A 71,348-nucleotide genomic window follows, 5' to 3' on the forward strand; every position below is an offset into this window, starting at 1 on the left:
ATTGCATCTCAAAAGAAACAAAACCAGAAAAATGTGTACAGTTCATATTTAATAACACAAAACAGTGCCTCATATTAAAAATAACTAATGATGCAACAGCTAAGAGTGCCATATGTAATAAACAACAACACAATGCAATTACTTAATAATAGCATGTTAACATAACACCACACATTATAATTCATATTTTAATGCAATAACATATATTATCCTATGGTATATGGATAGTGGCATGTCATAATTACGTAAATGGTATATATATTTATATACAACTGCACACCTAATTAACATTAAAATCTACATTTACGGCAAACTAAATAGTTTATAAAATAAGGTTAATAATATTACATAAATGAATAGTATACAAGCTTATTATAAATGTACGTTCTGAGTAAAAAACGTGTCTCATCTAAAACAAAACAATAAGAAAATATCTCACAGTCAAGGAATCGTGTAAATTTTACATTAACAGTAATTTTAGTGTTTTTTAGAAGCAAAATCGCTAACATTTTGGCGCGCACGTCTGACGTCACGTCCAACTTCCAGCTGCCGCACAATGGAGGAGAATTTAAAATCCCGGTCTGAGCGCGCGCTTTACGCATGGCGTATAATACACGCGTTAATAATCTCTTCACTTACAGATAATATGTGCTAATAAAAATATATTAGTGTACTTGTGTTATATAATACAGTGTGTTTTACAGCTCTAGTACAGTATAGAGATTTGTTTGATTCTCACCTTGAGGTGTTCAGGGCAGGAGTTGACATCTGAATCGGCAGGAGAGCCGCTGTTTCCGGTCGGTGAGGGGCTCAGAGTCACATTGTGCGCGTTTTCGCCCCAGCGCCACGGATACACCATAAAGTCACTGAATCCGGGGCTTGTGGGCATCAGGGGGTCCGCCGCTCTCGGTTTGATGGGAGTCGTCTTGATCACGGACACCAGAACTCTTTTCGGCGAGTCGTTACAAAATATCACTTGATGTTTGCTGTCAGCCATCGCAAATAACGTTCAGTTAAAATACAACTTAAACCGTTCAGTTAAAAAAATAAAAGTGTAAATAAGTGCAGTTGGAGGATTATCCCGCCTTTAACGTTCCGCCGCTGTTCGCTGTATTACAGAGTCAGTCATTCCCAATGTTACATGTATCAGGCGCGGCGCCTTTGATTCCTTTCTCATCCCGAGATCTCACTGCCAGGAGTTGTTACAGTTAGACGAGCTCACTCGGTGTTTTCCCGCGTTGGAAATCGCGCCCGAGCGCGGCGCTCAACCAATCAGCGAGAGCGAGAGCGAATGCAGCCGAGAGAGAACCAATGGCAGACGCCGTGGAATCCTCGCAGCCAATGGCCTTGCTTTGACGCCACGACACTTTTAAAGTATGCCAACGCGCGCTCTTTCTTGACAGACGCGACTGTTGTCCAATCACAGGATGCGTTGTGAACTGTACGGGTGGGTCCGCGTGCGCTCTTCCTGCAGTTTAACGTCTCCCGCGCATAATGTTTACATTTAGGTCGATTTAAAGGGAAAGGCGGGCGGTGACGGTGGCGCGAAAGTTACGCAACCAAACCGCCTTTTGTTTCATTGTGTTTCAGCAGCTGTCTCCATACAGCAAAGTGAAGCATGACAAGCCTTAATTATTTGATTCTTTGTAAGATAAAAGGCTCCCGCGTGAAAATAACATCTGCTGTATTTCTTTCGGCGCCTTAACTTCAAAAAACAAAAACACACGCCACACACACACACACACACACACACACACACACACATATATATATATATATATATATATATATATATATATATGTGTGTATAGTTACAATTTTTTAGAATCATTTCCACATTTCACTCAGTCATGTCTATTTTAATATTTCATTGTATTTATTTTTATAATGTGTGTTATTTATGGATGATGTATTTAGAAAACAATAAACGATTGACTCAAACAATATAGTGGTTTTTGGTGTCATATTTTAGAATTTCAATTGTTTTTGGGAGACATACATGCTTAAATTCTCTGCAAGAATTAAAATTAGCTGCAAACACCAGCCATTTTAGACAATCATTAAACTATAAACAAGTGTCCTAAAACTCTAAAGTGCCTTTTAATAATAATAATATTTAATAATAACTAGACGAGTAAAGTTTGTGAACAAACTTTGAAGTTGACTTGAGAAAGCCTATTTGAAGTGGTTTAAAAGCTTGTAGTTTGAAGGTTTTCAGTTAAAGAAGTCTGAAGTTTGAATAAACAATGGTATAGATAGAAATTTTAAGATGGTTGTTAGATGCTAGGGTTTTCGGGGTTGCTAGGGTATTTTGCTTGGTTGCTAGGGTATTGCCACGCGGTTGCTAACTCTTAACTTTAAAGTGCCTTTTACATTAGTGTTTACTGGATAATGATTTTTAATTATTTTAGAGATTACGGTCATAACATTTCTAGTCAAATAAGTGAGATCCGAGCTTAACCTGAACAATTATATCTACGTTTGTTTTGAATCAGTTATTTTTAGTTTCTATATCGTTTTCATTTATTTCGGAATTGTTTAATATTACAAATATAATACTATTTTAGTAAAAAATAAATGGAAAAACAATGTCTTGGAACAAACAAAAAATATACATTTTGTTAAGTTTTTTTTTTTTTTTACTATAAGATCCCTCATATTTATATAAAAAATGCTGTTAAGGGACAGGAGGATAAATCCAAGTAAACATAGAAACATATATTGATGTTCATTCAAGAACCACATTTGCATAGCAGAAAGGATTTATTAAAAGAGATATAATAGGAAAGGATTTGAATCATATGTGAAATAATCATGATTTAAATTTCATCGTCAAAATAAAGGTATGCATTATTTACAGTAAAAAAAAAAAAAAAAAAAAAAACCGTAATTTTAGTCTATCAAACTCCAGCATATATACAGCTTTCATTTACGGGTAGCACAGTATGATTCACATTCGGTTATTTACAGTCTGTCACATTTCTGTAAGTATTAATAAACTTCTAGCAACATTATTAAAAAACAATATTACAGGTTAAGTAACAATGCATAATGGCAAAGGCAGCTTCTGACACTCATGATGTTTACAATGGCATAAAGTCAAACTTCACAGATGCATAAAGCTCTCTGATTTAAAAATAAACTCCTTGCTTTCTCTTGATCAAAAAAAAAATGGTTAACATCTGCCGATTTCTCAGTAAAGACTAGGAGTAAAGTGATAGTGATATCAGTGGTGTTGGTCTTTAGTGGATCCTTCAGCGGAGGAGAGGAGCTCGAGCTTTGGGGATGGAGTTACTGTAAAATAAGAAAATACAGCACTATTAGAAAGCACTTTCCTTCTTCGGGACAGAGATCGTCTATTACAGGTAAAGTTGGCAAGGCGGTGAAAATATAAAAACCGGTTCAAAATTAGAAGAAAGATGAAACTAATTAAATAGAGGCCCGTTCATAGCTGGCATTCACTAATCTCAGGCAATGAACAATACATTGTTTTTAAAAAATCTCTCCTGCAGCTGCATTTATTTGATTAAAAATACAGTAAAAATAGTGAAATATTTTTAGAATTTAAAACAGTTATTTTCTATGTGAACTCCGTTAACGATAATTTATTTCTGTGATGCTCTGCTGTATTTTCAGCATCATTCCTCCAGTCTTCAGTGTCACATGATCTTCAGAAATCAGAATAATATGATGATTTACTGCTCAAGAAACATTTCTGATTATTAGCAATGTTGAAAACAGTTGTGCTGCACAATATTTTTGTGGAAACTGTGATGCATTTTATTACTCAGGATTCACAGATGAACAAAAAGTTAAAAAGAACAGCATTTATTTGAAATCGAAATCTTCTGTAACATTATAAATGTCTTGACTGGGAGTTGAGCAATTAATGTGTCCTGGAAAGCCAGAATGCACATCCATTAACAGAAACATACTGTATATTAGCTGAACCCTGTTTGTTTTCACGAGTTATTTATAGCAAACCATATAACAGGTGCTTTGTCGGATATAAGTTGAACCGCGGTCCCAGCGCGTGCCGAACCATGTGTTGTCAACCGAACGGTTCAGTTTTTTTTTCAGCGAACCCTGCCACCCCTAGAAAACCGCTGTTTTACATTCTAATAATGTCACGTTTTCTGTATTTTTTTATTTAAATAGCCTTGGTGAGAATAAAAAAAAAAACAACAACTTTAAAATAGTAATTATTCCAAACCTAAACTACGCAGCTTTAAATGCCTAAAATATCATCATGCATAAATCTGATCGCAGATAATGCATGAAAAACGTTACAACCAGGAGTAAACGACTCTGAGTCATGCTCACAGACTGAGAGTGCTTGGGATCCTGTAAGAGTCATTTAACGTGAATCATCCATCAGCAGACAGTGTGCAAGCAAACACCAGAGATCCCTGCTCTTCCCGTCAGCAAGTTTGACTCCTTGATGCAAATATTGTTGGCCACTGAATCAGAAAACATATGATCCTTTTCACAGACCATTATGTGCAAGCTGCCTAAAGATTTAGCGAGCCTTGATTGTAAAGGGCTGTGAAAGGAAAACGTCAACTGTGAATATGTCAGACTTACACAAGTCGCTTTAACGCAAAAGGCTTAAACTCAGTAAAATACTAACCTACTGGTCCTGCTGGATCCAAGGGAAGCCCAAGTTCTTTTCCTTTTATCTGAGCTGTATGGAAGATATTTTACAGATTATATCACAGACATAATGTTGATAGATTTACAATCCTGAATGCGCAACTGCAGAATAAATTTGTTAAAAAGGAATATGACAAAAACAACAGAACAGAATAATTAAGAAATGTTGTTTATATTTACAGCATAACAAACCAAAAGCTTCCAGTTACTGATGCTGCTGTAAAAATCTGCATAACATAAATTATGAAAAAAAAAATACAAATTTATATATATATATATATATATAGAGAGAGAGAGAGAGAGAGAGAGAGAGAGAGAGAGAGAGAGAGAGAGAGAGAGAGAGAGAGAGAATGATAACTAATTTATAATAAAAATAATAACAATAATAAGTATTAACTAGACAAACTTTGAAGTTGGCTTGGTAAAGTATATTTGAAGTGGTTTAAAAGCTTGTAGTTTGAAGGTTTTCAGTTAAAGAAGTCTGAAGTTTGAATAAACAATAGTACAGATAGAAAATCTAAGATGGATTTTAAATGTTAGGGTTTTCAGGGTTGCTAGGGTGTTGCTATGTGGTTGCTAAGGTACTCAGGGTGGTTTGATATTCTAGTTGCTAAAGTGTTGCTGGATAGATACATTTACTGAGTTTCAATCATTTAAGCAAGGATATAACAAAATCTTATTTAAATAAAGAAGAAATGTTACCTTAATGTATTTGGTGTTGATTTGGTGTGAATAGTATTTTCTTCTAACCTGCAGGTAAAGAAAAAACAAAAGTTCATTGTGATGAAAACAAGCAAAATGGCAAAAAATAAATAAAATAAAGCATGGAGCTTTGATGCGTTTGATTCTCTGATGCACAGACAGAGCGTCACGCATGCGGAGAGAGATTCCACATCCCTCCTGTTACACATGATTTTATCATGTTCATACGTGTAGCATTTGATTCAAAATCATCCTTTAAAGCCTCAAATGACTTACATGAAGGAGAAAAACTCCATAAGACCATTTGATGAAGAGAGAAAAACCTTGAGAGGAACCCGATTATCCCCCTCTGTCAGCACATACATGTACATACATCAAACATGATCCAGTTACGTAACGTGTGTAACACTAGTCTTATGTTTACTGAATGAATGATCAGATTGTGTACAATGTGGTGTGATAAAGTAAGCACAGATAAGGGCGCTTATTTAACCTGCAGCTCAACATTAAAGCTAAAAAAAAAAAAAAAAAAAAATTTATGACACATTCTCATGAGCTTCAGCAAAATGCAGTTAATGCACAGACAAATCAAGTCCCATTATGTTTAGCCTGGTAAAACTCAACACAACTAAACTGAAGTGAAGTGTTTCAGAAAGGAGCACAGTAATATTCTGGGTTTAATACACGTTAAGATCTATTAAAAGTAGCGTGTGAGTCAATGTTTAATACCACGGGAAATAATTGACTCAAAAAAATTATTTAAATCACAAAAAAAAAAATAAATAAATACTTGACAAAATGTAAAGATTACACATTAACAGATTAAAGTAAGATTCACTAAGCTTGCTATACAAGTAGTTTTATAAATGTATATTATGCAAATATTGCACAGTAAGGTCTAATAATGAGCAATGTGTTTTTACAGTAGTTATTAGTTTTTGTTAGTTAAAATAAAATTGTTCTACATTTGTTCAATTGTTTATGCTTTAGTAAATGTTAATACATTACGATTAATACATGCTTTACAATTATTTTTCATTGTTTGTGCATGTTAACTGTTTCCAAATGAAACCTTATTGTGTTACCAAATATTTAATTAACTCATAGTGCATCTTTTCTGATATCAAACCGAAATGAATCAATCGATGCTTGATCTCAGATTGACGGTTGTCAGGAAGCCTGTGATATTTGTAAAGGATGATCTGTCGAGAGACTTACAGCATTCCAGTCCAGAGACGGGCTTAAGAGAAAGCATTTACAATCCCACCCCGTCTATACAGTAATGGATGGAAGGGAAGCCAAACAACATCCAGCAGAAGACAACGCTACAGACAGCAGAGAGCAGCATGGCTAGTGGCCGTCTAGACACAGGGGCGAAATTCAGAACAAAAACAAGGAAGGAAGGAAGACTGGAGACTCGTCTTTTCCCGCCGCACACTGGATGGATCTGTAGAGTGTGTACAACTGTATTCACTCCACGTCTGCCTGTTCACACTGAGATTACAGCATGAATCATGATCATGTGCTTTAACCCTCAGAATCTGAATAGTATTTCGCATTCCCAGTCTGTTTGGACTCGAAGAATCTTTATTTTGTATAAAACAGTCATAAGTAGACATTTTTTCAGTTAAAACCATATTGCATCTCATCAGCAACTTCTCATTAATGAGTGAATGTGGAAAAAAAATAATTGAATGTCACCAATACATTTATCCCTTTTCAATTATTAATATATTAAGAAATTCTTCAAAATGTCTAATTACACATGAACCATACCACCCCCCCACCTCCAAAAAAAAAAAAAAAGAGAAAACCTATGCAAATGATATATTTTCAATATAGATTAGAATCTTTTTTTTTTTTTTTAATAAGAACCTATAATATGAGAATTATCTGTATTAAACACATTGGTTTTTAATAAGATTTAATATTTAATTAAATTCTTTTGAATTTATGACTCATGATTGTTAAAAAAAATAAAATAAAATTTAAGCAACCAACATATTTACTTAAAGCAAAATAAATTTTTCCCCCATTTAAATTATTTTCCCTGCACTTCTAGCATAAACTTTCACTTTCAGATGGAAAAGTAATTAAATACATATTCATGTTTTTCAACAAAATTAAACTCAATTGTGAGTGAGATATTGGGAAAGGTCTAAATGTATTTTATAAAAGTTTGCTGATGACAATATAACTTCAGAAATAATATTTTTGTAAGTTTTTTGACATCAAATGGGACTCAATACATAACCGGGTCAAAAATGACCCGAACAGGGTCTTTAATCATTTTGCAAAGTTTTGTTCTCCTACTAAAAACTATGCTTTTTAAAAAATGTACCAAAACAGACCTGGATGCGTTGTAAGGGTTTGAGGATATCTTTCAGGATTTTTTGATCATGACTTTGTGCCGTAATATCCCAACAAAGGGAGTTAACGCTCTTTTATAGGCACTTTAATATTACAAAGCTCAAGCCTACTAAATGGAAATGGTTTCCAATTGTAAAATGCATCTATATTCGCCGTCTGAGATCAGATCCAGTCTGCTGTGCAAACGAAAAAGACGATCAAAGCAAAATGACCACAGTGTGTTACAATAACACAAAGCAGTTCATACACTTCATGCACATGACAAATCAAGCACATTCACCATCAAACAACACCATGCAAAGCAAAGACCTCGTGAGATGCTCTCATGCATGTTTGTTACACAAAAATGAATGAAAATGTTAGTTTTCCAGGACATGCAAAGGAAGATTTTTCTACAAGGAAAAACACTTATGGTGAACACTTTTGTTGTGACCCCATAAACACACTTTCCAAAAAGAGTCTCGGCTTTAAAAACGCTGGTTCTCAGTGAACGGGGAAGCAGAATGAGACCAGATGAAATGAAAAGCTGCGACAGTCTCACATTCATTACGCGGGGCGATGATGGCGTCACATCTCAGGACTTACCTGACGGGTGTCTCTCACGCCCCGTCATTCTGCTACCATTTCAACGCCACACAACAGTCGGGCCACAGCGAGCCCAGCAAAACTGCAGCACTTTACTACCATTCGGCTGCCGTGTGATAAAAGGCTTTTGGAGTCTCTCGTCTCGCTGGCACAATCATTAAAAGGAAGACTGAGGTTTTTAACTCATGCAGTTAGTCTAACATATCATGCACACACACTTAAACATCCATCATCACGTGAACACTACTACATATGCATGACATCTGACTGGATGGGTCTCTAACGCGCTACTCTCTCCATACTGTACACATCCACTGGGGCGAAGATTGTAATGTTTATTTTATATGGCGCACTTATGCTGGTGGATTTAGTTCTTAACTCTATAAAGCTGTTTAATGATCAATAAGATTAAAACTCTGCTGTCGCACTGATAGAGTTTTTAAGTATAATTGTCTAAATGTCCAGTCAAATCTTGAGTGATTCTGATCAAGTAAAGGTCAGAATAAGGTCAGTAATATCTCCAGATGAACTCTTACTGGACTGAAGCAGCTCAGCTTTACTTGATTCTCCATCAATCATGTTTTAGAGTCTCAAATCTGATCTTTTGAGGAGCGTTTGTTTCCAGAAGCTTTACTTTCACTGTTCCTCAGCGGAGGAATGATCTTCACAAGCCTCCAGAACATCTCACATCTTCTGAGGAGCCTTGATTTCTTCAGCTCTCGATCACTGTGTTATATGTGTGGATCATTTACATCATCATTTACACATTACTGGAGATATAGAGCACAGACTCGTATTTAGATCCACTCTACTGATCTCATTGATTTACATCACAAGCATCAGAGAAATATCAGCTTCTGCACCAAATTGCATATTTTTGCTCAGTTTAAGTTTTTGAATAAAACAGAGCCGTTTCCTCCATATTCTCACTGCATCCGATTATATGAGCCAAGAAAGCCTGATGCATCAGATGATACTTTTTTCAATATCTTTCTAATGGTTCCAAAAACTATTTTATATGTCAGGCTTAAATTATTAAATCAAGGTTTCAAGTGCAGTTTGCATGCATTCATTGTAGCAATAAAGCAACAAAGATCACAAGTCTCAATAAATCACTACGTAAACTTGCCAATTTGAAATGTAGGCTAGTATGCATTTCTCTGAAAAAAAAAAAATGATAAAAATATGACTATTGAAATCAATCATTGATCATACTGAAGGGTCAATCAATCAGATTTCTTCCGCACCAGTGGAGATGTACCGTCTGGCCTCGATGGCTACATGTAAATGCATGGACAGAAGAGTGACATAACGGAGAAGAACTTACGATATTGACCCCGTAGATGCTCTGGACTGCCTCTTACTCTTCAGAGCTCTCAGTTTGTCACCTTGCGTGAGTCCCATGCACTCCTCTTCCTCTTCCTCAGTGTGCTAACCAGTGAAAAAACAAAATCTGGTTAACAATCACTCGAGCAACGCCACGTAAAAACAAAAATGGCTGCTTTGCATGATGACCTTTTCATGTCCATGGGATGTTACAGAATAAATAGATCTACTCACCGTCTCAGAGGCTGTTTTTCTCTGTGAAATGTTCTTGTTTGTACCATTAATGGAAATATCTTCCACTCCTAATAGGATTCCAGCCACTAGTGTTTTACTCGATCCGTTTTCCTGCTCATTTATTTTTTGACGGTACAAATCACCCTCTGCCCACAGACTCGCCTGCTTTCTGTTACATTAAGACATGTATGCATTAATATGAAAATCCAATGCATATTGGTACATGGATCCATTGCTGTGGATTAAACACTCACTTGTCTATGAAGTTCTGCTGAGGTCCGATGATCGAACCGGGTCTGCAGATCCTGATCCACGCGATAACCTCAGCTGCCATCAGTCTGAAGTGTTTCATCATGTAACAGCCAATCAGTGTCCCTGTTCGGCCCAAACCGGCTGAAACACACGGTGGTTTTGCTTGTTAATATTTCTAATGGAACTGAACCAAGAAGACTCAGATTCACTGATGAACTTGCTGCATCGTGCAAAAAAATGAATGCAATGATTATATGGGGATTTGCAATATATCTGTTATTTTAACGTGCTGTACTAATTATTTAATTTAATGAAGCGCTCCGTCCAGACCAATCCGTCATCTTCCACTGCTGTAGTGTCTGATGAACATGAGTCTATTAGAAAGCAGTTATATGAGCCTAAAATGCCATGAATGCAAATATTATATTGATTTAATACAGCGATTCAATAAACAAGAATATGGCTACATTTTAGACAACATTGTTTTTGCAATTAAATTAAATTAAAATAGCTCCAATCAAAGCCACAGCAGAACTGTTGACTGTCTCTGATCAACACACAGCAGCGATTCATTACTGAAAGAATCAAGTGAGTCAGTGATTCAGTGACTCGATTCATAAAGACAGTAGCCGTTTCACAATACCAAGTATGCAAAGTTCTGACTTAAGCACTTTCTTTATAAATAAACCACAAATTTTAATTTTAATCAACTACATTCTTGCCAGAAAAAAATGTTAAAGGAGTAGTCCACTTTCAGAATGAAAAGAAAACATTTTGAAAAATGTTAGCATATGAACGGGTGATGGGCACCATTGACTTCCATAGTATTTTTTTTATTTCTACTATGGAAGTCAATGATGCCCACCAACTGTTTGTATACTAACATTTTTCAATGTAAGTAGAAAAAAACTCATTCAGGTCTTGAACAAGTGGAGATTGAGTAAATGATGACAGAATTTCCATTGTGGAAGTGAACTACTCCTTTTAAACTACATTTCGCGACAGTATAGCAGTTACATTTTCAAATCTGTCCCACGTCGTTCACCGGAATGAATGAGTGTATGACAGTTAGCAGATGGTAGAGATTATACGGTTTATGTTTTAAAAATTTATATTTTTATTACAAAACATGCATTAATTGGCCTTTATTCACCCAATGGAGCTGTGTGAGGCACTTTTTATTATGGATGGATGGGGTTTATTGGACTTCTTTTGGACTATTGACACCCATTCACTGCCAAAATGAAGCTTGGAAGTGGCAGGAAATTTTTAGATATGACTCTGATTGTATTCGTCTGAAAGAAGAAAGTCATGTTCACCTAGAATGGTTTTTAGGGAGAGTAAATCATGGGCCAACAAATTTTTGGGGGTTATCGGTCTCTTTAAGCTTGAAATATCCGAACCTTTGCAGTGGACCGCAATGGCTCCATCTGCATTCTCGCAAATGTTCAGGAATTTGGTGACGATGGCATCGTTGGGCGTACTGCCGTCTACGAAGAACAGGTCGTGGTGCTTGAAGCCCATGTCTGTGAAACGCTTGGCATCGTACATTTTCTTGTTGAGCCGGATGATGTCAGTGATGTTGTGCTTCCTGAAGTAGGGGAAATACGCTTCAGGGGCATGAAGAGGGTATCCTGATGGAAAAACAAGTGTATGATTCCAGTTCTTATTTTAAAGCATTAGTATAATGGGTGATCAAGCCAATTTATACGCACCATTCTCAATTTTGCTATTTGGATGAGGGCCGCTAAAAGCCAAAAACTTTCCTGGAATTATCCAGTTGAAATCTCCATTTTCTGCCCGCTGGAAATAAATAAATAAATCAGCATCATGTCTCTCAGCGTGTGGCTGAACTCTTTAACCTTTATTGATTCTACAACACCACAAACTCACCTCATAATGTTCATATTCCTCCACATTAAACTTGGAGAAATCCAGCCAGCCGAACTGGAGAGCCTGAAACACACGGCATGCGATCAGCAAACACTCCTGATGAAGCATCAGAGAGACTCTGGATTACCTTGTGAACGGCCCGTAGACAGTCAAGGATATTCAGATTGAACATGCACGCTCCAAAGGATGCATCTCTGTTAAATGTAATAAAGAATTAAGTCAAAAATGAACAGAAATCTAGAAATTAACCAAAATAAATAAGATTCATAGACACTACTGATTTAAATACATTTTGTATTTTCTCTGAGGCCCACATGTTTTGATTTTTTTTTTTGGCCAGAAAAACTTGGTATTAAATGAAATAGATATTCTTAAATAACTAAGGGGATACATTTCAATTACCGAAAAGGAAGATAAGATCCATTTTGAGAGAGCAGAAGGCTGTACGCTTCTTCTGGTGTTTTCTGTAGATGCATTACCTGAAAGAGGAGAAAGGTGACTTTTCCACGTCTAAATATCAAAATAAAAAACTTGCAACATTTTACTTGCATGCACTTCCACAGAAAAAATGAAGAACATTTCATCAGGCTGCACTTTCATGAAAGTGAAGTCTTTAGGCTAAATGAAAAGTAAATATAAAGCTGGACTGGGAAACTTACAGCATAAGAGCCGATCAAATACGCAGCATTGGCTTGTTTCTTTCGGTCACCACAGGTATAAAACACAATTGTCTTCTTTGCAAGAGCACAAGACTTTTGAATTAGAAGAGCACAAATTTAAAAACATTCCAATACAGTTACACCAACACTTGCATGCTTGCATACAAAGACTGTGTTTAATTGAACAGTGTAATGTTGTGGCAACATAATGAAGCGTCATTACCTTCAGCTTCTTGTTGAGTTTGCAACAGAAGCGATAAAACATGGCCAGGTTGAGCGGGCCAAAGTCCGAATAGAAGCTGTTCAAATATAAAAATCAAAGATGTCATTGATAAAGGTCTTGTACAATCCAAAGAAACCATATGTATAATTAACAGGCTTTTCTACAGGAACACTTAATATTGAATCTTTAGACAAAATATGCAAAAAGTGCATGTGTGTTTTATCATATTTGATCCCTCAAAAGATTCAGATTATCAGATTTGAGACTACAAAAAAAAAAGATTGATGGAGAATCAACTTTATAGTGTTTATTGATTTATACTTTCCCTAATCATGAGCCATTCAAGAGCATTTTAAAAGTAATGCATAAAGGCACTCTCACTTCTCATAGGAAAGCTCTTCATCGATGCAGAAACAGTGTCTGTCAGGACTGCTCTTCACCTTCTGATGAAGAAGAGCAAAATACAGCTGATCTGAAAAACACAAGAGGCCAAACTATACAGCGATCTCTCACAGTGACTGTACTTCCAGCAGATTGCATGCAGTCTATGAATGTAAACACGTGTGAGTGACATGCATTGGTTTAAATCCTGGAGAGAGTTCTCAAACAAACCGTGAGAGAACAAAATATGTGCACAATTAAGAAAAAAACAGAAAATGAAATAGGAGCCTCACCTTTAATGAACTCGACGCAGTTTGACAGATCACATGTTTCTATTGTAACGATGTTCCGGAGCATTGTTTAATCTCGGGTAAGTTTAATAATAATAAACCCAACACACATTTACAAATTCAAACGAAACAGTGTTAATTTAGGTCGACCCTTCAAGAAATAATGGAAAATGCAGCGAATTTAAAAGAACGTAAAATATATGTTTTACTTGTCGAACCGGTTTTATGCAAGAAAACCCGCATTAAAAAATATTAAATTAGAACAGTGAAAAAAAGCCGAGCGATCTACCTCTGGCCTTAAGTATGATTAAAGTTCAGTTTAAAAATCCAACGCAACGTTAAACCATTTCCCGACGCTTGATTGGCTCACAGACTCACCGCTGACACGTCAATAACATGAAGCTCCTCCCTCCATAATTTAAATTGAGCAGCAGGCAGTGTTCGATTCTAATTGGCACGCTGCCCAAGCCGTTGCTAAGAGAGAAGAGCCGACTGGCCAATAGAATCTCACGTAACTCTGACTGAAAGCTTTGATTCACTATTATTATAATGATCCATTATTACTCTCATTTCGCGGTGAGCGAACAGAACAAAGAAGCTCGTTCCGTTTCTAATGTTACACAGACACCATTAAATAGTCATCCTGACATATAATCAACACTATTCTTTACATAAACAGCAATTAGTTTGTGATGTGATCTCATGTTTCGTGTTAAAACGGCCATCCCCTGGAGTAAATCGCCAAAAAAAAACTACTGTCAGGATTTGTCCTTCGGGACATAACGACCTCAGCGGCGGTTTAACCCTTTCAGATCATTCCGGCCGTGTCTGTAGTTTGTTTACCTGTGATACGAAGGTAAATATCGCGCTTGGAATCCGTCTGCTCCCTCAGAGACGCTCGTAGTCTTTTCCTCGACTCGTTCCGTCGCTCGTTCTTGCGCTTCATGCCTCCCTACGCGTGAAAAGATGGCGTTTCAAACGCGAACGCGCGATGAAAGAAGCATTTGCGTTTCGATTTGCGAAGTCCGGCTCCTAACGTCTCCATGGGGTGCAGACCAAATTGAATTTGAGGCCACTTGTCCTTCCAGTGATGTAGGAAAGGCAAGACAAGTTTCTGAAAGCTTTGTGAGTGACGTCACTGCGCCACCATCCCTGCTACCCAACATCCGGGCAACTCCAAGGTCTATTTCTAAAGACTTTTGATTTAAGTTCCTTCACCAAACTAAATATCTGTCCCATCTCTTTCGGTATTGTAATTATACTAAGAATCTCTGGAAAAACACATTGAGTGTTTTCTTGGTATATTTCCTAATATCTTTTTAAAATATGAAAAAGTTATTTCTAGGATACACATGAGAGTGAACAGTCAGATGTTTATTTGTTCAACCTTATTTTGTTCTTGGCTAAATATTTATACATAGGCTAACGTTTACAAAACTTACATTTTTCTATATAAATTTTCTTGAAGATTTAAAACGATATGTGTTTGATTTCTGACAATCCGTAAGAAACCTGGAAAAACTGAATCTGTTCAAAAGATAAATCATTGTATCTTTTAATATAAATTTGTTACATCTGGTTGTGGGCACTAAAAAGTTGATACACTTAATAAAAAAATCCCATAATTTCTGGAAGCAATGAAAGGATTATTAGATTTTACTTTATTGTCATTGCACATGTAAGGGACAAGGCAACGAAATGCAGTTAGCATCTAACCAGAAGTGCAATAAGCAGTTAATACATGGTATACAGTATCTACAATATGTTACAAATCTACAATAAATATACAGATAAAGCAATACTAGGACATAACTTGCAGATTTTTCGGTGGTCAGGTGGTCAGGAGTCCTTAAAAATGCTGAAAGCTTGATGTAGACAGCATTTTTCTCTGTATGTCCTCAATAGCAGGGAGATATGTCCCTGTGATGCATTGGGCAGTTTTCACCACCCTCTGCAGTGCTTTGCCTTTAGCCACTGAGCAGTTCCCATACCAGACAGTGATTCAACTGGTCAGGATGCTCTCGATTGCACAACAGTAGAAGTTCACCAGGATGGCTAAAGACAACTGGTTCTTCTTCAGTGTCCTGAGGAAGAAGAGGTGCTGGTGAGCCTTCTTGACCAGGCTGGAGGTGTTTGTGGTCCAGGACAGGTCCTCTAAGATGGTGGTGTCATCTGCAAACTTGATGATGGAGTTGGATCCATGCACAGGCTTGCAGTCATGGGTGTAGAGGGAGTAGAGGAATGGGCTCAGCACACAGCCCTGAGGTACGCCGGTGGTGATGGTGGTGGAGCAAGTGTGGACTGACCTAACATGCTGTGGTCTGGTCACAAAGTCCATAATCCAGGGAGTTGTTAATGTCCAGGTCTCCAAGTTTTGTGGTCAGTTTGGAGGGAATGACAGTGTTAAATGCTGAGCTGATCTTGGTGGCCGTCTTCTTAAAAGTCATAAAAAAGCATAAAAGTAATTTAGCTCATTAAGGAAAGAGATGTCTGTGACCATTGGAGTGGAGTTGCTTGGCTTGTAGTCACTGATCACTGCCACATGCGTCGTGGGTCAGAGTTGAAAAAGTGTTCCTCTACTTTTAGCTTGTAGCAGAACTTGGCCTTTTTGATGCCCCTCCTCAGGATAGCCCTGCATTTGCTTTAGGCCTGAGCATCATCTGATCTGAAGGAAGTGTTGCAGGCTTTCAGCAGGAGTCACACCTCCTTGTTCATCCATGGCTTCTGATAAGGGTACGTTGTAATTTGTTTTTCTGTTGTTACACTGTCAATGGTGGTGTTGATGTAATCCAGTACAGAGGAGGTATGGATATCAATGTCCGTGTGAGAGCCACAGGCAGCCTGAGAAGCAAACATACTCCAGTTAGTGTGTTGAAACCTGTCCTGAAGTAAAGAGTCTGCTCAAGTTGGCCACACTTTGATGGTCCTCATTAGCCGTGTCTCCACTGTCGGGCAAGTGCGAGCCATGGCTTAAAACAGGCCGGGCGGGGTTAATAGTCTCGGGCCAGAATAGCACAGCGTTTCCACAGTCGAGCCTGAAGCACTGCTGCACTTCACCAAAACCCGCTCTTAACACGCCTCTCGGGAACAACGTCACACAACCTCATCATTTCACCAACAAAGAGAAGTTATCAGAAAACTAAGAAATAAGTCACTGGAACTAGCGCGATCACAAAACGAAAATTATAAAAGTGGCCGTTTGTTTGCATGCTTTGTTAAATATTTAAATTCAAAAGCATCGATGATTTACTATAGAATAAGTGATACATTGATCATAATGAATTAATTTATCAGGACTCAAAATTAGTCACACAGAAATAAATGTATTTCTATTTTATTTATTTATTTTTAATGCTTAAGCGTTATGAAAATAGCCTCCTTATTCAGTCAAGTCTGTTAATGTTTATTTGTAGCCTATACGTCACTTTTAGAATTATTGATAATATCTCTATTTTTATAAAAGCTCCCAAACAAAAAACATTATTATATTTTTATGATGGGCTACGTGGAGCTAAACTCTCGAGACGAGACTAATGACAGATAATATAAGTTACTAAATAGATCATAAGAATTAGAAGCTAATGTCTGATTTTTTTTTTCAAGTGGTCATATTTACCATGTTTACTATGGTACTGTTAATGCCTAGCGTGCACCGTCTTTTGCATCGCTTATAAATATTTCTGCCTTGTATGGTGATTATAATCCACATCGGATCAAGTTATTTCAAACAATCGCCACTGAGCTCAACTTATTTTAAAAAGTCTTTAATGCTGGTGTTATAGCTGTTAGCTTTCTGAAATGATCCACGGCTGACGATCTCCAGACGCATAGAAACTCCGCCTTTGTTTATAACCACTACTCTAGCCCAAGCTGGCCCGCTTTGGCCCAAGGTTTTGAAGGTGAGACACGATCAAGCCCCAGAAGTGAGAGTGGAAACGCGACTGGCCCTGGCATGCACTAGCACGCATGCTTTTAGCCCCTTTTAGGTGAGAAACAAAGAAAGGTGATCAGACTGTCTGAGGTGGGGTAGAGGGGTCCCTTGTAAGCTCCATCAATGTTTGTGAAGAAAATTCTTTTGGAATGCAAAAATTTCTGATATTAATTGAAAAGCCGCCTGGTCAGATCCTTAGACCATCCAGTGACATTTTTGTTTACACAAGGAGTCTGACAGCAGCCAGTGTTCCACACAGAGATCTGATCTCATCATCATCAGTCTGTCTGGAATAACATGAAGAAACGGAACAAACTAAGACAGACTCAATCCAGAAGAACTGTGGCAATGTCTCTAATACTCTTCAAGAAACCTACCTGCAAAGCTACCTGAAAAACAATATGCAAGTGCACCTAGGACGAAAGCTTTTTTAACGCATAGTTTGGTAACATCAAATGTTGATTTAATTTAGTTAAGATAATAGAAGTTAATTAATAAAATCTATTTATGCCATTATTTTTGACAGCATCCTCACTTTACAGTGAGTGAACTTCACAAGGAATGGACTGAGGCTGGGGTCAAGGCATCAAGAGCCACCACACACAGATGTGTCAAGAGATTTACTGAACCACAGACAACGCCCTTACCTGGGCTAAGGAGAAGAAGAAATGGACTGTTGCTCAGTGGTCCAAAGTCCTCTTTACAGATGAGAGCATGTTTTGTATTTCATTTGGAAACCAAGGTCCTAGAGTCTGGAGGAAGGTTGAAGAAGCTCATAGCCCAAGTTTCTTGAAGTCCAGTGTTAAGTTTCCACAGTCTGTGAAATTGAGGGTGCAATTTTATCTTCTGGTGTTGGTCCACTGTGTTTTTTGAAAACCAAAGTCACTGCACCAATTTACCAAGAAACTGAATTGTTGTGGAATTAACATAATATTGTAGCAAAGGATCCTATTTAAAGTGGGCTAAGTGCAAATAGCTCTAGATGCTATTTAAACTTAATGAACATTGTGATTTGTTCTATTCACCAGGTAAAAGTAGCAGTTCTTTGCAATAAGTGTAAATAATAATTAGATGCTATTTATACTTTATACTGGTGGATGCTATTTGCACCTCAGTATTGTACCTGGATGCAGTAATAACAGTGTAAATTATTATATTTATTAAAATTATAAATACTTTTATCATTATTAAACACCCCTTAGGCACTTCCAATTTTAGAAACACATTTTTATTGAAAATAAATTCTAATGTGATGGTAAAAGTGAGAAGATGATGCTCGGCAAAAGGCGAACTCGAAACTGAAGAACCAAAGAAAACCTGCTCCTGACCAAGTTAGGTTCATAGAGTATGTTACCATGGTAACTGAGTATAAGTTACCTCACTTTCAGTAACAGGCTTGACAAACCTCCCATTCTGAAATGGAAAACCCAAAGTTTCCCTCATTTCAGGGTTAACATACTCAGAGTTTTCATTTAACCTCCTTTCTGAAATGGGCCCCTGACCACTGCAGATTATTTCACCCCTGATATGTCGCCACAGAAACGTATAATCCTGTCATAATTAGGCTACCTTAATAATTATGACATGGTTTGAATGCAGCATTCAACACGAACCAACTGTGGGTTTGTCGATATTTGACCCAGCGCTGGGTTGCCAAAATAACCCAAACTCTTAATTGTTTATAGAGTACAAGTTATGCCAGAAGACTATGCTTTTGTATTTGACGCTATACCCCAAGTTATACATTTTGTAAAAGCTTATGGAAGTGATTCTTCCGTGGCAGTATATGGTAAAGACAGCATTTTCCCAGACGTTGATATTCTTAAACAGTTGTATTAAAAAATATAGGAATATTATAACAAGTGATACAGGTCAAAAGTATATTGTGCAACAGTTTATTTAGAAATAGAAATTCTAAATAAATCTTGGCATGTTTGAGAAATATACTGTTTAAATAAAGTAAATGAGGCTGTATTAAAAAAATTACTCGGTATATGGAGCTAAAAGTGTATTAGAGAGATTTCAGCAATATAAATTTGTTGATTAATGAATAAATGGTTTGTACACGCTTTTGCATTACTGTTGTATATATTGTGTTGGTTAATTTAAAAAAGAAGAACCATCAGTCTGCAGCGTTAGGGCCGTTTCATAGTCAACGCGAGCAAGCGTCGCGAGCAAGCGTCGCGAGCGATGCGAGCTCCCTTTCATAGTCTAAACAGTGAACGCAAGTGTAACGGGTGATGCGTGTATGCAATACACCACTCACGCAACAGGGGGAAGTAGAGTCGGGTGATATTAGTAGAGTCGTGTCGCGTGATATTCAGATCACAATGGCAACTGAAGAGGAGTGTATTCTGTTGCTGATGAACTATCGCATAAATGTGGATGAATACGTATAAGTTCGCATAATTTTTCCTCTTCGACCGCCATTGTATTCAAACCTTCTTCTTCTGTAAACACAATATACTTGAATTAATGTACAATACTGGCAATGTCGCCCCGACTGACAACGCATAGTATTGCGTGAATCGGCGCGTCGCGTATCAAAAACCAGGACGACACATTTGGCTACGCACCGACGCATAATGGCGGCCAAAGCGTAACGATGCGTAGCCTCGGGGTCGCGTATGCATACAGATGCATTGACTATGAAACGGCCCTAACGACGCGTAGCCTCGGGGACGCGTATGCGTACAGATGCGTTGACTATGAAACGGCCCTTATATGAAGTCAAAGGGCCGTTTCATAGTCAACGCGAGAAACGCGAGCAAGCAATGCGAGCGACGTGAGCGACGCGCTCCCTTTCATAGTCTAAACAGTGAACGCAAGCGTCACGGGTGATGCGTGTATGCAATACACTGCTCACGCAACAGGGGGTAGTAGAGTCGGGTGATATTAGTAGAGTCGAGTCGCGTGATATTCAGATTACAATGGCAACTGAAGAGGAGTGTATTCTGTTGCTGATGAACTATCGTATAAATGTGGATGAATACGTATAAGTTCGCATAATTTTTCCTCTTCACCCGCCATTGTATTCCAACCTTCTTCTTCTGTAAACACAATATACTTGAATCAATGTACAATACTTGCAATGTCGCCCCCACCGACAATGCATAGTATTGCGTGAATCGGCGCGTCGCGTATCAAAAACTAGGACGACACATTTTGCTACGCACCGACGCATAATGGCGGCCGAAGCGTAACAATGCGTAGCCTCGGGGAAGAGTATGTGTACAGATGCGTTGACTATGCGTTGGCAGTTTATAGTGTTGCCACAGAAACACACAATCCTCTCGTAATTAGGTTACCTTAATTATTATGACATGGTTTGAACTAGGGCTGAAACGATACTTTGAGTAACTCGAATACAAAAAATGATCGAGGTAAATTCCTCTGCCTCGAAGCATCTTTTAGTTTATTTTAAATCTCACGTTAGATTCTTTCGCAATTATTTTTTTTAATGTGACAACGCGTTTACGTCACCCACAAAGCGGAAGTAGACACATGTGCTGAGTCTGAAATCGCATAATGCAAGGAGTCAGCAGTGTTTTGATTTGAGGGAATAGGTAAAGAGAACGTCGTGGCGTGTGTCCATTGCAATATTGAGCTGGCATACCACAACAAGGGCCCTATGATTTCCGCGATGCAGAAAACGCGGAGGGAATCGCGGAATCCAGTCATAAAAACGGATTTTACAGTTAAACGCGGAATACGTCAACCCGTCAAAATAAAAGTCTGGTTAAAGACTATTGTTCCGCAGAATGTACATATGTAAAATGTACTACAAAAAAAAAAATCAAACATTATTATTATTATTTTTAAGGTTTAATCACACAACATTTCTTCCATGTTTTATTTTTAATAGTAAATCCCCTTTGTTTTTCCAAAAAGTTAATTTTCAATAATTAAAAGATAAATTAAATTAATGTTTTATGTGTTTAATGTGCATCTCAGAAAATGCTTTATTTAAAATCCCAACTGAATGGCACTTAAATGAACTTAATTCATCTGTCAACTTTATTGTCATTGTTCACAGTACAAGTACAGACAGAGAAACAATGGGTAATAATTAAATGTTTATTTTTGATGTATGCATTGCATTCTTTGCATTTAAAAAATAATTTTAAAAAATCTAAAAAAGAAAACTTAATTTTTCATTTTAAGAGATCCAGGAGTCTTATTTTCTCTTGCATAATTAATATTGCATTTAAAATTAAGCAAAAACACATTTTATCCGATTAATCGATGGAATTTTTGGTAGAATACTCGATTACTAAAATATTCGGTAGCTACAGCCCTAGTTTGAACACCGCATTCATCTCATCCAATCCCAATCAAACACACCTGAACAAGCTAATCCAGGTCTTTCATTCAGATTACTTGAAAGCTACAGGCAGGTGAGTTTGATCAGGGTTGGAGTTGACCTGATCTCCTCGTATCTTTAAAACCCCATTTTACAGTGGTTGATGTTACAGCAACACGTTTATTTGTTTTAGTTGTTTTGTATTTTGCTATTAGCTCTTGAAGACACACCAGTTCAGTGCATTTTCCATCAGAGATCATTGTGAGTTGACAGACCGGGAGGATGACAGCTCATGTGTGTTGCTTGATTGTTGTTCTATTGTGTCTGTTTGGATACTTGAGCATAACAGATGCTGGAAAAACAACAGGTGAGAAGATCTGTTGGCTATTACATGGCATAGAGAAATGTAAAAATAAGTGATGCCCAGTCTTTGAATGCAGGATTAGGAATGGGTTTTAAAAGGTTATTAACCCCAATATTATGTACTTCGTTTCTCCTGCTGAACAACAATACCTGGTGTATCTGCACTGTGGGGTAGATTTTCGTAAAACCATCTAAGGTGTATGTGTTTTTAGCCCTTTTAGATTCAACCATGGATATAACAATTACTGCATTTACATTACTGTAAGGCTAGGTTTGTGGCAGGTGTAGACACTAATGATTACTACACAAGTAGTGTATGTTGACTGTTGTATTAGTCATTAGTTTTAATGAGAGGTAACAAAATCTGACAATGGCACAAAGATGCTTGCTGTCTTTCTCTTTAGAAAAGCAAAACCATAATGCATCGTCAACAAGTTAAGCAGAGACTGAAGTGTTTTGTAATTAAAATGAGTGGAAATGTTAATCATTCAGTGGCTCTTTCTCATGTCTGTATAATAGTAAAGCCAGGAAAGTGTCCACCCCAATCATCTAGAATTAGATCGTGTAACAGGAGTCCCTGTGAGAATGACTCCAACTGCCCCAACAATGAGAAGTGCTGCAGCAATGACTGTGGAAGTTACTGTACAGCTCCATATATAGGTATGTTGTTGTTAGTGAAAAGTGGCTTTTTACTTTCTTGCTCTAATAAAGTAGGTGTGAACTGAACCCTGTTTTAATCACAGGATGGCTTTACAAAAGTATACTTGGAATATAATTAATTTTTGTAGGTAAAGGTTTGTTGCTGTTAATGCATTGTTTCATTCTGTTTATTGGTGTGTCATAGTCCATAGCACAAACTAAAACTGGCTAACTTTGTCCCTGCAGTGAAGCCAGGTCAATGTCCCGACCCAAGGGACATTACATTATCTCCTGAAATCTGTGTCCAAGATGGCCAGTGTCCTGCCACACAGAAATGTTGCCCAACCACCAGTGTCAATGCATGCAGTGAACCCCAGGGTCAGGGGAGCGGCCAGGGTCAGGGGAGCGGCCAGGGAAGTGGCCTTGGCTATGGTCAGGGTAGTGGCCAGGGGAGCGGCTATGGTCAGGGAAGCGGGTTTGGCCAGGGTCAAGGGAGCGGCCAGGGAAGCGGCTATGGTCAAGGGAGCGGCTATGGTCAGGGTAGTGGCCAGGGGAGCGGCTATGGCCAGGGAAGCGGGTTTGGCCAGGGTCAAGGGAGTGGCCAAGGAAGTGGCTTTGGCTATGGCCAGGGGAGCGGCCAGGGGAGCGGCTTGGGCCAGGGAGTTGGGTATGGCCAGGGAGTTGGGTATGGCCAGGGAGTTGGGTATGGCCAGGGTAGTGGCTATGGACAGGGCCAGGGAGTTGGCTATGGCCAGGGGAGCGGCCAGGGAAGTGGCTTTGGCCAGGGCCAGGGAGTTGGCTATGGCCAGGGGAGCGGCCAGGGAAGCGGCTTGGGCCAGGGAGTTGGCTATGGCCAGGGGAGCGGCTTTGGCCAGGGAGTTGGCCATGGCCAGGGGAGCGGCCAGGGAAGTGGCTTTGGCCAGGGCCAGGGAGTTGGCTATGGCAAGGGGAGCGGCCAGGGAAGCGGCTTGGGCCAGGGAGTTGGCTATGGCCAGGGGAGCGGCTTTGGCCAGGGAGTTGGCCATGGCCAGGGGAGCGGCCAGGGAAGTGGCTTTGGCCAGGGAGTTGGCCATGGCCAGGGGAGCGGCTTTGGCCAGGGAGTTGGCCATGGCCAGGGGAGCGGCCAGGGAAGTGGCTATGGACAGGGCCAGGGAGTTGGGTATGGCCAGGGAAGTGGCTTTGGCCAGGGAGTTGGCCGTGGCTCTGGCTATGGACAGGGGAGTGGTCAGGGACTGGGAAGTGGGCAAGGAAAGGGTCACTGAAGTGATCAGTCAGGGAAATTGTCTTGAAACTTTCGTATGAATTTTGGATGACTCCTACTGGAGACCTTTCCGTTCAGTGCTTTATGGCATTTTTCCCTTGTCTAGAACTGTTGCCCTCTCCCTCCTACCCTCAAATAAAAATAAATGCTTGAAGAGTTTGGTGTTATCATTTGGATGTACTCACACTTATGGTTCCTCTACCTGACAGTGGTGGATCTAGACCACAATAAAGGGGGGTGCACTTGTGCTTTTAGGGGGCACAGTTTTACATTTCACTCTAACCTACTTTGTGATAGCCACTCAACCAATCACAGTGCACCATTACACGCAATCTATACTGTATTGGTGGTCTGAATATATGGAATCCTAATTTCCTCATCTGCTTGGAGATCAACAAACAAGGGTTGCATGATAAATCGCATGATTGTCATGTGCATTTAACAAAATGAACTGTTGGATTCATTTAGGAAGTGATGATTGATTGTGTTTTTTTTTAAAGCCCAGTGCCTATATAAGGGGGGAGTTGTGGCCTAGTGGTTAGAGTTTGACTCCTAACCCTAGGGTTGTGGGTTTGAATCTCGGGTCGGCAAGAACACAATTTAGGTGTCTTTTGAGCAAGGCATTGAACCCCCAACTGCTCCCCGGGGTCCGCAGCATAAATGGCTGCCCACTTCTCCGGGTGTGTGTTCACGGTGTATGTGTGTGTTCACTGCTCTTTGTGTGTGCACTATGGATGGGTTAAAGCATGAATTCTGAGCATGGGTCACCATACTTGGCCTATTGTCATTATTATTAAGACTATTATTGACCAAGTTGAGAGGCTGTTGGATTTGGATCAACTTACTATGTGTATTTTCATCAGTTTAAATATGAAGTGACTTTCATATTGATTAAATGGGTTTATTGAATTGAGAGGTCTCTTGGATTTACTGCATTTTTGGGAAGAAATTACAAAATTTATATTTGAAATTCAAAACCTGGATTAGAATTTTGTTATGATCAGAAAGAGCTTTATTGCCAAGTATGCTTATGCATACAACAAATTTGTTTTAGTGACACAAGCTTCCAGTGCACACAGACAAAAAAAATGTGTATAAACAATTGTGCTATAAATGATAATGGAATAGGATTGAGTAAGAGGCAGGGATGTACTACGATGGAAGGGCTACAAATATAAGGATATGTTTTTATTGCATAAGTGGGGAACATATGACTGTTCATGGAAACAGTCAAGCAACATAAGGACAGCAGTTTTTAAGTGTTTTGCCTCGTTTACTCCTTAGACTACTGCGTGGTTGTCGTTGCTTGGAAAGTTTGGTTTAATTACTGTGTGTCTTACCCTGGTAAATACTAGGGATGGGCGTTTTCTGCAAATATCACATTTGAATATTTGAGCTCACATAAAAACGAGTATTCGAATATTCGTTTATTTAAATTAAGTTTAATGAGACAGACTTTACAGCAACATTTATTGTTTCCGTCATTTTGAACAAGTTTACACACAATAAGCTTGAACATTACACATCGTGTTTTGTAGCTGAAAACCTTTAACAATGCGTGCAAACAAACAAAAGGACAGATTAAAAGCAAAAAAAAAAAAAAAACATGTGAACAAAGAAAAAACGTAAAGCAGCCTGCAGCAATTAGGCTATTGTAGAACGTAGCCTACACTTAACTTTGAAACTTTAAAACTGTCAGCAAATCTTTTTTTTTTTTTTTTCTATTGTTTTACATGTTCTTGTTAAGAAATTCGGAGTCAGCTCCTTAGTCTGTTATCAATAAGGCCAGCCGAGAAGAAAACGCGCCCTGATGGCACAGACGTTGTCGGGACTCATAAATAACGGTGTGCTAAGCGAATACGTTTTGTGAAGCGCTTCGTGTTTTCGTTTCAACACTGAATGGGATCCTCATCTGGTGGAATACATGGCCCCAGCAAGAACTGTTCCCATTCGTCTCGGCTGAAGAACTGGCTCAGCCTTTTCCGACGAGTGGGCATTACATTCTCTTCATCGTTGGTGACACACCACTCGCATCAAGGAAAATGTTTTGATAATGTCCCAAAAAGTTTTTTTTTCTTACTTCTCTCATGTTTTCATCAAGAAACCTGAGATGTTTGTGCCGAGGGTCTAGGGCAGACGCGAGAAGAGGAGTTTTCAGTGCATTCTCCAAGTTAGCTGTGTTTATTCGTTGCTTGAGAGATGCCGCAACAATGTTCTTGAATTCGGTCACTTTCTGTGATTCTCCACGGCATATTTGAAGTACTGTAGAAGACCGCAGTCTTTAGGGGCCGTTCACTTATCACGTCTTTTGATCGCTCAAGTTCGTTATTTCCAATGTAGGCGCGCGGTATGCGTGCTTATAATGGAAGCGACGCGGTTGCGATGCGCACACGGTGCGACGTGCCCGTTTTTCCCTGGCGCGTCCGCACTGCATCGAGTTAAAAACATCTCAACTTTTCAGAATGCCGCAAGCGCACCGCGGGTCATGTGACAAGAACTAACCAATCATTTTCATCCTTTCCCATAACAACGTTGAAAGCTCAGCCAAGATGAAGGAACAGCTGATCATAGCTGTATATATATTGTCATTTTGAAATAAATGTAGTAGCAGAGCTACTGAGATTTCCATTTCCACTCTTACCTATTGCTCGGACAACTTTTGCCCACTGTCATCTAGACCAGCACAATCCACCCCATCTGCACCCGGCTGTCCGAGGTTTTCAGTGAACGTCGCTCTAAACTCAGGGCTGCAAAGAGGAAATGGAATAAATCAAGAAACCCTACTGACCTCAGTGTGTATCAGTCTCTCCTCTCTTCCTTCTCTGAAAATGTCTTCACTGCTAAAACATCGTACTACCACAAAATTAACAACTGTTGTGATGCTCGGACACTCTTCAAAACTTTCTCTTCTTAACCTGCCTCCACCTCCTCCTCCTCAATTGACTCTAACAGCTGACGACTTTGCAGTTTTCTTCACAAATAAGACTAGAACCATCGGTGACCAATTCTACACATCGCAGACTGAGGATAACTTCACAATGACCAATGCACACTCTCTCTCCTCCTTCTCTCTACTCTGAGATAGACATTTCCAAACTTATCCTGTCCAATCATCCTATTAATATATCTTATTACCCCTTCCTTCAAGCGTTCTCTTCTTCAGTCATACATTCACTTACATTATCAACTCCTCTCTTCAATCTGGAACATTTCCCTCAGCATTTAAGCAGGCTTGGGTAATCCCACTGCTTAAGAAACCATCTCTAAATCCAGCACTTCTAGAAAACTACTGATCATTGCAAAGACACTGGGTTGAACTGTGTTCAACCAGCTTTCTTTGTTTCTTGTACAGAACAACCTCCTGGACCGCAACCAAGCTGGCTTCAAAAGCGGCCACTTGACTGAGACTGCCCTGATCTCAGTTACTGAAGCCCTGCAACTGGCAAGAGCAGCTTCAAAATCCTCAATACTCATCTTACTGGACCTGTCTGCTGCTTTTGACACCGTTAATCACCCGATTCTCCTGTTCACCCTCAGAAAGATGGGCAAAATCACTCTCACTGACCTTTTCCTGGACTGTGCCCAGCTGATAGAATGACCTCCCAATCTCAAATTGAACAGCTGAGTGTCTACTCATTTTCAAGAAACACCTATAGACTCCTCTTTTTCGCCAGCACTTAACCAACTAATACTAGCACTTTTCTTGTCTTACATATAAAAAAAAAACCTGGCTATGCGTTCTTTAAAATGGCACTTGTATACTGTTGTTGTTCTCTTGTTGATCTGATTGCTTCTATTGCTCTCACTTGTAAGTCACTTTGGATAAAAGCATCTGCTTAATGATTAGATGTCATGAGGTAGAGTGACTGGGGGAAGAAACCGTTCTTGTGCCTGACTGTCCTGGTATTTGGGGCTCTGAAGCGCCAGCCAGAGGCAAAAGTTCAAAGATGAGGTAACTTGAATATGATGGATCCAGAGTGATTTTCTGAGCCCTTTTGCTCACTCTGGATGTATACAGTTCTTGAAGGGTGGGCAGGGGAGTACCAATAATCCTTTCAGCAGTCCGAACCATTCTCTGTAATCTTCTGATGTCTGATTTTCTAGCTGAACCAAACCAGACAGTTATTGAAGTACACAGGACAGACTCAACGACGGCTGAGTAGAACTGTTTCAGCAGCTCCTGTGGCAGGTTAAACTTCATCAGCTGGTGAAGGAAGTACAACCTTTGTTGGGCCTTTTTAACAATGGAGTCAATGTGATTGTCCCACATCTGGTCCTGAAAGATGGTGGGCAGCCATTTTTTCTTCTGAAGTCCATGATAATCTCCACGGTTTTAAAAGTGTTCAGCTCCAGGATGTTAAGGCTGCACCAGACAGCCAGCTGCTCAACCTCTTGTCTGTAAGCAGATGAGTCTGTAAGCAAACTTCAGGAGCTTGACAGAGGGGTCTTTAGAGGTGCAGTCATTGGTGTACAGGGAGAAGAGCAGTTGGGAGAGAGGAGAGGGGCACCAGTGTTGGTGGAGCAGCTGTTTGACATGAATTTTCCCAGTCTCACTAACTGTTGCCTATTTGTCAGAAAGCTGGTGATCCACTGATAGATAGAGCTAGGAACAGAGAGCTGGGTCAGTTTGGTCTGGAGATCTGTTGGGATGATGGTGTTGAAAGCCGAGCTAAAGTCCACAAACAGGATCCTCACATAAGTCCCTGTTTTGTCCAGATGTTGTAGGATGAAGTGCAATCCCATGTTGATTGCATAATCCGTGGACCTGGTTGCTCCATTAGCAAACTGCAGGGGGTCCAGTAATTTCCTTCAGATAAACCAGAATCAGTTTTTCAAACCACTCCATGATGACAGACATTAGAGCCGCATGTCTGTAGAGGTTAAGTCCTGTTATCTTGGGTTTCTTTGGAATGGGGATGATGGTGGAGTGTTTGTAGCAGGAAGGCATTTCACACAACTCCAGATCTGTTGAAGATCTGTGAAAAGATTGGGGCCATCTGGTCAGCACAGGTGTAATGCCATCTGGGCCTGGTGCTTTTCTTTTGTTCTTCCTGAAGACCTGGGGCCCGTTTCACAAAGGAGGTTCACAGCAAATCAGAATATGAAATTATTTCTGAAGGATCATGTGACTGGAGTAATGGTGCTAAAATTTCAGATTTCGAAATATATTCAAATAGAAAACAAAACTAAATTTTACTGTTTTGCTGTACTTTGGATCAAATAAATGCAGGCTTGGTGAACAGAAGAGACTTATTTAATGTACATTAACAGTCTTACTGTTCAAAAACTTTTGGCTGGTGGTGTATACTATAGTCAACTTAAATTTTCTCTAATTTCTAGCTTTTAATTAGCTTAGAAATCTATAATTGCTGGACAAAAACAAATAATAATGTTTTTAGTATACTAACCTTTTATCACGTAATAAGGTAGAATAGTTTCTAGAATGTAATAAATGCTATGTCAATTAGCACTGCATTGTTCATATACTTTTATTTATTACCTGTAAGAGATGACTTAAACCATATTATTGGCTTAATCGTATGTGTAATGTCTTTTGTGTTTCCAAAATTTTTACTTTTTCTGTGAAAACAACTGTTTTCATACAGCGATGGCTGGATGCTTTTGTCCATATTAGGAATTTCCTGGTATGTCTTTCTGCTGGAGAGCTCCTCTGGCATCGAGTATGAATGAAACACACACTGCATAAGTGTTTAGTGATCCGTGATGTTCATCTCATCTTCTGGGTCCGAATAAAATATCAGTTCATGCACAGACTATTCTGTCTCTTTGAGTTTAATTCTATATTTATTCACACCAGCTCTTGAAAACATCAATGCAAACACATTTGACTGAAAAAGTGAGGGGGACAAATTTCTGTGATATTAAAACTCGTCCCCCGCGTAATCTACGCGCCCGTCTGTGCAGCGTCTCTCTATAGTAAAGCTGTGGATTTTGATCACTTCAAAGCACAAATAAAATTTTTGCTATAACTTTTCTGTTTCTTAGCATTTTTATTGACAAATCACAGCGAAGCGTTGACAATATTGTTTGTTTGTGTGTGAGAGTGTTCCGTTATGTGTCTGTACGTGTGTGCATGCTGTAGGCTACAATCCTTGTAGGCAGAACTAGTTTAGAATGGCTATAGTTACAGCATTAATTTTGCTAGTGCTTGAACGGAAATAGAACACTCTGAGAGCAAGTGAAATCCATAATTCACAGACCTTCAGAAAATCCTAGCTTCAGTAAAAATCACACTGTTCCGCTCTCAATGTATTGGTTTTGGGACATATTCCATTAGGGTTTATTGGTTTAATAAATAGAAGGCAACCAATTACCAGTAGAGACCAACAGGGTCCATTGCAGTGTCCAGTAAAGTCCCATTATAACCAGTCAAACTATGACAAATTCTGTAGTGGTGTCTATTTTTTTTTTTTTACATATTCCCAAAACATCTTAATTCTGAAATCTGTGAAAGTAAATGCATTTCGCACCTTTATTGACTGTTAGTTGATCTATAATTCACAATGGGCAAAGAAGCCTAATAGTGTAATCTATCAACTTTGAACATATACATCTTTTTACTTAAGAACCAGATATTGTCATACCATAAAATATTTTTCCTCTGATTGGTCCTTGTATTCATAAGATCAACAAAATCGCGTGTGATTGGTTATAATGCCATCCAGCGAATTAATTTAGCAGCTGGTGATGTTTTTCTTTTTTATATATATAGTTTAAAGGACAAAATGTGCATTTCACCCAAAATATAATAAGGTTTGGGCAATTCAAATGATTAGAAGGTAGTGGGAGTAGCCATGTATGGTTTCGAAGATATGGGAGTAATTTTCAGGTTAATACGGATAACAGAGAATGGTTTCTAGTTATATGGAAACAAGAGTGGTTAACATTTAGCTCCTTATTTTTCATCTGAAGTATTATTTGTGATTGAATTTTGTGAATGGGAGTTCCTCTTTTGCTCTGTTATAAGCCCGGATGTTTTCAATGTCGATTTAGCAGTCTTGTCACATTTTACAGTAAAATATAATTGTCTGTTTTGCTCTATACACCTGTCACTTTTCTGGTGTGTATGTCTAAATGCTGCAATGGGTCCTTAATAAAGTTAAGAACCATTGAGAACTTTTGGCTCCTCTGTGTTTCCTTTTTCTAGTATCTCAAGATACCACCTGACTAGAAGTTGCAGGACCAGCCAAACTATGAAAAAAAAAGTGCGACTTATAGTCCGGAAAATACAGTAATGGAGCGTGAGAGGGGAAAGAGTTACTTGCTAGGGATGATGTTAGGAAGTGATATTCGCGTTGCTACATTTTTAATGATAACAGTAGTTAAAACAGCTAAACTTCAACATTTTAGCTGTAAAATGCCACATGCAGTATAGCTAATATTAAGAAATATTTTGTGCTTTTACTTTTAAAAATGTTGGTAACGTTAAAGTTAATGCTTACAAACTTTGAAGATTTTGAATACAGAAGTTACATTTGTAATGGTGTATTTTCATTTAGATGTGTTATTATTATTTGTGATTATAAATTAAGATTATTAAGTAATAAATTAATTTTAAGATAGCATGGAATAGATTATATATATATAGATTATATAACTGACTCAAATGATTCGCGAACCCGCTCCGAACTCTCGAATTGATTCAAATGATTCGCGAACCCGCTCCGAACTCCCGAACTGACTCAAATGATTCACGATCCCCAAACTGACTCAAATGATTCGCGATCCCGCTATGAACTGCCGAAATTATTCAAATGATTCACAAACCCGCTTTGAACTCCCGAACTGATTCAAATGATTTGCGATCCCCGAACTGACACAAATGATACGCGAACTCGCACTGAACTCCCGAACTGACTCAATTGATTCGTGATCCAGTATCGAACTCCCAAACTGGTTCAAATGATTCACGCTCCATACTCCGAACTCCCAAAATGACTCAAATGATTCGCGAACCCGGTTTGAACTCCAAAACTGACTCAAATGATTCGCGATCCCGCTCCGAACTCCCGAACTGACTCAAATGATTCACGCTCCATACTTCGAACTCCCAAAATGATTCAAATGATTTGCAAACCCGCTTTGAACTCCCAAACTGACTCAAATGAATCACGCTCATAACTCCCGAACTGAATCAAATGATTCACAATCTGAAGTTACACAGTTCAGTGTAACTGAATTTACACCATCACAATTAACCAGATAAAAATTGGTTTCACATTTTAATTTTCAGGTTGATAATTGTCTCAGTTTAATTTTTGATTGTACAAGTTTAGGTTGTTGCATCCGAATAAGATTTTTTAACAAATATAAAACATGACTCATTATTCAGATTTTTTTTTTTTGGAAGTTCCAATCCAAATCAAATGACACCGCCAGCGCTACTATTGGCTTAGTTCTCTAATTTCATAACATTTACTGAAATTAAGGTACGAAAAGTATTTTGTTAACAAAATATGAATATTTCCATTCCAAACTGCTGTCCACGTCGAAACATACATGAACATAACCAGGTGAGCAGATCACTCTCTCACTATTTGATTGCTCTAGTCTTTATCCACTCATCACCATCATCATCATCATCATCATCATCATCCACCAATCAGAACACACGAGAACTCTTTGACCACAGCTGCTGTGCTTCAAAAGCTCTTGCAGCAGCTCAACACTGGTTTTCTCTGAGGTGGTCGGATCACATCAGATTGTGGTTAATCTTGCAGATCATGACTTATATCTACTCTTCCTCTTCCTGCAGTTTGCTAATATAAAGATTCCTCCTTTGTACTCACACCTCTTCTGTGGGTTTAGTTGTTCTGGGTCTGGATTTGGGCTCCTGGGGTCTCAAAAAAGAAAAATTTTCAATCTCCAAGGTGAACGTTATCTAATTCTTAGAGAAAAGGGTTCATTGGGGTTATATATAGAACCATAGGGTGCTTTACTCAACTCCAAAGAACCTTTTATGCTAAAAAGGTTCTATAACAACAAGAAAGGAACCCTTTTGGCACAAAGGTTCTTTAGGCTATTATTCATTCATTCATTCACAGCAAAACACGTTGGGTTGTTTTTTTTAACTCAACTTAAAATTTGTTGGGTCATTTTTTCGTCGTTGGGTTATTTTTATTTATAACCCAACTGTTGGGTTAAATATGTTTCCCGCTTCACTCCTGTTCAAATTTTAACGGTCCAGTCAGAGACTCAGCGCGGACATCAGTGGCAGCCTGCCTGATTATGAAGGGTAAGTAACTATTAATATAATCGTATGATGTATATAACTGTCATAACATTAAGTAATGTGTCTGATACATTAATTTTTTTTTATTTTTTATACGTTATAAAAGTTTTAATTCCCTTTTGTCCGTTTGTTTCCCCCAGATAATCAGATCGATTGTAAATGAATGCTATTCCTGTTTGCTCACCAGTATTAATACACTAAAAGATTAGCTGCAAAAAATGTTTAGACAAGTATTACAAGTTAATAAAAATGTTAGAAAAGCCGCACGGACCATTTATCGGATCGGACCAGTGAAAGAAGCTGCTCGAGCTGATTCCGTCCAACAAAGCTTCCTTTCATTTACAGTGTACTTTTGTTCCTCCCTACAAGTCCAAATCAGTTAAAGGGTTAAGGGTGGGAAAATGTACTCACATTAGCCGCAAATATAGCCAAATTTACTGGAGGAGGTGAAAACTGGTTTAGTCTGTCTCTTACACTCTAAAAACTGCTGGGTTGAAAACAACCCAATTTGGGTTATTTTGACAACCCAGCGCTGGGTCAAAAAGGGACGAACCCAGCGCTGGGTTGTTTTAACCCAACCAGTTGGGTTATCATATTTAACCCAGCCTGCTGGGTTGCGTTTTTTATGGTTTAAAATGACTATATTGCAGGGTTTAAAAAAACAGAGCGGGTGTTTTTTTTTATCACTGTATTTCAGAAGGAAAACTACTGTATTTAAAAAATGTTCGATATCATTTCGCATGTGCTTGATAAAGCAGCGTTTGTGAGCTCAGCACCGCTCTGCAGCCGTTACCGGAGAAACCTACCTCTCCCGCTCTTAGCGCCTGCTGCTGGCAGAAAATAAACTCGCAGAGTGCAGCCATGTGGGGAAACAATGCATTTCTACGTTAAAATTAACCCAAATTGAGCTAGGCATTAAACCTACAAATGTTGTTCATTTTAAATATCACTTTTACACACAAATAATAATTACCAAAAGGAAAATATTTATTAAAAACAAGAGAAAAGTCAAAAAGTAACATGTTAGAAGAAATGCAGAAAAGGATGGCATTAACAGCTACAGAGTTCATAAACAAAGCATTGAACATTTGATGAATATAACTTAAGATCAAATTGGACTTTTTTCAATTGTATATATTGTATAAAAATATACGAAAACACATACAATAAATTTACAATTAGTTAGGTTTTTTTCCAACTATTCTGGCATGACAGTACACAAATAAATCACAACATTAACTTTGATATTATAACATTTAACAGACGCGTGTGTGTGTGTGTGTGTGAAAGTATGTGAGCAGGTGTATGAATGACAGAGTGTAAACTCTTCTACTAAACAACACAGAAAAAGCATTTAACTTTTTTTTTTTAACAAATTATACACTTACAGTTTGTTTCATAGTCCATGAATACAGATCATGCATCACGGTCAATTTTCATGATCTCTTTAGCATAACTGATGTAATCATGAAGAAACCCCATCAGCACAGCATGTGACATCTTCTACATCATCCAGGGCAGCGTCCTCCTTTAAAACCACCGCTGCATCAGTTTAGGGGAAAGAAGATTCTCCTCTCTGACCAGCATTCATCCCAGTCACCGCCTGTTCTTCAACAGTGGCCTAAGAGAAACACATTTGAAAAAATTTAGCATTTAATTAAACTATCCATTTTCAGAGGTGTATTCACATCCGTAAGGATAGGTAAATAATCTGTTTTAAAGTTTCAACACTTTGTGCGGTTGTTTAATGTCTCAGTCCACCACAGCGCTCCAGGAGGCTATAATGGCAGCACTAGTGTGAGGACATGCGATATTGTTTGAATAAATATTGCTTTCAGAAAGCTTCTTTACTGAAACATTAAAACAGACATGACATTCACATACCTCACAATATTCACGTACATGGAGGGCTGCTCTTCAAACCGTTAGTTCACCAAATAATTAAAATGTTTATAATTTACTCTTCTCATGCTTTTCCAGACTCATACAAAATCTGCTAATTTTTTGGAAAACGTATGAATATATTTAATATTCTCTTTTTGTGTCCTCCATTGCTGGTCTGGGAGACCAGTATTTTATTTTGAACATACATGTTTGCTATCATATAATTTAAGATGTATTCATATATAAATATCAGAATTTACTTCTACAATAACTCTATATTTATGAAGCTTGAAAATACTGATTATCTAAACTATAAATGGATTAACAAATATTATGAGAAAACTAAAAATATATTAATTTATGTTGTAAAGACAGACAAAAGTCTTATAGGTTTGGAAAGACTTGAGGGCAAGTAAATGATTTTTTGTGTGAACTTTACCTCTAAGAGCGAAGACCAAGAATAATGACTCTCCAAATCAGACAACTCCAAAGTTGGTTTGAGTTCTGCAATAAAAAACACACACATCAATGGTCTTAATGAAATGAGCACATAATCACAATGTTGTTGCATCAAAATGTGAAGTAAACTGGCAGGAGACAACAGAAAAATTTATTTTCTAAAAATAACTTACATAAAATCTCAAAGGAATGATGCTCTCCCATGTCTCTTGCTTTTAACATCTACAAAAACAAAAAACAAACATTATTTTACTCTTAGTAAAAAAACAACAACTGATAACATGAAATTATGAAGTTTACTTGCCTTAAACTATCTTTCCCTCTCTTCAGAAGAAGCTGAGAAAACCACTTCCTCACACAAGCAGACTTGTGTGTCCTTAACTCCAGTTAGTTTGAGTTCTGCAAAGAGGGGCATCAATGGTTTCAATAAAATATTAACATATACATATATAAAATCACACTGTTTTTGCATCAAAATGTGAAGTTAACAGGCAGGACACAACAGAAACATTAATTTTCTAAAAAAAAAAGTAATAATAATTTAACTTACATCAGTCTCAAAAGAATGAAGTTATCTTGTCTCTGGATTTCAACATCTAAAAAAAAACACACACATTATTTTAGTCTTAGTAAAAATAAAGATAACTTGATGTTATTCTGAAGTTTACTCTCCTTAAACCGTCTGTCCCTCTCTTCAGAAGAACACCTCCTCCTCATCCTCACACAGGTCTGTGACTCCTCACACAAACAGCTTCTGTGTCTTTAACTCTCAGCGCGAGGACAATGAAGACAGGAGCTGGACAAGTCTGAAATATTACATGTAAAACATACTTTTAACAGTTACCACTTCAACAGCCTCAAAATAATTATGCTAGTCTTTACTACACAATGCCGTTTCCTTTAGGAGACAAACATACATTCAGTTTAACCGCGAAAAAAAAAGACAAATTCACATGAGCGTAACCGTGACCATAACAGTCTGTTAACGCCTCAAAGAGAACAGATAATGTAAATTCTTATGTAAATATGCCAAAATACATTCACAGACGTTATATTAAAAGTACATCCTCCGTTCAGTAACGTTACATGAGGCAGTTAAGACCTCCGTGTCCGAGGCGAAAACCGCGTCCGTTTTTATATATATATATATATATATATATATATATATATATATATATATATATATAACGTTAAGCTCCTTTGTTTCCACCTTTCATAAAACCTTCCGCCTTTCATACAAACGGGTAAACAATAAAAGATAACTTTACATTTTGAATATTTAACGTTACTTACCATAGTCTTTCACTCGCTTCTCGCTTCTATCACGCTGAGAAAATGGCGGCTGCTCGCACTGGAGACGTACGATTTTGACGTGACGTGCGTGCTCTCCTTCACGTCCGCGTCCTCAACCCACCCCGCTGGGTTAAAAAAAGAGAGTTATTTTCAACCCAAACTTGGGTTAAAACATCCCAAAGTCCTATCCAACGGCCTCAACCCAGCAGTTGGGTTGAAAAAACAACCCAGCGTTTTTTAGAGTGTAGTACAAATTATAGTAGATCCCCACAAAGACTGTAAAAATGTAAACTGTAAGCTTAGCTTTTTTTTTACTTGTCTGTAAAATCTCTGTACTTTTGTCATTTAAAGGCCTTCGTGCAGAAATTGTCTTTAAAACCCTTCCTTCCATCTGCACCATACCAGACTAATGGAAAAATGGTGTGCACATCACTTCATTGACATTCAGCCTGTAAGTAAAAGCAACACTTAAAATTACAGTGCCCTGTGTAATCAAGTCACCTTTATTTATTTTATATAAGAGACACGTTGTACAATACAAATAGTTCCAAGAAGATATTTTGAATAAAAAAATGATGACAGAATTGTCATTTTTGGGTGAATTATCACTTTAACCAATTTAAATTCGCTATAGCTAAACTCATTTAAATTCACTCATTTGTAGAGTGAGTGTATCAATGAAATATCATCACAATGCATGTTTACTGAACTTTTATTTTGTTTACTGAACTTTTAAGGTTGGCACTAATTAGTGCTGTACTTGAATCACGAGACAAGCCAGAATCCACATGTCCTGGTGCTTGGTGACAAAAACTCCTCCCAAGATTTTATTATTTTAAACAGGGAGGCGATGGAACAGAAGACGATTCTACAAGCAGTCGATCTGTGTTTCAAACTTTTCTTTGTATATGAAATCTACTACCCAAAGCCCTCTGCTCATATTTGAGAGTTTTGTAACACACAGTCTTTAATAGTTTCTTCTGCACACTGTCTCCTCCTTAAAAACTTTGTATTTAGGAGTCAGTAAAAAAAAGTTTTTATTTTATTGATCATCAGTAGGTCCAGTAGTATATTTTTTATTATTATTACTTGATTTTATGATTTTTTGTTTTATTATATGTTATGTTCATTTTATTTGAAAGTCGTAATATTTGCCAAGTGTGGTTACCCATATTCAGAATTGGTGCTCTGCATTTAACCCGTCCAAGTGCACACACACAGCAGTGAGAAGTGAACACCCACCTGGAGCAGTGGGCAGCTATAGATCCAGCGCCCGGGGAGCAACTGGGGGTTCGACACATTTGTACATCTTGAAAATGTCAGTTGTATTTTTACACATTCTTGTACATTTAAATAAAATATTTGTAAATATATTTGTAAATGTGTTACTTGCATATTAAAATAAAATCTAAGTTACAACAAAGTAGTTTCAAAATATGGTTGTACTAAGTAATTTTTAATAAAAAATACTGATGTTAATTAATATAAATAATTAACTCAACTGTTGGGTAACTTTTAACCCAACAGGATTTTAACCCAATGGGTTGGGTTGAAATAACCCACAGATGGGAAGGTGCTATACCAAACCATTGTTGGGATACATAAATGCATTTGAATACACCGAATAATGCAGTGAAAGAACGCACTCAAAATGCACACTTGCACTAGTATGACTTCATGCAACTTTACATTAGCCTAGATGCATGTACTTTTTAGACACGATTTGTATAGTTTTTGAATATACTTGATACTGTTAAAAGGCACATCATTAAAACAAAAAAATACGAGTTCAAATCACACCTAAACACGCATGGAAAACGTAATTATAACTAGCTACTAAATTAGTTTAAAATGCTTATCCATATACAGCTATAATTCGCGAACCCCAAACTGACTCAAATGATTCGTGAACCCGCTTTGAACTCCCGAACTAACTCAAATGAATCGCGATCCCCAAACTCACTCAAATGATTCGCGAACCCGCTTTGAACTCCCGAACTGACTCAAATGATTCGCGATCCCCAAACTGAATCAAATGATTCGCGATCCCACCCCGAACTCCCGAACTGACTCAAATGATTCGCGATCCCCAAACTGACACAAATGATTCGCGAACCCGCTCCGAACTCCCGAATTGACTCAAATGATTCGTGATCCCGTATCGAACTCCCGAACTGACTCAAATGATTCGCGAACCCGCTACGATCTCCCGAACTGACACAAATGATTCGCGAATCCGCTCCGAACTCGCGAACTGACTCAAATGATTCGCGATCCCGCTCCGAACTCCCGAACTGACTCAAATGCCTCGCGATCCTGCTCCGAACTCCCAAAGTGGTTCAAATGATTTATGCTCCATACTCCGAACTCCCAAAATTACTCAAATGATTTGCAAACCCGCTTTGAACTCCCAAACTGACTCAAATGAATCACACTCTGAACTCCCGAACTGACTCAAACGATTCACAATTTGATCCCATCCAAATCAAATGACACCGCCAGTGCTACTTTTGGCTTAGTTCTCTAATTTCATAACATTTACTGATTTTAAGGTACGAAAAGTATGTTGTTAACAAATAAAATATAAATATTTCCATTCCGAACTGCTTTCCACATTTTTAAGCATTTTTAGAGGGCAGTTATGCCAAAAGACTATGCTGTTGTATTTGAGGCCATACCCCAAGATTTACATTTTTTAAAAGCTTATAGAAGTGATACTTCTGCGGCAGTATATGTTAAACACAGCATGTTCCAAGACATTATTATTTGTTGTACTAATAAATACAGGAATATTTTAACAAGTGATGATACAGGTCAAAAGTATATTGTGGACCAGTGTATTTAGAAATATAAATTGAAGTAATGCTTGGATTGTTTGAGAAATATATTGTTTAATTCATAAAGTAAAAGAGGTTGTATTTAAAATGTTACATGGTATATGCATCTTAAAGAGTGTTAGATAGATTTAATCTGGATATTGATTATTCCTGTGATTGTTTTTTTTTATCAATTTATAATTCATTTTTTAGTTGAATGGAAAATTAGTCTAAATTTTCCATCTATTTTGTAATTTTGCCTACACAAGGATTTTTGGGTGGATATAGAAAATGCAATTAGAAGGAAAACAAATGTTACATTCAAGTAACATTTTTAGTAACATTCATTGTAGGTTTTATTATTATTATTTTGGGGAAAATCTGACATACATAAGAAGGTGGTCAGGGTCCAAGCCAAATTTCGTCCATTTTCTTAAGGAGCCCTAAGGACTACTGCACCAGTTTGGAAAACATTGTTAATAAAATAATTTCCACAAATTTGTTGATTAATGAATAAATGGTTTGTACACTATTGTGCATCACTGTTGTATATATTGTTCTGATTAATAAAAAAAAAAGAAGACCGATCAACACACACTGCTTTGGTCTGTGCAGTGCTGCATTAAATCAGACACACTAACTGAATTTACACCATCATAATTAACCAGATAAATTACAATGTGAAATTGGGTTTCACATTTTAATTTTCAGGTTGATAATTGTCTCTGTTTAATTTTTGATTGTACAAGTTTAGGTTGTTGCATTCGAATAAGATTTTTTAACAAAAATATAAAACATGACTCATTATTAATTTATTATTGTTTATTAGATCATGCAATAATATTTGCTACCTCAGAACTCAGTAACTGTGACAGATTGTCTGCATGATAGTGTAACCCCTCTCTCCCAGGTCCTCATCGCCTCTCTCACCCGGGTCTACAGCATGCGAGGCAGTGTCCAGTTCACGAATGGCTCTGGGGTAGAAGCATGATCAAATGAATCATATTCCTACACATAATGCAGCAGCTGTAGGCTAATCCAGCGACCCTGTCTCAAAATTTTTTAAATTAGAGTCATGTTTTATATTTGTTAAAAAAAAAAACTTATTCAGATGAATCCACCTAAACTTGTAGGATAGAATATTAAACAGAGACAGTTTGTGAGGTGGGTCTATTTGAAAAAAAAAAGAAAAAAAAAAAGAAAGAAAAACAGGAAATGAAAGTTTGAAGTCAATAATTTCGCAGTTGATAGTGACTATGTTTACATGCAGCCAATAACCCGTTCAAAACAGGAATATTAGCAATAACCCGGTCGCGCACGGCCATGTAAACACCGGCAAAAACCCGGATATGCTCATATCCCGGTTTTTAAAAACATCTCTGTTACGTATGTAACCTTGGTTCCCTGAATAGGGAACGAGATGCTGCGGTGACGTCACCACGTATGGGAACACCTCTGGTGTGACGAATGTCTGAAGCCCTATACCATCCCGCCAATCCTATTGGCCAAATGGCGCATAGCACCACCCTGCGCATGCGCACGCATGATATACCTGGGTGCAGCGCGCCATTTCGCTCAGATTTCATGACTGAAGATGAAGAGTTATCAAGGTACGGAACGGCCAGAACCGCAGCATCTCGTTCCCTATTCAGGGAACCAAGGTTACATACGTAACCGAGATGTTCCCTATCATAGGTCACTTCGATGCTGCGGTGACGTCACCACGTATGGGAACGATATACCAAAACGCCTGACGTACCTGATAACTGAGATCCGAGGAAGCAACTGCTCAAGCGGAGAGAACCCGGGAGCCAGGGGCCATCCTCACATCCAGACTGTAGGACTTGATAAAAGTGCTCGGTGAGGACCATCCTGCCGCAGCACAGATATCATCCATAGAACAGCCACTGAGAAAAGCTTGAGAAGAAGCTACAGCTCGAGTGGAATGAGCCTTAACCCCTAAAGGCGAAGCGAGTCCGCGCGCCTCATAGGCCAAAGAAATTGCCTCCACCAGCCAATGGGACATGCGCTGCTTTGTAACTGCATGGCCCTTACTTTTATGTCCAAAGCAGACAAACAGCTGGTCAGATCCACGCCAAGGGGCCGTGCGATCCACATAAGTCTTTAAAGCTCTCACAGGGCAAAGACTTAGATCTCCAGACCCGGCCTCAGCAGGTGAAAAAGCTTCCAGGACCACTTGCTGAAAGCGAAAAGGGTTAGATGCGACCTTAGGAACATAGTTAGGCCTGGGCCGCAGCAGCACCTTCACAGAGCCTGGTGCAAATTCCATGCATGAGGGTGAAACAGAAAGAGCCTGTAAATCCCCAACTCTCTTGAGGGAGGATAAAGCCATGAGAAGAAGTGTCTTCAGTGTCAGGATTTTATCTGAGACGGTCTCCAAGGGCTCAAACGGATGCCCTGATAAACCTAACAACACAATGGATAAATCCCATGAAGGAACTCGCACAGGGCGGAAAGGCCTCAGCCGTCGCGCACCCTGTATGAAACGAGAAACTAATGGATGACGCCCCACAGAGGCACCGCCTATGTATTCGTGGTAAGCTGAAATGGCTGCCACGTAAACCTTTAAAGTGGCTGGTGTAACGCCATCCGAGAAACGCTCCTGGAGGAACTCCAGCACTGAAGCCACTGGGCAGTAAACTGGATCCACATTATGATTGCCACACCAGGCTGTAAACAGTCTCCACTTGAAAGCATATAAGCGTCTCGTAGAAGCTGCTCTAGAACTCAATATAGTCTCAGTAGTTTCAACAGAAAGACCGGGACATACTAATGCACTCCGCTCAATGGCCACGCCCACAGTTTCCACAGATCTGGCCTCGGGTGCCAAATCAGCCCCTGTGCTTGTGATAATAAATCCTGTCTGATGGGAATCTCCCACGGAGAGCCCGCTAGCAGACTGATCAGATCCGCAAACCACGGCTGCGTGTGCCATCGCGGAGCCACCAGCAGCAGCTGTTCCACTCTGTCCCGGCGTAATCTGCATAATACCGCTGGGATCAAACGAATCGGAGGAAAAGCATACAGACTGGTCCTGGGCCAGCTGTGAGCTAACGCATCCACGCCCAGGGGCGATGGGGAGCGTAGGGAGAACCATAGCGGGCAATGCGTAGTCATGCTCGATGCAAATAAATCCACTTTCGCTTTGCCGAATATCCGCCATAAAAGATCCACCGTCTGGGGGTGTAATCGCCATTCTCCCTGTTCCAGAGCCTGTCTGGATAGCAGGTCCGCTCCGAAATTCAATCGTCCGGGGACATGAATGGCCCGGATCGAGAGAAACTTGTCCCGAGACCACAGAAGAACACGCCTCGCCAGCCTGCACAGGGGGCGAGAGCGTAATCCTCCTTGATGGTTCAGATAAGACACAACCGCTGTGTTGTCTGATCTGAGCAGCACATGACGGCCGATCAGCAGATCCGCGAAATACTGGAGAGCCAGAAAAACTGCCAGTAATTCCAGTCTGTTTATATGCCAGCCGCGCTGAGCCGCTGTCCACACTCCGTGGGCTGGTCGCCCTCGACACACAGCTCCCCAACCAGTCAAAGACGCGTCCGTCGTGACAGTCTCTCGGAAAGCATAAATTCCCAATCGAACTCCAGACAGGAGAAATTCGGTTGACATCCAAATTTTTAGCGACATCACACACCGCCGTGTCACCGAAATCGTGCGATGCGGGAGACAACGGGGTGAAATATTCCGCCTTTTCGTCCACCACTGAAAGGGGCGCATTTGAAGCAATCCCAGACGAATCACGGGGGATGCTGCTGCCATTAGACCCAAGAGCCTGAGGCACAATCTCACTGTCACCGTGCGACCCGCTTTGAAGTGCCGCACGCATGACGCAATCGACTGAGCGCGCGGGAGAGAAAGCTTCGCTGTCATCGCGCGAGAGTCCAGATCTATTCCAAGAAAAGTTATCCGTTGAGAGGGAGTTAAAACACTCTTCTTGAAATTTGTTCGTAAGCCCAGGCTGTTTAAATGATTCAGCACAAGATCTCGGTGAGAGTGTGCTTGAGTCCGCGATTGCGCTAGCACCAGCCAATCGTCCAAATAATTCAACACACGAACGCCCTGGAGCCGCAACGGGGCCAGAGCTGCGTCCATGCATTTTGAGAAAGTACGGGGCGCTAAAGCCAAGCCAAAGGGAAGAACGCGGTACTGATACGCTTTGCCCTCTAAAGCGAATCTGAGGAACTTCCTGTGTCTCTTGACGATCTGAATATGGAAATACGCATCCTTCAGATCGATCGTAATAAACCAATCGCTTGGTCGGATCTGAGACAGAATAGATTTCACCGTCAACATCTTGAATTTGCTCGGTCTGAGTGCAAGATTCAGACGGCGTAAATCCAGAATGGGTCGTAACCCGCCGTCTTTTTTCGGTACCACGAAATAACGGCTGTAAAAACCTGTCTCCATCTGAGAGGGGTGTACTTCTTCTATAGCCCCTTTGCTCAGCAGAGCTGACATTTCTTGTCGCAGCACCGCCATTTCCGTAGACTTCACCGTAGTGGGAAGAATTCCGCGGAAAGGAGGCGGGCCTTTCCGAAACTGAATGGTGTATCCGTGACAAACCGTGCGTAACACCCATTGAGGAATGCCGGGCAAGCGTTCCCACGCGGCCCGAAACAATATTAGCGGTTTCAAAACTTCCGCTCCCTGCAACGCCGTCATACGCGTTAAAACGACCGGACACGAAAAACCCGTGGTGTTCGTGCACCGGGGAAGCGTATGCGCCAGAGTCGTTGCGTTCCGTTGAGTATAATCCTGAAACGTGTCCACGGCAGGAATTAGGCCAACAGATGGAACATCGGGCTCTGCCGCTAGCGAAAAAGCGGCGGCTGTGCGAGCCGTCATAAACGGGCCGTTTGTGCAGGGTCCTTGAGTCGTCCCTCGAACTCCAAAAGCAGGATTGCGCAGAGTGTCTGAGGAAGCGTCTATTATTACAGCTCGATCCAATGTTGCTCGAGGCGCTGTTAGCGGCGAGACAATCAATGTTTGAGCATGGGGACTGCAATGAGAGTGTGGGATGCGCGAAAGCGGTCCGACAGCGCTCTCTAGCGGAGGGCACAGTCCCTGGCAAGCAGCAAAAAGATCAGGAGCTGCTATTCGGCACCCGAGAACGAGAGGCTTTAGCCGTCGAGGTCAGGTTCAATCGCTTACGTTGACGCTGGTGCGCCGGAGGAAAAACCCTAGGGCCCCAGTCCTTACGAGGAGGCGCCATGGGTGTGGGTTCCTCTCGAGAGGCTGCTCGCTGGCGGTGAGAGGAGGTTGAGCGAGAACGCGCGGGCGCTTGTCGGCGTTCGACCTCCCTGGGTCTGCGGGGAATCAGCTGGCGGAAAGCGGCTGATTGCTGTTTCGCTGCCCTGAACTTCTCCACTACTGACGTGACAGCCTCACCGAACAATCCATCCCTGGAGACAGGGGCATCCATAAGGAAAGATTTATCCTTCTCCTTAATATCGGTGAGATTAAGCCAGAGGTGGCGCTCAACCGAAATCAAACCGGCCATAGTACGGCCCACTGCACGAGCGGTATGCTTGGTAGCGCGTAGCGCCAAATCCGTAGCTCTACGCAGTTCTTTAACTGCCTCCGGTGTGATGCCCTCACCTTCATCCAATTCCTTCAATAACTCCGCTTGGTAGGCCTGAAGGACCGCCATAGAGTGGAGCGACGCAGCCGCCTGACCAGCCGCCATGTAGGATTTACCCACCAAACTAGACGTGACTCGACACGCCTTCGAAGGAAGAAGGGGGCGAGACTTCCAAGCCGCGGCCGAACTAGGCGCAAGGTGTTCGGCGAGAGTCTCTTCCACCGGGGGCATCATAGTATAGCCATGGTTCGCCATATCAGAAACGGTGGCGAAATCCGCGGCCGCGGCGTTAGTAATCCGCGCCGAAAACGGCTGTTTCCAGGACCTCGAAACCTCCTGGTGGAGGTCCGGGAAAAAAAGGCAAAGGCCTCCGGGGCTGTGTAGGTGTCCGACTGGTTAGAAAACGGTCGTCCAGCTTGGAAGAAGGTTGGGCCTCGGCCTTGTCAACCTCCCAGTCTAGCCCCAATTTACCCACCGCACGAGAAACCACATCCAACAGCTCACTGTAGGAGGGGGAAACACGCCTCTCCTGTCCGCTAGGAGGGAGAGGGCTAGTGTCAGTCGCGAAGTCCTCAGACCCCGAGGCCGCGGTGGATAAAACATCGTCGTCATAGCGTCCACAACCGAAGGAGATGGCGGCGCATGCCTCCGGTGTGGGAAGTAAATCCTCATTAGAGAAGACGACGGGCTCAGTATAAGTTTTATTCTGCAGCAGGGTAGGGGAGAGCGAGCAATGTGGAGAATATTCCAGCGCTGCGCTGTCCACAAAATCCATGTCGCACGTGTCACCCCAGGCCCTCGCCTCGTGCGGTGCCTCGGCAGTCGCAGAGGTGACCTGACGGGGGTTAGACTCGAGGGCGACATTAGAGAATACTTCCACCCTGGAGCGCAGTACTCTGAGCCGCAGGCCATCACAATGGGGACAGGAAGAAAGGCCGCTAAGCGCCGCCTGTGCGTGATGTAAACCAAGACATACTACGCACCTGTCATGAGTGTCCCCCGCCGTGATGTACCTGGTACATGGCTCCTTACATTTTCGAAAACTCATCGCGTCCGCGAAGAGGAGTTAACACTGCTCGAAGAGATCGCTGGAGAACGCGAGACGATAGGGCACAGATGATTCGCTATTCCTGAAGGAATGAAATCTGAGCGAAATGGCGCGCTGCACCCAGGTATATCATGCGTGCGCATGCGCAGGGTGGTGCTATGCGCCATTTGGCCAATAGGATTGGCGGGATGGTATAGGGCTTCAGACATTCGTCACACCAGAGGTGTTCCCATACGTGGTGACGTCACCGCAGCATCGAAGTGACCTATGATAGGGAACCGGGATATTATACCTGGGGTACCCCTTTTCTAACCCGAATATTTGGTCTTGTTAACGCGTTTCGGCATATCCCCATCAAAATGTGTGTTCTGCACATGTTCTATTCGCAAGGAATCTTGGTCTTTTGAGTAGAGACTGCGCATAAAAAAACCCTGCGTGCAGTATAGTGGAAGTAAACAAGTTGATGTTGTCCGTACGTCCAGACGCTAACCGTGCGTAGCCGTTTACATCGGGTTATTGGCGACTGATTAAACATTCCATGTATACAGGAGTAACTCTCTCTGCTCACGCATGTAAACGGGTTATCCCGAATGTTTCAGAAACCCGAATAGTGACCTTAACCCGACCATAACCCAAATTTTAACAGCTTGTAAACGTAGTCAGTGTCGCCAGAGAAATGCACAATGCTCTAGTACAGTGGTTTTCAACCTGTGGTCCGCGGCCCCGGTGGTATTGCAGGTGGGCCGCCAATTATTTTCTGTTCATTTCCAGTCCATTCTAGGGCTGTGCGATTAAAAGAAAACGTCCTAAAATCACGATTTGAGCGTGCGCATATGCCTAACTCCAGGTTCACACACTGTCTGTGATGCGCCTTTTTTCTGAGCCAATGTTGACGGATCAGAGCGTTCTCACTGCGGTAAAAGGCTAGAAATAAAAACGTGCGAAAACAATTCATGTCTAACACATGAGCATAGAGTGAATTTGTTAGTGAACAGGATGCAGTTTAAGTGAGAGGAGACACGTTTTAAGTGTGCACACTCTCTCCTCGAAAAGCAGCGTGTATCTGAGCAAGCTCGACCGGTTTTGTGACAGAGCAAAGGAAATCTGCTGCGAACAGAGAGATTCGCACTCGTGCATTATTTTAATGTGCTTTCGCGTTATATTTATGCGCTCTCACTGCTGACCGCATACACATACTGTATACACACTGCAAACACCTGAGGCACCGCTACAATTAATGAGATCTATGAACAATGCATGGCAAAAAAGAAAAAAAAGTCCCTGTATACAGGAATTTTTTTTATTTTTTATTTTTTTTGCCACAAGTCTATACATTTTTTTTACATATTCACTATAGTGATAATTTTGACTTATGTCTGTTCTAGAGATGTTACAACTTTTTGATAAAGCTCTGATTGGTTTTCTTTTGGAAATATGTTTCAAATTAATCCTGAATGCATTTATGACTGTAAAAGCACAATTGCAAAATTGATCAAAAAAATCGCGATAGTTTTTTTTTTTTGTCCATATCGCACAGCCCTAGTTTATTTAATAAATATAGTTTAAAATATAGCTTCTGAGTACTAAGTTATTAACCCAACAATAGCGGGGTCAGTTAATTTTTTTGAAGTGGGCCGCGCAAACATATGTGTTTGGTTGTGTGGGCCGGGAGTTGAAAAAGGTTGGGAACCACTGCTCTAGTAATTAGGCTAATTTAATTATTATGACATGGTTTGAACGCAGCGTTCATCTCATCCAACCCCAATCAAACACACCTGAACAAGCTAATCCAGGTCTTTCTTTCAGATTACTGGAAAGCTACAAGCAGGTGAGTTTGATCAGCTTCGGAGTTGACCTGATCTCCTTGTATCTTTAAAAACCCATTTACAGTGGCTGATGTTACAGCAACACGTTTATTCGTTGTAGTTTTCTGCACTTTGTTGGCAGCTCTCTAAGACACACCAGTTCAGTGCCTTTTCCAGCAGAGATCATTGTGAGAGCACAGGTCGGGAGGATGACTGCTCGTGTGTGTTGCTTGATGATTGTTTTATTGTGTCTGTTCGGATATTTGAGTATAACAGGTGCTGGAAAAACAACAGGTGAGAAGATCTTATTACTTCATAAAGAAATTATAAGGTCTAAAGAAATGTAGAAATTAGTGATGCTCAGTCTTTGAATGCAGGATTAGGAATGAGTTTTTAAAGGTTATTAACCTCAATATTGTATCCTTTTTCATGCGGAACAACCTCTAATGCAAGAGTGTAGGTTTGTGGTAGGCGTGGACTTTAATCATAACTTTACAAGTTGTAGTTTTCACTGACTAATTGTACTAGCCACGGTTCAAAATCTGACCATGGCACAAATAAACCAAGTGCTGGTGCCGCTGATTTTTCTAGTTAAAAATAAACCCCCCATAATGTGTTGATTTCAAGTTATGCAGAGACTGAAGTGTTTTGTAATTGAATGTAAGTCTTTTTTTCAGTGAGTCTTGTCATGTGTCTGTATAACAGCAAAGCCAGGAAAGTGTCCACCCCAATCATCTGGAAATAAATCGTGTAGTAGTTCCTGTGAGAATGACTCCAACTGTCCCAACAATGAGAAGTGCTGCAGCAATGGCTGTGGAAATTACTGTACAGCTCCATATATGGGTATGTTATTAGTTTGGTCAGCTGGTAATGAGAACCAATTTGGTTTTTTTTTTTTCATACAAGTAGGTGTGACTTGAACCCTGTTGTTTCCATCACAGGATGGTTTTAAAAAAATGTATACTTGGAATATAATTTTTTTTTTTTTTTTTGTAGGTAAAACATGCTCTTTGTGCTGTATATTGATGTGGCATGTAGTCTACGTCCAAACTAAAGCTGACTATCTGTGTCCATGCAGTGAAACCAGGTCAATGTCCCGAACCAAAGAACATTCCACTGTCTGCTGAAAGCTGTGACCATGATGGCCAATGTCCTTCCACACAGAAATGTTGCCCAACCACCAGTGGACGTGCTTGCAGTGAACCAGGTGGCCAGGGGAGTGGCTCTGGTCAGGGGAGCGGTCAGGGCCAGGGAAGTGGTCAGGGACAGGGAAGTGGCACTGGCTTTGGTCAGGGGAGCGGCTTTGGCTCTGGTCAGGGGAGCGGTCAGGGCCAGGGAAGTGGTCAGGGCCAGGGAAGTGGCACTGGCTCTGGTCAGGGGAGCGGCTTTGGCTCTGGTCAGGGGAGCGGTCAGGGCCAGGGAAGTGGTCAGGGCCAGGGAAGTGGTCAGGGCCAGGGAAGTGGTCAGGGCCAGGGAAGTGGCACTGGATTTGGTCAGGGGAGCGGCTTTGGCTCTGGTCAGGGCCAGGGAAGTGGTCAGGGACAGGGAAGTGGCACTGGCTTTGGTCAGGGGAGCGGCTTTGGCTCTGGTCAGGGGAGCGGTCAGGGCCAGGGAAGTGGTCAGGGCCAGGGAAGTGGCACTGGCTCTGGTCAGGGGAGCGGCTTTGGCTCTGGTCAGGGGAGCGGTCAGGGCCAGGGAAGTGGTCAGGGCCAGGGAAGTGGCACTGGATTTGGTCAGGGGAGCGGTCAGGGCCAGGGCAACGGCTTTGGTCAGGGCCAGGGAAGTGGATTTGGCCAGGGGAGCGGTCAGGGCCAGGGAAGCGGCTCTGGATTTGGCCAGGGAAGCGGCTTTGGTCAGGGCCAGGGAAGCGGTTCTGGATTTGGTCAGGGGAGCGGTCAGGGCCAGGGAAGCGGCTTTGGTCAGGGCCAGGGAAGTGGATTTGGCCAGGGAAGCGGCTTTGGTCAGGGCCAGGGAAGTGGATTTGGCCAGGGAAGCGGCTTTGGTCAGGGCCAGGGAAGTGGATTTGGCCAGGGAAGCGGCTTTGGTCAGGGGGGTGGTCAGGGCCAGGGAAGTGGCTCTGGATTTGGTCAGGGAAGCGGCTTTGGTCAGGGGAGCGGCTTTGGTCAAGGGAGCGGCTTTGGTCAGGGGAGCGGTCAGGGCCAGGGAAGTGGCTTTGGTCAGGGGAGCGGCTCTGGATTTGGTCAGGGAAGCGGCTTTGGTCAGGGGAGCGGTCAGGGTCAGGGAAGCGGCTTTGGTCAGGGGAGCGGCTTTGGTCAGGGGAGTGGTCAGGGCCAGGGAAGTGGCTTTGGTCAGGGGAGCGGCTCTGGATTTGGTCAGGGAAGCGGCTTTGGTCAGGGGAGCGGTCAGGGGAGCGGCTTTGGTCAGGGGAGCGGTCAGGGCCAGGGAAGTGGCTTTGGTCAGGGGAGCGGCTCTGGATTTGGTCAGGGAAGCGGCTTTGGTCAGGGGAGCGGTCAGGGTCAGGGGAGCGGCTTTGGTCAGGGGAGCGGCTTTGGTCAGGGGAGCGGTCAGGGCCAGGGAAGTGGCTCTGGATTTGGCCAGGGAAGCGGCTTTGGTCAGGGCCAGGGAAGTGGATTTGGCCAGGGAAGCGGCTCTGGATTTGGCCAGGGAAGCGGCTTTGGTCAGGGCCAGGGAAGTGGATTTGGCCAGGGAAGCGGCTCTGGATTTGGCCAGGGAAGCGGCTTTGGTCAGGTCCAGGGAAGTGGATTTGTCCAGGGAAGCGGCTCTGGATTTGGCCAGGGAAGGGAGTGGATTTGGCCAGGAGATCGGTCAAGGCCAGGGAAGTGGTCACTGAAGTGATCAGTCAGGGAAACAGTCTTTGAACTTTCATAGGAATTTTGGATGACACCTACTGGAGATCTTTCAATTCTTATGGCATTTTCCCTTTTGTTTAAAGTGGATTTAAAATTATTGCACTCCTTTCCCTCAAAAATAAAAGTGCTTGGACTTGGTGTTATTTGATTGTTTATTGTATATATTTTTAACTGCCTATGGGCATCAGTGCTCTGTGTAGTCCTCTCCCTGACAGTGGTGGTTCTAGACCACAGTAATGGGGGGGGGGGTGCACCTTTTTGTTTTAGGAGACACGGTTTAAAGTTTCATCTTAACCTACTTGTAACATTTTGAACAAAAGCTAGCAAAGAACACATTAACTTCAGTCTCTAGTTCAAGCACACTCAAACGCCCATAACCTCTAAATTATTTTACAGTTTGACATATCTTCACTTTGTTTCTGATGAGGAAAACTTGCCAGAGAATTCAGGGAGCGTGTGGGTGACCCATCTGAACACCTCCTGACTGGTCCTTGCATTCACCAACAGAATCATGTGGGGGTTTTTTTTTTCTCTCCAGAATGTAACTCTGCTCTAACTGCAGCACATTATTCCACTGGTTCTAAATGGTATTGGCAGTACTCTGAATACATATGGAGGCCTAATTTCCTGTTTGATCAACAAACAAGGGCTGCACAAATGACACGCTTCCCATGTCGCCGATCCAGATTCGAGGCCCACTTAGTGCAAGGTGTGGTGGAGAGGACCCGGGGGAGAGGGGTTACGTTGGTGCCGTGACCCGGATGGGAGTGAGGTTTAGGGGGGTGAGTGTATCTGTGGTCAGTGAGTAGGTGCTGTGCAGGTAAACCTCACTCCCCAATCTCAGGAGACACATTGGCGACAGATACTAGTGGCTGCAGTAATGTAGCCTCCTTGTTAGTATGTCCGCCTCCCATACCAGAGACCCGGGTTCTAGGCTCACTCGGAGCAAGTGCGAGGTATTGCAATGAGGACCAGGGAGCGAGGTGTTACACTAGGGACCCTGATTTGATCTTCGTGCTACATTACAAAAAGCATTTGTTTTATACAGTTATGTCTTGAACCAAACACCAAAAATTCTCCAAAAACACTATCACCTTTCACAAATAAAACAATATTAAGTTTGTTTACATTGTGCACTGTACAATTTATTCTTATTTTAACTTCAAATTCTGAATAAATTATACAAATATTACCACTGTGCATAAATACTTGACACAACTCGTGTGCATTTTGACTCTGTATTGACTCAGACTTGAACATATTAGGAATTGGACTTATTCCAGAGGCCGCTTGAGTCCCAATCAAAATATCTCATGACTATTACTGTATGTTAATATTTCTTTAAATTGATATATGATCGACACGTTCAATGATTGGGGATTTTCTTGTGATGTGAGATGTTAGCGTAACGTTAGTGCAGAGGCAGCAGGACTCAGATCAGAATGTCTAATGAACTTAACACTAACTTTTTAAACCGTGTTACATCATCTATTATTCAGTTTGCATATAATAGCCACAAATAGTTTGTGTGCAGTAAAACTCTTAAAAAAAAAAAAAAAAAACATTCTGTGATATGTGGCATTTTTACCCTTAACTGATAATATTATTTAAACCTATATCAAGTAAATAAAATACAGTGTACATGCCATGTTATATTTAATATACTGAGTATGGTGCCAATTTTATTGTTTCCACCAAACATTTTACATGCTCTTGAAGATCTCTCTGGTTTCTGTCTTGACTCGGACTTGAATGAGCTGGTTTCGACTACAATATTCCTAATAAATATAGAAATATTTTATCAAATGATACAGGTCAAAAGTATATTATGGACCAGTCAAGTAAGGTCACCTTTATTTATATAGCACTTTAAACAAACAGCTTGTGTCAAAGCAACTGAACAACTTTCATTAGGAAAACAGTGTGTCAATAATGCAAAATGACAGTTAAAAGCAGTTCATCATTGAATTCAGTGATGTCATCTTCAGTTTAAATAGTGTCTGTGCATTTATTTGAAATCAAGTCAACGATATCTATGTAAATGTAGTGACCCCAACTAAGCAAGCCAGAGGCGACAGCGGCAAGGAACCGAAACTCCATCGGTGACAGAATGGAGGAAAAAACCTTGGGAGAAACCAGGCTCAGTTGGGGGGCCAGTTCTCCTCTGACCAGACGAAACCAGTAGTTCAATTCCAGACTGCAGCAAAGTCAGATTGTGCAGAAGAATCATCTGTTTCCTGTGGTCTTGTCCTGGTGCTCCTCTGAGACAAGGTCTTTACAGGGGATCTGTATCTGGGCTCTAGTTGTCCTGGTCTCCGCTGTCTTTCAGGGAAGTAGAGGTCCTTTCTAGGTGCTGATCCACCATCTGGTCTGGATACGTACTGGATCCGGGTGACTGCAGTGATCCTCTGATCTGGACACAGACTGGATCTGGTGGCTACGGTGACCTCGGAACAAGAGAGAAACAGACTAATATTAGCGTAGATGCCATTCTTCTAATGATGTAGCAAGTACATCAGTTTGTTATGGGAAGTATTCCCAGTTCTGGTTTACCTAAAGCCCCTTTCACACTGCCATTCCGGCAATTACAGGGGTAAAGTGTTCCTGCAATTGTTCCCTGGTCGCTAGATTTTGCACTTTCACACTGATTTTGATGTCCTAGGTATTAGCAAATTGCCTGAGAACATAGCGGATGTAGAGGATTATAATGTAACAAAATGTTATGTGGGTTTTGTCATGTTCATGTTTTCATGTCTTTTATTTTGTTGCTGTTTGTGTCATGCTTCCCTTGCCCTCATGTATCTCTGCCTTGTTTATGTTTCATGTTCTCATTGGTTATTGTCTTGTCATGTGATTATCAGTTCTGTCTGTTCATTGGTTGCTTTAGTAATGTGTTTAGTTTTTCATTGGTTGGTTCATGTCATGTGTCCATCATTGTTTGGTATAAGTAGTTTTTGCCATTTGTGCCTTGTTGGTATTAATATATGTACCTGATGTTGGTGAGTCAAGTCAAGTCAAGTCAAGTCAAGTCAAGTCAGGGCACACGCAGAGACGTGTCTCAAAGTGTTTAAACACTCTCTTGTACCGACAAATACATACAAAATATGTCAAAATACCAGTCTTGGAAAGTGTGTTCGAAAAAAATGTTAGTTATGTCTTAAGTGAAAGTAAGCAGTTGAGAAAGATATCAGATGTGTATCATTATAACAGATGCATTGTCTCTTAAAGTGACCGCGCCTAATTTACTAGCTCTGCTGTCAGTGTCTTTAATGTTCATCCAAGAAAATAAAAGAAAGATATCACTCTGTGCTCTTGACTGAATTACTTTGTAGTTTTAACAAGAATTAATGCACAGTCAAACTAAAAAAATTTCAGACACCAGATATAATTGTTTATATTGTTTTACTAGGTGCAGGACACTATAGTTAATTTATTTAATGAACGGTGTCATATTATACCCAGAAGTTCTTCATACTGTAGACTACCAGTGAAATTGAAAAAAAAAAAATTTCAGGGCCAAAAATTATTCAGACACTTTGACGTGACCATGTTTTGCTTACGCGTTTCTTTTCATTGCTAATGCAATCTTTTCAGTATTAATAGTTGTGTAAATATTGTCAAACTAACAGTTGTCTGAAGTTTTGGTTGATTGTAATCCGTTACATACCTTTCTATCGAAGTTAGTTGACATCATCAAGATGAATTTGTTTTCTAACACAGAGTTCTTGTCATATTTTATTAACAATTTCTAAATCATAGCAAACTGTGACAATGTGAGACATGTTGAAGGTGTCTAAATATTGGTTTGTATATTTTATTTTACAGTGAAGACTATGCATTAAACAATTAAACACATTAAACAATTTCAACATTAAACAATTTCAAACAGGGCCCACTGGTACATTATTGACAATGTCCAGTGAAAATCAAACCTAAATTTAACTCTACCACGCTATCACACAGACAATCTGACTTGGAGTCACAGTTAATGAGTTCTGAAGCAGCCAATAAATTATTGCATGATCAAATGAATCATACTCCTACACATAAAGCAGCAGCTCCGGGTCTGCTGCTGGCTGTAGGCAAATCCAGCAACCCTGTCTCAAAAAATTGAAAATCTGAATGCCGAGTCATGTTTTATATTTGTTAATATAAACATCTTATTGGGATGGAACAACCTAAACTTGCAGAATAGAATATTAAACAGAGACAGTTTGTGAGGTGGGCCTGTTTTTTTTTTGAAGTCAATAATTTCGCAGTTGGTAGTGTCGCCACAGAAATGCACAATCCTCTCGTAATTAGGCTAATTTAATTATTATGACATGGTTTGAACGCAGCGTTCATCTCATCCAACCCCAATCAAACACACCTGAACAAGCTAATCCAGGTCTTTCTTTCAGATTACTGGAAAGCTACAAGCAGGTGAGTTTGATCAGGGTTGGAGTTGACCTGATCTCCTTGGATCTTTAAAAACCCATTTACAGTGGCTGATGTTACAGCAACACGTTTATTTGTTTTAGTTTTCTGTGCTTTGTTGAAGCTCTTGAAGACACACCAGTTCAGTGCTTTTTCCAGCAGAGATCATTGTGAGAGCACAGGTCGGGAGGATGACTGCTCGTGTGTGTTGCTTGATGATTGTTTTATTGTGTCTGTTCGGATATTTGAGTATAACAGATGCTGGAAAAACAACCGGTGAGAAGATCTTGTTACTTCATTACATGGTCTAAAGAAATGTAGAAATTTGTGATGCTCAGTCTCTGACTGCATGAATAGGTTTTAAAAGGTCCTTAACACCAATATTGTGTCATTGCTTAAGCTGAACCGGAACATTTAATGCATCTACACTTTTGTTTAGGTTTGTGGTATGTGTACACAGTCATAACTTCTAGTACTTTGACTAATTGTTCCTCACTGTTTTTAATGGGAGGTTGCAAGATCCGACTGTAGCACAAATTGATGGAACCCTTTTAAATCCATAATGCATTGTATTCAGGTTACGCAGAGACTGAAGGGTTTTGTAACTGAGTAAATGTAAATATTTTGCATTCAATGACTCTTGTCATGTGTCTGTATAACAGTAAAGCCAGGAAAGTGTCCACCTCAATCATCTGGAAATGTATCATGTAGCAGTTCCTGTAAGAGTGACTCCAACTGTCCCAACAATGAGAAGTGCTGCAGCAATGGCTCTGGAAATTACTGTACAGCTCCATATACAGGTATTTGTTATTGTTTTGGTCAGTTAATGGAAAAATAAACTTTGCCTCTTATTCTTGTTTAAAGTAGGTGTAAATATTGAACCCTGCTTTTAAACACTTGGTGGCTTTACAAAATAAACCAGCATAATACTTGGACGAAAGCCTTTTTTTGTAGGTAGAAGTTGCTGTTTTGTGCTGAATATTGATGTGGCAGTTAGTCTATGTACAAACTAAAGCTGACTATCTGTGTCCATACAGTGAAACCAGGTCAATGTCCCGACCCAAAGAACATTCCACTGTCTGCTGAAAGCTGTGTCCATGATGGTCAGTGTCCTGCCACACAGAAGTGTTGCCCAAGCGCCAGTGGCCGTGCATGCGGCGAACCAAGCGGCCAGGGTCAAGCGAGTGGCCAGGGTCAAGGAAGCGGCTTGGGCCAGGGAAGCGGCTTCGGTCAAGGAAGTGGCTTTGGCCAGGGTAGTGGCTTCGGTCAGGGCCAGGGAAGCGGCTTCGGTCAAGGAAGTGGCTTTGGCCAGGGTAGTGGCTTCGGTCAGGGCCAGGGAAGCGGCTTCGGTCAAGGAAGTGGCTTTGGCCAGGGTAGTGGCTTCGGTCAGGGCCAGGGAAGCGGCTTCGGTCAAGGAAGTGGCTTTGGCCAGGGTAGTGGCTTCGGTCAGGGCCAGGGAAGTGGTTTTGGCCAGGGTCAAGGAAGTGGCTTTGGCCAGGGTAGTGGCTTCGGTCAGGGCCAGGGAAGCGGTTTTGGCCAGGGTCAAGGAAGTGGCTTTGGCCAGGGTAGTGGCTTCGGTCAGGGCCAGGGAAGTGGTTTTGGCCAGGGTCAAGGAAGTGGCTTTGGCCAGGGAAGTGGCTTCGGTCAAGGAAGCGGCTTTGGTCAGGGTAGTGGCTTCGGTCAGGGCCAGGGAAGCGGCTTCGGTCAAGGAAGCGGCTTTGGCCAGGGTAGTGGATTCGGCCAGGGCCAGGGAAGCGGCTTTGGCCAGGGTAGTGGATTCGGCCAGGGCCAGGGAAGCGGCTTTGGCCAGGGTAGTGGATTCGGCCAGGGCCAGGGAAGCGGCTTTGGCCAGGGTAGTGGATTCGGCCAGGGCCAGGGAAGCGGCTTTGGCCAGGGTCAAGGAAGCGGTCAGGGAAGTGGTCAGGGCATCGGCCAGGGAAGTGGGTCTGGTCAGGGCATCGGCCAGGGAAGTGGGTCTGGCAAGGGAAGTGGGTCTGGTCAGGGAAGAGGCAAGGGAAGTGGCTCTGGACAGGGTCAGGGAAGCGGCCAGGGAAGGGTCACTGGACAGGGTCAGGGAAGCGGCGCTGGTCAGGGAAGCGGCCAGGGAAGCGGCGCTGGACAGGGCCAGGGAAGCGGCGCTGGACAGGGCCAGGGAAGCGGCGCTGGACAGGGCCAGGGAAGCGGCGCTGGACAGGGCCAGGGAAGCGGCGCTGGACAGGGCCAGGGAAGCGGCCAGGGAAGCGGCCAGGGAAGCGGCGCTGGACAGGGCCAGGGAAGCGGCGCTGGACAGGGCCAGGGAAGCGGCGCTGGACAGGGCCAGGGAAGCGGCGCTGGACAGGGCCAGGGAAGCGGCCAGGGAAGCGGCGCTGGACAGGGCCAGGGAAGCGGCGCTGGACAGGGCCAGGGAAGCGGCCAGGGAAGCGGCGCTGGACAGGGCCAGGGAAGCGGCGCTGGACAGGGCCAGGGAAGCGGCGCTGGACAGGGCCAGGGAAGCGGCGCTGGACAGGGCCAGGGAAGCGGCCAGGGAAGCGGCGCTGGATCGGGTCAGGGAAGCGGCTTGGGCCAGGGAAGCGGTCAGTGAAGTAGCCAGTCTTGCTCAGTTCCTCCTTCCCTCAAATAAAAAGGAACTCACATTTCAACTGCTTTTGGGTGTCCGTGCTCTTTATTCTCTCCGCTAATACCACTACAAACCAACAACTTAACCTGTACAGGTGCTGGTCATATAACTAGAATATCTACCACACTCTAATTAGCAATTTACACAAAACACCTGCAAAGGCCCTTTTTAAAATTGTCTCTCAGTCTAGTTTTGCCGGCTACACAATCATGGGGAAGACCAAAAGATGACCATTGACACCTTGCACAAGGAGGGCAAGACCCAAAAGGTCATTGCAAAAGAGACTGGCTGTTCACAGTGCTCTGTATCCAACTACATTAATAGACAGGAGAAGGGAAGGAAAATATGTGATTGGGGAAAAAAAAAAAGAAGTGTACAAACAATAGGGATTACCGCACCCTAGAGAGGATTGTGAAACAAAACCCATTCAAAAAAGTGGGGGAGATTCACAAAGGGTAGACTGCAGCTGGAGTCAGTGCTTCAAGAACCACTACACACAGACGTATGAAAGACATGGGTTTCAGCTGTCGCGTTCCTTGTCAAGCCACTCTTGAACAACAGACAGCATCAGAAGCATCTCGTTTCGAAAAGGACTGGACTTCTGCTGAGTGGTCCAAAGTTATGTTCTCTGGTGAAAAGTAAATTTAGCATTTCCTTTCGAAATCAGGGTCCCAGAGTCTGGAGGAAGGGAGGAGAGGCACCTAATCCACGTTGCTTGAGGTCCAGTGTAAAATTTCTACAGTCAGTGATGGTTTGTGATGCCATGTCATCTGCTGCTGTTGGTCCACTGTGTTTTCTGATGTCCAAGGTCAATGCAGCCGTATACCAGGAAGTTTTAGAGAACTTCATGCTTCCTGCTGCGGACCAACTTTATGGAGATTCAGATTACATTTTCATTGTTTACAAATGTGACGAGTGGGGCCGAAAGCCGTGGGAACGAGGGGTGGCCGGTGGAGTAATTGAAGATGAGCACCTGCTTGACCCACCGGTCTCGAGTCCCACGGAGGAGATGGAAGGATATAAAACTGGAGCGATGAGACAGGACCAGGCCTGGGTTTTAGTTGTGTTTGGTTTTTATTTGTGTGCATCGGTCGTCCGTGAGGGGGTGAATCGCGCTTTTTTTTTGTCTTTAGTTTTTCAATAAAGTTTCTATTTGATTGTTTACCGGTTCCTGCCTCCTCCTTCCTGATGAATATGAAGTTTGTACATCATTACAACGAAGTATAAAAGTCTCATTTAGCTTAAAGTACACGTAGCAAGGGCTGTTAAATATAATAAAAAGAAAACGGGTAGAATAGAAACAGAATAGAGCAAGCTAGTTAGTGTTCGAACACACACACACACAATTGCATAATAAAATAATGAAAATAAAATAGAATACAAAAAGATTAGTAAAGTAGTTTTTTTTAAGAATAGAATTAGAATAGTGAGTGCTAAAGTTAGAGGGTCAAATAAAGATGGTAGAGATGAATGATGAGATGCATAGTGTTTTAAAATGCTAGTCATAAACTTACCATTTAGACTTAGTAAACAGTCACAAAGTTAAAACTACACAACACGACTGAGGACACTACCAGACTTAAAGTCCTTCCAATCACAACTCATGCAGAAGTATGTGCCTTGTTTGCAGATGCATGACAAATGAAAACATGGTTTAAAATATTTTTTTTCTCCTCCGACTGGATGGAATCATAGTATGAAGCTAAAAAATCATAACCATCATACACTATGTGTTTTTCTATGAAATCTGTCAACTCAAATCTACAGACTAGCTCTGACTTTCGGCAACTATTGCGTGGACTTCTCCAGACTGTAAATCAGGGGAAAAGTAGTGTATTTGTGTATACAAAAGTTGTGTAGTGATGATGATGATGTAATGTTTTCCAATGCATTTTGTTCAGCCAATAGAAACTGTGTCTCAGGTACAGTATGATGGCAAGGACAGTGGTTAAAGACCAATCGGAGACCGTTTTAAAGCTGGAGCACGCCTAGATTGGATTGTTCGCTTATATTGACAGCTCTTGCGTTTGCAAAAGAATAGAAGAACAAAACTGAAAGATCAGCGCTCATCCACCAGGACCTTATTACTACCTACTTATTTTTTTATTTTACCTGTTCACACAAACATATTGTTTGAATGTTCATGTATTTGAGTAATTATTGCAATGCATGCAGGATTTTTCTTCTTTCCTCGTTTGACTGGGTGGGCCAGCCGTAAATCTTAGTCTGCCAGTGCCCCTCAACACTTTATGTAGCCTAGCTACTAATCCAGTCCGAATGCTCAATTTATCAGTATACAGTTTTTTTCAATCGCTAACAATCGCTTAACCATATTTCAGGTACTTTTTCTAAACTCTTAACACAGACTCACACCTACAAAACACAATTGGCCAAATGGATAATTTCCTTCTCAAAAACACATTTTGTTAAATATATACTAAATCTTCATTTCAAAATAGAACACATCTTTCTCTGCACACACCAACTTTACCAAAACACTGGAAATCTGACTCAAAATTAAATTATTCTGTCAAAGAATAACACTTGTTTTCACCTCAAAAGGTACATGCACTCAATCAAAGTACACCAGGTTTCAAAATACTGGCTATTGTTGACATTACAAAAACTGCATAGACTTTTCAGTCTCAGTTTTACAGGGATTTGCATGCAGAACATGCAATTCACTGTTTTACACTAAATTTCTTGGTTAGGAACTTCATGTCCAAATGTACAGTAATGTTCACATTCAAGCGTTCCAGTAAAAAGCTATTTTTTTCCTTTACTGTTTACTGCAGGAGGTACAGTAGAAACACGGTATGATAGAACAGAAAAGGTTTGACAGTATTGCTTACAGTGAACAAAATATCCATAAAACACATAAGAGCATTCTGAACAAAAAAACAACAACAGCAAAAAGGCCAGAATAAAAGGGGGGGGGGGGTAAAATAAAAAAAATCTCTCACTGCTCCTGCTGCTTCTCTCACTGCTCCTGCTCCTCTCACTGCTCCTCTCACTGCTCCTGCTCCTCTCACTGCTCCTCTCACTGCTCCTGCTCCTCTCACTGCTCCTGCTCCTCTCACTGCTCCTCTTACTGCTCCTCTCACTGCTCCTGCTCCTCTCACTGCTTCTCTCACTGCTCCTGCTCCTCTCACTGCTCCTGCTCCTCTCACTGCTTCTCTCACTGCTCCTGCTCCTCTCACTGCTCCTGCTCCTCTCACTGCTCCTCTTACTGCTCCTCTCACTGCTCCTGCTCCTCTCACTGCTCCTCTCACTGCTCCTGCTCCTCTCACTGCTCCTGCTTCTCTCACTGCTCCTGCTCCTCTCACTGCTCCTGCTCCTCTCACTGCTCCTCTTACTGCTCCTCTCACTGCTCCTGCTCCTCTCACTGCTCCTCTCACTTCTCACTGCTCCTCTTACTGCACCTGCTCCTCTCACTGCTCCTCTCACTGCTCCTGCTCCTCTCACTGCTCCTGCTCCTCTCACTGCTCCTCTTACTGCACCTGCTCCTCTCACTGCTCCTCTCACTGCACCTGCTCCTCTCACTGCTCCTCTTACTGCTCCTGCTCCTCTCACTGCTCCTGCTCCTCTCACTGCTCCTGCTCCTCTTACTGCACCTGCTCCTCTCACTGCACCTGCTCCTCTCACTGCTCCTCTCACTGCTCCTGCTCCTCTCACTGCTCCTGCTCCTCTCACTGCTCCTGCTTCTCTCACTGTTCCTGCTCCTCTCACTGCTCCTGCTCCTCTCACTGCTCCTGCTTCTCTCACTGCTCCTGCACCTCTAACTGCTCCTCTCACTGCTCCTGCTCCTCTCACTGCTCCTCTCACTGCACCTGCTCCTCTCACTGCTCCTCTTACTGCTCCTGCTCCTCTCACTGCTCCTGCTCCTCTCACTGCTCCTGCTCCTCTTACTGCACCTGCTCCTCTCACTGCACCTGCTCCTCTCACTGCTCCTCTCACTGCTCCTGCTCCTCTCACTGCTCCTGCTCCTCTCACTGCTCCTGCTCCTCTCACTGCTCCTCTCACTGCACCTGCTCCTCTCACTGCTCCTCTTACTGCTCCTGCTCCTCTCACTGCTCCTGCTTCTCTCACTGTTCCTGCTCCTCTCACTGCTCCTGCTCCTCTCACTGCTCCTCTCACTGCTCCTGCACCTCTCACTGCTCCTCTCACTGCTCCTGCTCCTCTCACTGCTCCTACTTCTCTCACTGTTCCTGCTCCTCTCACTGCTCCTGCTCCTCTCACTGCTCCTGCTCCTCTCACTGCTCCTCTCACTGCTCCTGCACCTCTCACTGCTCCTCTCACTGTTCCTGCTCCTCTCACTGCTCCTGCTCCTCTCACTGCTCCTGCTCCTCTCACTGCTCCTCTCACTGCTCCTGCACCTCTCACTGCTCCTCTCACTGCTCCTGCTCCTCTAACGGCTCCTCTCACTGCTCCTGCTCCTCTCACTGCTCCTCTCACTGCTCCTGCTCCTCTCACTGCTCCTCTCACTGCTCCTCTTACTGCTCCTGCTCCTCTCACTGCTCCTCTAACTGCTCCTCTCACTGCTCCTGCTCCTCTTACTGCTCCTGCTCCTCTCACTGCTCCTCTCACTGCTCCTGCTCCTCTTACTGCATCTCTCACTGCTCCTGCTCCTCTCACTGCTCCTGCTCCTCTCACTGCTCCTCTCACTGCTCCTGCTCCTCTTACTGCTCCTGCCTCCTCTCACTGCTCCTCTCACTGCTCCTGCTCCTCTTACTGCTCCTGCTCCTCTCACTGCTCCTCTCACTGCTCCTGCTCCTCTCACTGCTCCTCTAACTGCTCCTCTCACTGCTCCTGCTCCTCTTACTGCTCCTGCTCCTCTCACTGCTCCTCTCACTGCTCCTGCTCCTCTTACTGCATCTCTCACTGATCCTGCTCCTCTCACTGCTCCTGCTCCTCTCACTGCTCCTCTCACTGCTCCTCTTACTGCTCCTGTTCCTCTCACTGCTCCTGCTCCTCTTACTGCTTCTCTCACTGCTCCTGCTCCTCTTACTGCATCTCTCACTGCTCCTGCTCCTCTCACTGCTCCTGCTCCTCTCACTGCTCCTCTCACTGCATCTTTCACTGCTCCTGCTCTTCTCCCTGGGCCCCTTACTCTTACTCTTCCTCGTCCATACATTACAGTGTTTGTCTTTTCTGTTTCCAAAAATATCACTCTTCAAAGTCCTCCTTTTATTGTATAAGTGTCAATGTAATAGAAAAAAATAACCCCTGCCATTGAGTCTAAGCCAGATTGCAATCAGTTGTGGTTGGCCCAATTTACACAAAATAAATCAGCTAAGATATATTGTTTTTGAACTGATATCATTGCAGAAGCAGAGGTTTTTATACTGTATCTAAGGTTTTGAACATTGTTTTTGCTATTGTGGGATGTTGTGTGTTAACATTTGTAAATACTGCCAAAACGATCCATAATTTTGTTGGGAGGTATAGCTTGTCTGTTCAGAAAATGTAAGCATTGTGGCAATGTGTTCAATGAATCCATATTGTGTGAAAACGACATGAAATGTGTGAATGGTATGGCCACAATAGACAGATGCTGTGCTAATTGTGTTTAGAGTTTTGAAAATGTGACAACTGCTTGGATAAATGCTTGTTAGCGACTGAAAAAAACTGTAATATATATATATATATATATATATATATATATATATATATATATATAATATATATATATATATATATATATATATTATTGTAATAAATGTTTGAGAAATGATTGTTGTATCTGAATGTATAGATGTATAATACTGTATAGAGTGACAGTCAATGTAAAAAGAGCAGATGAACACCAAACAGGTGAAATGTGTTGAGTTGATAAATCGAGAATGATTCAGTTGAGTCGTGTGTTCGGCTCAGTGTTCATGAATCAGTGAGCTGCTGTTTGTCAGATGTCCAGTGCTGTCTGTTCGTTCTCTCTTCTTCTGCTCTGCAGGATCTGCTCATGGATTGCTCAAAGTATCACGTTATTGGGGTTGCTTCAACACGCAGACCTGGCAACACTGATACATTCGCATCGAGAGTGTTTACAAATGTTATAGTCGTATTCAAAGATTTCCCCTTTATGGCACAGGTGATTGGCCATCGCGTCCATGCAGACAGATGATCTGGCCAATGAACGCCCGTTCTCATCTGGAGCCGTGGGTGGGACTTCCTCTTTTATTTGAAATCCGGAAGTGTTTTGAAACATTGTAGCAGCTTGACACAGCGAGAGAGCGTTTGCGGTGCGTTCGCTTCTGTTTGTATGTGGCGGGGACTATGAGAGCGCGGGAAGGAGGTGCTGAGGGCCGCGTGAGCTGGTGAGGATTGGGAGGCTTTATTATGAGAGATATTCGCTGTTTGCTTCGTTTCTCACGAGGGAGTTTAATGGCGTCGTCTGCCGCTATCACTCAATGAAACACAACAACAGTCAGTGGCGAGCGGTCAGCTGCTCCGTACAGCCGTGTGGAAGCAGTGACAGCAGTGGCTTTCAGTGTTTGTGAATGTTTATACCATTCATGCTGAGAGATAACACCACCATAGAGCTTCACTTACGCGTTATACCTGATATCTGAGGCATGTAACACAAGCCTGCTGTTCTGTTTACTCGTTATCATGCAGAAAGTACCGTGGTGATACCAGTTATGATATAGATGTAGACCATTCTACGAATGGATTATATGTTCATAGTATTTATATATTTACACTTGTTCATTTTGTTAACTTAGCAGATGGATGGACATTCAGTATTGATCTTCCTCTGCTTCATGCTGGTGCAGTAGTTTGTTTATAAAATTATGTGTATGACTTCTGTGTGTGTTTCCTGTGGATAAAGTGTCTAGTTTAGTATTATTGCTCTATCAGAATGATTTTGGGGTACCTGGAGTAACTAGTACCGTGATGCACCAGCCACAAATATACTTTGATATAGTTTTGTGTAGAGGTATTGAGTCAAAATCAAATTTTCAGTGCACATTTGCTGTTCAATCTGATTCCTGCAGTAAATGTCACTCATTTAGAAGAGATAACAAAGCTTCAATCCTCTGACACACTTCCTGTCATCAGACTGCACTGCATAAATAATGACTGTTGTCAAACATGTTTCCCAAACATGCCTCCTGTCTGCCGCTGGTCACTCAAATTGATAGCCCCGCCCCAAACTCACTCTATTGGATGATTGAGTCAGAAGTTGACATGTTATGCTGCTTAATTTACATATTTATTAATTTACATGTCTTCATATTGTAAACCCGGAACACTTATAATGATAATGACTGTTAAACAATAAATGATAAATTGAAATACTCAAATTAATAGCCCCGCCCCAAACTCACTCTATTGGATGATTGAGTCAGAAGTTGACATGTTATGCTGCTTAATTTACATATTTATTAATTTACATGTCTACATATTGTAAACCCGGAACACTTATAATGATAATGACTGTTAAACAATAAATGAAAAGTTTTTGGTCCCACTTGCAAAAAACAGGGACAGGTTTGGTGGTATGGGAGGTTTAAGGGTGGGTTAAAGTGTAATTATAAATGTAATTACAGAAATTAATTACAGGTGTAATTGCATGCGGGTATTTTTAAAATATAAATACAATGTAAAAAACCATGCATGTACACAATAAGTGCACTGCACCAAATGTTAAATTAAAATGTAAGTAAATAGTAGTTAAGGCCACTTAATATTCAATATAAAGTGCAACCAAGTTTTTTACATTGTGCATATTGTATTACTTGGTTCCCTTGTTTGTAAAATAATTTGCTCGTTTTAGTAAACCGTAATTTACTTTAGTAATTTCTTCCCTTGTTTTGTTAAATCAAGGCCATGTTGTACTAATTTGTTCCCTTGTTTTAATAAATTGAGGTGATGTTGTTAATTCGTTCCCTTGTTTCAGTAAATCGTTGCCATGTTTTAATTAAATCAAATAATTAATACAACCTAGCCATGATTTACTATAATGAGGCAGCAAATTAAGTTGTGGGATAAATATATAATCAGGATGTTATGTTACACTAGTAGCAGATCTTCCACAGTTTCACAGCTATTTGATTTGTTTTATGTAACAAAAATGAAGTAAACTTGTAAATATGACGTTTTTACTGCTTGTATACAGTCTCATTTTCTGTTTGTAATGTTCCTCTCTTGTTCCCAAGAGTCACCGTGAATCATCTATATGGGCCATTTTCTCTCCAAAAATGGTTACAGCCTGAAGAAGAAATCACGGAAGCTGCGCAAGAAGAAGAAGAGGAGCAGGAACTGCTTCCTTCAGGGTCCCTGCATGCTGTGCTTCATCGGGAGCGTCGAGGACGACTGGCCCTTCGAGAGCGCGGTGGCAGCGGCTTCCAAACTCGCCGAGCGCTACGTCTCGCTGAACTCGCCCGAAGCGTGCACCAAGTTCCTCCTCTCTCAGGGAGAGCTGGCCGTTTGGGAAGGCCAGGGTCGGAGTCTGCTCTCCAAGCTGATCGGGCCCCCGGCGCTGTTCTGTGCCGTGGACTATTTGGAAATGGTGTGCAAGCGCAAGTGTGCTGAGCTGCAGCGGTGTACGCCCCGCAAACAGCCTCGCTGTGCCTTCCAGGAGGCCATGGAGAACGGAGAGGAGCGAGGAGACCGCCGCTGCCTCCTTCCTTCGCTGCCTTCATCCTCCTCGTCTTCCTGTCCTTTGGAGGAGGACGGATCTGGCGCGGGGCGGCTTACAGACTCGAGCTCCGCCACAACCTCCTCCTCTTCCTCTTCCTCCTGCTGCTGTCAGCTGTCCCAAAACGAGAGCTCGGAGGAGGCGAAGAGCGCTGAAAGTACAGACACGTCCCACATTAACCAGCTGCCCTCATCTATACTGCTCAAGGTCTCTGACTTTCTCTATGAGTTTGTGTCTTCATCAGGTTTGGAGAAATGTAGCATCGCAACAGCATCAATGGATGCTCTGCAGTGAATGGGTGCCGTCAGAACGAGAGTCTGATAAAAACATCACAATAATCCACAGCAGTCCGTCAGTGAACATCCGGAGAAGAGAAAAGATGAAACAAATCCAGCATTAAGATGATTTTAACTCAGTCTATAATCCGTAATAACTCTGTTCTGGTCTGAATCAGGAGAGAAATCTGCACAGATCAAGCAGCGTTTAAACAGCTCTAAACAAATCATTTTTATGTGAGGGACATCACAGGAGATGCACTTTTTCACCGGAGGAAGCGTTATGGATTATGGTCTTCTCGTATTTTAATTGAAAACCTCTTGGTGGATTTGTTTCTCACAAACACAATTTTTCACTTTACTAGATGTTAATTGATGGAGTGGTGTGGAGGGGTGTGGATTATTGTGATGTTTTTTCATGCACTGGTCACACATTTTGAGATATTTGGCTTTTCATAACATGTATTTTATGTCATAAAATCCAAAATAAACCTCAAATATACATAGCATTTCAGAAAACTTGCAATACAATCAATGTTTGCAATTCTTAATTTAATCAATCAGCTGGAGACGTACGGTTATATATATATATTTATATATATAGTTATTTGTCAATAATGCCCCGACACAATACCACAACTATTTTTTGTACAAAAGTAAAAGCAGCATGATAGTGACGATTGATCTGCATGGAGCGTCATATAAATGAATTCATGTGTTTGTGCAGAAGAGCTGTGGATTAACCCCGTGTGTGCTGTGTTCTCAGGTGTTTTCTCTCCTGTCGGTGAAGGAGAGATGTCTGGGTGCGTCTCTGGTCTGTAAATACTGGCGTGATCTCTGCTTAGACTTCCAGTTCTGGAAACAGATCGACCTCAGCGGCCTCCAGCAGGTTTGTTAACTACAGAACTGCATTAGCATTATCTGTGTGCGTGATTAATCAAAAGAAAAGCATTTGGGAACTCAACATGTAGTACTTAAGAAGCACTTAATAATAATAATAAAAAAGGCTTCCTGCAATTTTAAGCCAAATTAAAAGTTCAGTGGTTTAATAATTGAAAAATAAATATTAGGATGGTAATTTTTCAGTAGTACTTTATATATTTTTTTAAATACTCAGTTTGTTTGTAGTTTACACTGAAAATACAGTAGTTACATTTTTCTATTTTATTTCTTATAATAATAATAATAATTATGGCAACATTTTGAAGCCCTACAAACAAGTAGAGCAAAACTTTAATAAAACAACAAATAATTGTTTTTTTTTTAGATTAAAATAAAATAAATGATAAACATTAGCTTAAAAAACTCTAACGAAAATGCTAATGTTTGCATAGGCAGCTCACTGGAATTGCAAGTATTACAATAACTAAAACCTGAAATAAAAATGAAAGCTAAATAGAAATGCATAAGAAAGCAAAACATCACAATTACAAAACAACATGCCAATAAAAATGAGATTGAAGATGAGATTGCTGTGTTGTTTGTGTGAGCGCAGGTTACAGATGATCTCCTGGTGAAGATCGCGTCCCGGAGGCAGAACGTGACTGAGATCAACATCTCCGACTGTCGTAACGTTCAGGACCACGGCGTTTGCTCTCTGGCGTCCAACTGTCCCGGTCTGATCAAATACACGGCGTACCGCTGTAAGCAGCTCAGCGATGTGTCTCTGTGCACCGTGGCCATCCACTGCCCGCTGCTGCAGAAAGTGCACGCCGGGAACCAGGACAAACTCACTGACCACGCGCTCAGACTGGTGAGCTGAAGTCACTTGGGATGAATATGTGTGCTTACGAGTCAACAGCTGTGTTTCTGTGTGCATACTTTAATATGAATTTTAGAAAACACTGTAAAATCTTAAAACACACTTTAAAAACTAGCACTCAATCAATTCAGTAGGATTTTTAAAAATATTTTGATAAGAAATTATATAAACAAATATACTGAATAATATCCTATAAGCGTGACAGAAAAGTTTCGGAAACAGCATTTGTTATTACAAGTACCGTACTTTTCGGACTATAAGTTGCACGTCATGATGAGGAAAAAAACAAATAAATCGCACTGGACTTTAAGTCGCATTTATTTTGAACCAAGAGTTCACATTACCGTCTCCACCCGCGAGAGGGCGCTCTATGTCTTCAGTGTAGACTACAGGAGAACTGAGCAGCATAGAGCGCCCTCTGGTGGCTGGAGACAGTAATGTTTTAACTTGGTTCATGTCAAATTAATTTTGATAAATAAGTCCTTATAGTCCGGAAAATACGGAAATATATTCACTGATCCTCAGCTCCAGTTTCTCAGCAAGTGAAGATTTGCAAATAAAGCACCATTCCATGTTTTATGTGACATTTTAATTTGACAGTTATCATATTATGGTCTGTGTAAATTCATGTCAGGGTAATGGTATAATATAAATTATATATATATATATATATATATATATATATATATATATATTATATATATATATATATATATATATATATATAAAAAAAGAAATAATAATAATAATAATTAAAAATATATAATTTATGAAATTATTAAAAATAAAATAATACAAATATTGTTAATATATTTACAATTCAAAAAAAATAAAAAAATAAAATATATATATATATATATATATATATATATATATATATATATATATATATATATATATATATATATATATATATATATATATATATAAAACATTTTTAAATATTTAAAATAAAATGCAAATAATAAAAACATTTTACAAATATTTGAACCGAAAACAATCAAAACTCTTCTACACTAAAAACATAAATATTTTTTGTTTACCTGCTGCGTGTGTTTATATACAGCTGCTGGATGTTCTTGAAAATGTTTGCATTTCCATATTTTCAAGTTTTGAAAATTGCTTGAATTTGTAATTGCATTGCTTTGATAATAATTCACTCTCTGTCTAAACAGTATATGTTTTAAATATATTATCTATAATCTATTAAATCATGTTTTCTGTACTATAAATTACTAATTATTATTGCAAATATATATACAAGCAAAGTGCAGATCTGCATATGCAACTTCTGATTTAATGTGGTGATGTGTTTATGCCGATATGTAACTGTTAGTTGCACCTTAAAAGGATTTGAATTTGACTTGAATTCAGTGTAACAGAACCGTCGACATGCACATGTGTTGCTAAATGTATTTTATTATTTTATCTGTTATAATATTTGAGTAGCTCAAAAGGCTTGGGCTGATTTAAAAAAAAAAAAAAAAAGTGTGCGGGTGACTGATCTGAACCGAATGCATGTTTGTGTGTTTTGTGCAGTTGGGCGAACACTGTAAAGAGCTGAAGGATGTGCATTTCGGCCAGTGCTACAGCATCAGTGACGAGGGTCTGGTGGCGCTGGCGCAGGGATGCAGTAAACTACAGAGGATCTACATGCAGGAGAACAAACTGGTACGTGAACGCTCAGAGACCTGCTCGGCATCCAGCACTGCTCTGTCACTGAGGATCATTAGTGGCTTTGTGTGGATCGTTCTCTTTTAATTCTGCTGCTGTTTGCTCATCTGCTGTGAGCCGTGCTCGTGCGATTATTCTGTTGTGATCTGTAGGTTTTTTGTGAACCGTGGGAGTTTTATGTCATGCAAGGCTGATATCTGTTGAATTTGTGTCAGCTGATTCTGTGAGATCGGCCTTGAATTGCTAAGACATGCATCTGATTGGTGAATGGTGAATCGCGCTTAAAATGCACAAACGCATATATAATAATATATATACATGTTTCCATATGGAATATTGTCATGTGAAGTAAAAACAGGAACTGGAACAGTTTCATATATTAACATGTAACCTGTCGCTACATGTTGTTGTTGTTGTTGGTATTATACAAGTGAGAGAGAGAAAAAAAAAATATTATTTTGATTTAAAAAAATATATAAAAATACAAAAACATGATGGCAGGTAAGTAAAAACTAAACAAAAAAGTTGGTAAAAATAAAGTAAAAAATACACAGATTAAAAAAAAAAAGTTGTTATAAGAAATGCAAAAAAAAAAAAATGAAATAAATAAATAAATATATATATAGATAGATAGATAGATAGATATATATATAGATAGATAGATAGATAGATATATAGATATAGTTTTTATATATATATATATATATACTATATATATATATATATATATATATATATATATATATATATATATATATATATATATATTAGTTTTAATAGTTGCACGTTAGAATAAAATATATATTGTTCACACTCTGTATATGGTTGCCACATGTAATGCCATCATATAGATATTATGTGCATTTATTAAATCCCTATAGTAAAGCTTGCA

General features: G+C 41.0%; 4 protein-coding genes and 2 long non-coding RNA genes across 18 annotated transcripts in view; 2 read left to right on the forward strand and 4 right to left on the reverse strand.

Moving 5' to 3' along the window:
• LOC128019088 (zinc finger protein 367-like) overlaps positions 1-1,359 on the reverse strand; it is a 6,067-nt gene extending 4,708 nt beyond the window's left edge. The window contains exon 1 of the mRNA XM_052605085.1: positions 740-1,359. Coding sequence (XP_052461045.1) covers positions 740-997 — 258 coding nt within the window. The 5' untranslated portion in view covers positions 998-1,359. The remainder of the gene's footprint in view (positions 1-739) is intronic.
• A 1,300-nt stretch (positions 1,360-2,659) lies between these two features.
• On the reverse strand, positions 2,660-14,733 carry LOC128019089 (dual specificity protein phosphatase CDC14A). Of its 8 annotated transcripts, none has more exons than XR_008185061.1 (16): positions 14,412-14,733; positions 13,279-13,369; positions 12,898-12,973; positions 12,675-12,767; positions 12,418-12,494; positions 12,143-12,209; positions 12,016-12,078; positions 11,838-11,925; positions 11,526-11,756; positions 10,125-10,263; positions 9,871-10,039; positions 9,638-9,741; positions 5,356-5,403; positions 4,631-4,684; positions 4,324-4,543; positions 2,660-3,294 (listed from the first exon to the last, which is right to left on the reverse strand). XR_008185061.1 is itself a non-coding variant. In XM_052605086.1 (15 exons), the coding sequence occupies exons 1-15, from the start codon at positions 14,512-14,514 to the stop codon at positions 3,255-3,257; spliced, it is 1,443 nt and encodes a 480-aa protein (XP_052461046.1). In that variant the 5' UTR covers positions 14,515-14,731; the 3' UTR covers positions 2,660-3,254. The 8 variants fall into 8 exon arrangements, 3 of the variants coding, with proteins under 3 accessions (XP_052461046.1, XP_052461048.1, XP_052461047.1); XR_008185064.1 differs by having other exon boundaries at positions 13,279-13,340; positions 14,412-14,473; XR_008185062.1 differs by lacking the exon at positions 14,412-14,733 and adding an exon at positions 13,572-13,872.
• Positions 14,734-21,922: 7,189 nt separating this feature from the next.
• Positions 21,923-58,130, forward strand: LOC128019091 (fibroin heavy chain). Of its 6 annotated transcripts, none has more exons than XM_052605091.1 (4): positions 48,276-48,440; positions 55,670-55,763; positions 56,150-56,287; positions 56,525-58,130. In XM_052605091.1, the coding sequence occupies exons 2-4, from the start codon at positions 55,679-55,681 to the stop codon at positions 58,066-58,068; spliced, it is 1,767 nt and encodes a 588-aa protein (XP_052461051.1). In that variant the 5' UTR covers positions 48,276-48,440; positions 55,670-55,678; the 3' UTR covers positions 58,069-58,130. The 6 variants fall into 6 exon arrangements, with proteins under 6 accessions (XP_052461054.1, XP_052461051.1, XP_052461052.1 ...); XM_052605093.1 differs by having other exon boundaries at positions 48,313-48,516; positions 55,746-55,763; XM_052605094.1 differs by lacking the exons at positions 48,276-48,440; positions 55,670-55,763; positions 56,150-56,287 and adding exons at positions 21,923-22,169; positions 48,946-49,083.
• On the reverse strand, positions 34,358-35,885 carry LOC128019093 (uncharacterized). Its single transcript, XR_008185067.1, has 3 exons — positions 35,835-35,885; positions 35,642-35,706; positions 34,358-34,939 (listed from the first exon to the last, which is right to left on the reverse strand). It is a non-coding gene; the product is annotated as an uncharacterized LOC128019093 (long non-coding RNA).
• Positions 35,961-37,150, reverse strand: LOC128019092 (uncharacterized). Its single transcript, XR_008185066.1, has 3 exons — positions 36,955-37,150; positions 36,212-36,467; positions 35,961-36,060 (listed from the first exon to the last, which is right to left on the reverse strand). It is a non-coding gene; the product is annotated as an uncharacterized LOC128019092 (long non-coding RNA).
• A 6,131-nt stretch (positions 58,131-64,261) lies between the features above and the next one.
• Positions 64,262-71,348, forward strand: part of LOC128019094 (F-box/LRR-repeat protein 17) — a 181,339-nt gene continuing 174,252 nt past the window's right edge. The window contains exons 1-5 of the mRNA XM_052605096.1: positions 64,262-64,418; positions 66,264-66,952; positions 67,787-67,909; positions 68,516-68,773; positions 70,322-70,453. Of these exons, the coding sequence (XP_052461056.1) occupies positions 66,284-66,952; positions 67,787-67,909; positions 68,516-68,773; positions 70,322-70,453 (1,182 nt within the window). The 5' untranslated portion in view covers positions 64,262-64,418; positions 66,264-66,283. The remainder of the gene's footprint in view (positions 64,419-66,263; positions 66,953-67,786; positions 67,910-68,515; positions 68,774-70,321; positions 70,454-71,348) is intronic.

Source organism: Carassius gibelio, chromosome A8, assembly GCF_023724105.1.
Source record: "Carassius gibelio isolate Cgi1373 ecotype wild population from Czech Republic chromosome A8, carGib1.2-hapl.c, whole genome shotgun sequence".
Classification (NCBI taxonomy): Eukaryota; Metazoa; Chordata; class Actinopteri; order Cypriniformes; family Cyprinidae; genus Carassius; species Carassius gibelio.

Bases quoted from the DNA above. Each gene is read 5' to 3' on its own strand.
- LOC128019091 (XM_052605094.1), top strand. From the start codon at position 22,085: ATGACAGCTCATGTGTGTTGCTTGATTGTTGTTCTATTGTGTCTGTTT. The intron at 22,170-48,945 runs GTGAGAAGATCT...TCTGTATAACAG, and splicing joins AGATGCTGGAAAAACAACAG to CAAAGCCAGGAAAGTGTCCA. The intron at 49,084-56,524 runs GTATGTTATTAG...GTGTCCATACAG, and splicing joins CTGTACAGCTCCATATATGG to TGAAACCAGGTCAATGTCCC.
- LOC128019089 (XM_052605086.1), bottom strand. From the start codon at position 14,514: ATGAAGCGCAAGAACGAGCGACGGAACGAGTCGAGGAAAAGACTACGA. The intron at 12,768-12,897 runs GTAATGACGCTT...CTAATTCAAAAG, and splicing joins AACTCAACAAGAAGCTGAAG to TCTTGTGCTCTTGCAAAGAA. The intron at 10,264-11,525 runs GTTCGGATATTT...CGTGTGTTTCAG, and splicing joins CATTGCGGTCCACTGCAAAG to CCGGTTTGGGCCGAACAGGG.